The following is a 72089-nucleotide window of genomic DNA, read 5'->3' on the forward strand; positions in this document are numbered from 1 at the left end:
ATGTGTGTTATCACATGTCTTCTAATATAGAGCCCACCTACCACAATTCTATCTTTTTCCCATGTGATGATTTGACAAAAGGGTCTTACACATCTCTGTTTGGCATCTTTCATAATAGTTGCATTAATGTTTTTATGCACGTTTAACTATGTGATGAATTGACAGATCTTCACACATCTCTCTATAAAGCCAAATCATATGTCAATTCCATCTTTAACATGTATCATTATATTAACATGTATCATCATATGTATTCTAATACCATTCACTAATCTTCTTTCCATGTATCATCATTATAGTTTCCTCCTATAAATTATTTCTATCATTTGGATAATCTTTAAATTATTTCAATCATGGCTCTTTCAAGTTGTGTATGAATGGTATCTGCATATCAATACAAAAAAAAATTCATTCTACAATTAAAAAAATCAACATTTGTCAATGTTGCAAAACAATTCACCATTCATCAATGTTCCAAAACAGGAACTACATCCATTTGTCAAAAATATCATCAATTTCCTAGCACTGCTGTTGAAGAATTTATAAACCTTCTAGAACTTGAGCCTTAGTGTCTGCACTTATCAAAAAACCACCTCATTGTCCACGGTACAAAATCCAAGTAGCTGCATCACACAAGTCTCAAATTCAGTATGCTAATCACAAAAAGGAAAGAGCAAGATTGGCAAGCACAACACAACCATTTATATTTCCATGAGGCAATTCTTATGTTCTTAACTTCATACAGGGTACATTTGTAGAAACACAATCAGTTATTTTATTGAAGGAAAAATAAATACATACTTTAACACATTGAAAAATAAATACACACCAAATCCCGAAGGAGGAGAAGATGATTACATGCCTAGCGTCATTCAATCCACGCATCTCTTAACGAGTACTTTCGCTCCATACATCAATAACTGAGACTTACTAGTGCTAATGTTATGATTTTGTGCATATGTCATATGTCTATTTATAGAGCCCAATTCACAGACATGTGAATGAATTTTACCCATGTCATGATTTGACAAAAGGGACTTACACATCTCTCTCTTTGGCATGTCTGTGCCGCCAATATCCAAGGCATTATGCACACATATACACCTTGGTCAACAAATATTAGCAATCCATATCAGCAATGTACTCGCATTTTTTGACCAAAAAAAAAAAAACAAATTAACCTATCTCGAACACAAACAAAACTCCACTGGACTATTAGTAAAATTCTTTAGCAGCTAAAATCAATCTTTCGTTTTTCTCACTTATTATCGGCAACGAAATTAAATAAAATCTCAAAAACCAATTCTATAGCTACAACTTCTCCTCCACAACAATCAATCGAAACCTCCACATACGATGATCCCATACTCCCATGCTTTCAACATTTTACAACAAGAAATAAAAATGCAAGTTAGTGATTTTTGACTAAAAATTATATGTGACCCTAGTTGGAGGACTAAAAATTCCTAAAAGATTGTAAAAGTCAGCATCATTCCTTCAATAATATACAAGTGATTGGCCCTAACTTTCCAGTTTTTGAGGTAAAGAGTTAAATGGCCCACCCCACCCCCCCGGGCCTATTTTTAGTGCATAGCCTTGGGCGTCCCTTCCAATCAAGAATTTGGGCCTCACAGTCACTAGCCAATATGTTTTTCTCTCATGCCTGCCTTTGTTTATAGCTTGATATTCCTATCAACAAAACTTTATGTGGTAGACAAAATTAATTTGAATTAATGAGAATATGTGATTTTTAATTTTGGATTAGTGATTAATTTTAGATTATAATGGAATCGGTGATATTTGAGAAAAAGTCTAACGAAAATGTCCAAATTACGTACACAAATAAATATCAATGACCAAAATATACACATTGCCTCACTCAAGCAGTGTTACTGTCGGTCCTTAATGTCCTAGTCATGTCACCTAACCTACCTTGCCTAATAATAAGTTTATCAATCGACCAGAACGCATGAGTGCAGGATCCAAAATATCAGCTCTATTTGTTACCTGCTGTTCATGAGATTACGAAATACTGAATTACTAACTCAGATAATAATTTAAGTTAACTAAAATTTTATTAGTGAGGTTATTTATTGGTGGCATCTGAAACATGGTTCATAAACACGGGCACAGATGAGTCTGCTATGACTCAACCGGTGAGGAAAACTATAATCTAAAGACACTCAAAATGTAGAAACCATAGCCCAGAAATATATCTGACCCTTCAACAAAGTAAGAAGTTCTGAAGATACAATCTCCATGCCAAAAATATGGGGACCAAATAAAACTCTGCTAATTATTGAATTCAAAACCTTCTAAATGCTCACAATTGCCTGAACGTATGACCAGAAAACTAAAAGTGTGTTTAATTAAAGGCAAAGATAAAGACCTTTATCCATTCATCACTACTAAATCCATCAAGCTGATTGAGTAACTCCAATATTGTCCGTTGGACCTCTCTATCCCTACTGACTTCACTGCATTGAAAGAAACAATTTACAATCAATTAGTCACATTATGACATAACTTCTTAAGTATTCAATCCAGAATCCATTACACCAAGATTCAGAAAATTGTCAAGGCAGATTAGAAAATTACACATAAAATAGAGATATGACATACCTGTCAAACCGCTTTGTGCGTATAGCATCAATTTCATCTATAAAAATAATGCAAGGAGATTTCTTCTTCGCAAGCTGAAAAGCATCACGAACAAGTTTTGCTCCATCCCTAATGAACATGTATGAGCAGTAAAAGTATGATTTATTACTTCAATTGTAAAAAATAAATCATAATAAACACTTAAATAAATCAACCGAGAGATATTCTTTGTTATGGATGTCAAAAAAGTATAGGAAATTTATTTTTATAATTCTGAATAATGTTTTTGTCAATTTTACCAACTAAAAAAGTGAGTTCCATATAACTACTCAAGTCATTTACACAAATGCCATCTCCTTAGTTTAAGACCACATACACTTTAGCAAAAAATTTGTGTGTGTGTGTGTATGTGTGTGTCAACAAGAGGTGGACAAAAAAAAGGATGCCAAAAACTTCAAACACAACATAAAGATTAAAAACTTTAATTTGTCCACTAATGGAAAAATAATGTGTGCGCGCGCGTGCGTGCATGCGGGTGGGTATGTGTGTGTGTGCGTGTGTGTGTGTGAGTGCGTGTGAAGATATGAGTTACCAGTATGAAGTGATGAAAGCACTCTAAAATTATAGAAGGTCCGTAGGATGCTATAATTGTAAAAATTATAATCCACAATAAGGGCCTTTAGCTTGTTCAAGACTCAAGTTCAACCCAAATTTACCAATTAGTCTCTCAAATCCTGCAAAGGGAGATCTGTTTCAGTCATTATCTTACAAATATTTATAACTAAAATTCATAAAATAAATTAAAAATTAATTATATAAAAAAGTTCATAAAAATTTTCACCAAATAGGATTTAGTTTGCAAAACAAGAATTACAGGTACAAATCCTAGAACAAGATAACCTATAAACACGAGAAGCTAGAATGAACACGAACAGTGGTCTTAAGACATATACATCGACTTATTAACTATTATTAGAAAATCGAACAAAGAAAATGAGAAACTTTGGGAATATGTTTAATTGTTTTCTTGTTTAATTGTGACATTCATATTAAGTCATCAATTTAATATGTACGTTCTACAATATATTTATATATACGCATGGGTGTAGAATATATTAGATAAAAAAATAAGCATGATGCATCTTAATGTTGATATTTATACAAAAAGCAGTGTTACTCTTCAATTTAGTTCTAACTTCTATTTCTAGTTTGATTCCAAATAATGCAAAGAGGTGACATATTAATATTACCAATGCTATGTCTTGTTTTATGACCTTATGTTTATCTTTTTGGGTTTTTCTGCATCCCTTTTGATAAAACTGAATAAGTACTTAATTTATTTATTATTTATTTTTATAAGTTTAAGTACTGAAGTTTTAGGAGTTAAGTGAAGTCACTGCCACTTAAAATTTTACCTCATTTTAAATGGCTCTAATTTATTTTAAGTGATATTCAAAATGTGTGGTTGAATGCACATAATTGGATAAAAATTAAGAACTAAATTGGGTTATCAAACAGTATATCTATTTAGGTATGAATTCATGCTTGTATGTATCTATGTGTTTCTATATTTATATAATAGAAGAGGGATGGTAATTTGATTGACTTTCTTTCATATATGCATTTAGAACCTGGCTACGAATTCAATAAGGCATCACTGACAGAATACAACCACATGAGTTTTGGAGGACCCCCTGTTACAGCACAGATAGTTGAGGAAGCGGATGGGCTTTTGCGCAATCATGAAAAGGAGTCTGCAATTGGTAATTAACTTTGAAAGATCCTGTAGTAATTGTAAAAAGTCTTCTTTTTTGCAATTGGGTAGGCCTCAGAAATTAAACTGAAAACTGAAAATGCACTAGTAACTCATATCTATGTATATTACATATATGTTATCCAATTTTTTGCTAACATGCCTTACGATGGGTTATAAAAAAAAATTTATATCGCATTAGTCACTTCCAGACATTATGCAGGCCATCATCTTATCACTATGTGGATTTAAGAACTGTAATGGCATCCAGATTCATTATTGCTTTATACTTCTGGGTTTGATCTGGCTTGCTCTTTTTTGCTTTCCTTGCACTATTTTCTAAAGAAAGAAGTGCACAAAATTTCTATAATTGTGAGTCCGGGTACAGTATACCCTTGTATAATTGAAAAAAAAAGATTTTTATTGTGTCCTACATTCATGACTGAAAAACACCACCTAAAATAAAAAGTGAAATAAGCTGTGAAGAATCACTTGACCAACAACTCTAATCATAGTTCGAAGCTCTCCTCCCAATGTTTGATAATTTAATAAACAATATGATAGTTAATACTATAATATATCTAATGAGAGTTGGCAATGTCAGTTGCTAGCTCAAGGTGTTAAATTATTAGTAAAGTACCACCTAGATTGAAATATTAGTTAACAAACAAAGGTAAAAGTAAGAAGTAAATAAACATAAACTAAACACAATCAAAAAGTAAAAAAAGCTTGTGTAGAGTATATATTCGTGTAGATATATATAATTATACATATACACACAAGTATATACTAGTAAGTACTTTATATTTTACAGTAGCAGAGGCGGTGGTTAATTATCAAGCGCTCTCGTTTTGATGTAGGCGTGGGTATAAATGTAGTACCTTTGTCATTACTCTACCTTTTATTTATTTTTTGGAAGTTAATTACTCTTCCTTTTTTCACTTCCTTCAAATGCCGATTTCCTTTCCTCTCTCTCTAGAATACTGTCCTGTTTCTCTCTCTACCGTGCTCCTGATCTGCTGCTGTTTCTTTCTCTCTAAAGGTCTTTTTTAAAGAGGGTTTCTCTGGGAGCATGAAACATTGCACACAGTACATGTCAGTTTGGCTGATGAGCTAAAAGCCAGGAGGGTTGTAATAGAGAGCCACCAAATTTAGTTAATACCCTTTGAGTGGAAATTTTCAAAATGCAGGACAGAGTACCAAAAGTAGCCCACAATCTGAAATCAATTTTTTTCTCCTCCCACTTTTAGTTGGTTCTCTCCTCTCTCTCTCTCTCTCTCTCGCTAACTGAGAATTACTGTGTCAAACACTTGTTGAATCTATACTGGATTTCACCCATACTATATAATGCAAAATAAGAAGTGAGTGACACTTTTTTTATATTATTATTTTGTACTTTCTTCACTACTTAAGTCTCTACAACAAGGATAGGATATTCAGATATAACAAGATTCACCTTTTATGTGTATGGTGCTGTGTGTTTAGCACCTTGTGTTCATGTCAACTATATATATCTGGTCTACAAAAATAAATATGTTAAACTAGTAACAAAATTGATCCCAAAAAAATAAAATAATTAACTTACAAAATAGCACAAAACATAGAATAGTTATTTTTCTAACCAAATATCATGAAAAAAAAAAAAAAAAAAAAATTTTGAGATTACCGTATAAATTTAATCTTGCATCAATATTTCAAATTTTAATTGAGATTAACAATAAAAATAAATAAAAAAGACAACCACAAAAGAACCAAAACATAACTCAATAATGTTAAATACGAACTTAAATAGTAATCATAAAACATTAATAGTGACCAGATTCAATTGCACAAATTATCGGGGGAGATCCACCCAAAACGGGTGTGTGTGTGAGAGAGAGAGAGAGAGAGAAATTACCTCAAACCCTAGATTTGTCCTTGAATTAAATTGTGAAGGAGAGAGAGATATAACCTAGGTCTGGCTTCATTTCACACCAAATAGAATCGGTCATCGGAGAGAGACAAAGTGGAGAAGACCTCCATATGTTCGCTGATGTTGTGTGCTGAGATGTGTGGCCTGCCTTGAGCTGTTACAGAGAGGGGGAGAGAGAGAGAGAGCACTTGAGCTTCATACAGTGAGGGTTAGGGCAGAGATAGAGAACACTTGAGCTTCACGAGTCCGGCACGAATGGAATGTGAAAAGAGGATTAGGGCTTGAAAATAGATAAGTGTAGAAAAGGGCATTTTAGGTAACACATAAAATAGGAAGAAGGGTATTTTAGGCAAGAGAAATATGAAACAGTATTTTTCCATGTGCCACCTCAGCTTTTGGGTGAAACTCATTTTAGAGAAATATGGGACTTTGACTCCGCCTCTAAGTAAATATGGTGCCCTAACCCCATTTATATGTAATCATCCCTATGCAAAATTCTATCTTTCTCTAGCCGCAATCCTATAGAAGTTTCACATAAATTTTCATCCGTCGTTTTAGTTATAATATAAAAGTATACAACAAGAATATTAATACCTTTGTTCCGTCTTCGGACCATCGAGCACCATCCCCATCAGCAATCCTTATCTCAAAGACCACCCCATGTGGTGGAACAATATGCATATTTTGCCAGCAACAATGATCTATTAAGCGACTAATGACATCAACAGCAAGCCTGTTTTTATTGGAATCTAGTGGAGGAAAAAGAAAAAGCAACAAAAGATCAACCAAGATTCTTACTAGTGTTAAGAGTCTAACTGAGATTTTGTATTTTTTTACAAAATGTATAATGGTCATTAATCATTATCCTAAAAACACACTACCTCGGCATTTAAAAGGTGAATCCACCATCATATCAACCCCAAGCACTAAAATCAAGGTGATGACATATTATCAGCAACAAATTTCTAACCAAAATGGAGGATTCTATTATTGAGTTAAATTTGCCATTGTCTTTAAAAAGTTGTGCTCCCAAATTTGTGGAATTTGATAGCAACCATTCAATTAATTATCCTCCCTTAGCTGTTCCACGTAATGATACGATGACTTTCTTAGAGTGTTTTAGGCTTATACAATCAAGTTTAGAGGGAAAAATACTCACAGTCATTCCTATATGCATCCAACATAGTTCGTCTCATGAGAGTATATATGTTCCCGTCAACATTTCTTTTTCCAAACAAAACAGTAATTCATTGTGAAATTCTTAAACTAGAGATCAAGTTGCCTATATTAATAATTGGTGCTCATAAAGAGTATGTCAGCAGCCCAGAAGAATGAGCAAAGGCATCACATCTTTTTCCCTTTAGGAAAGAAACTTATATTCTTCAGAGCATGTTATGAGGCATGGGAACGATCAGCATTATGTTTACATGCAATAAAAACAATGTATCTTTATTGAAGAGCCACATCAAAACAAAAGGAACCAACCACTTCCACTTAAACTACCCCAGTAACCAACACTGCTCCTGTTGATGTGCTTAGCTAAGGCCCTAGCTCCATCACTCAAGATGCAACCTTTAACCTGTAGACAAGAAAATGAGAATAGCTAAGTAATAGAAATCACGGCAGGAGATTATCATTCTCCTAAAGACTTCAACAAAATAAACATATAAACTTTGTATATATAAAAAATAAAAAATTTAACTTTCAAGAAGAAAATGTTTTTCCAATCACTCTGATAAACAGAACATCCCAATGTGAATTCATAAAATACAAAAATAGATCACAAGTGCACCACCATTTGGGTAAATGGAAATCAAGTCACAAGTCTGTAAATGTACAGATCAGGGTTTTTCAGGTCCAATATGGTAGGTATCATTAATGATGTCACTCATCAGTGCAATTGGCTGAAATGTACCATCCACGCCATATAGATTTCTGCAATATATTACCGACTCTACATTCCAGAGGACACACTGGAAGCCAGATTTTTATTTCTTCTACATGAGACCCATCAAATTGTTCGACCTACCTCCTCAGTGTATGTGCTTTGTCTAAGGTGCAGACAATGCAGAATAGCTTACTCAACCTCCTAGCCAAATAAATCCTTTTAAATACAAGCCAAACATCATCAACCCCAATTCTCTCTCTGTTTTCCTTTTTCCTTATAATAACATTTTCTTCCTTTGTTTTTTTTTCCTTTTCCCTCGTAATAACATGAAAAATTGCAATATCAAGAACTAAAAAAAATTAAAAGGAAAATTTTATTTACAAACAAAATGAAAAGATAATAACTAATAAGATAATTATTACAAGTCACCATTATACCTCTGGATTATGCGGCAACAAAAATGACAAAAGCAGAGTTGATCTTGGTGGAGGAAGCGCCTCTGGAATTGTTCCTGCTGTACCAGTGAGACCCAAAAGCCTCTGAACACCCTCATAACTCAATCCCTGGATAGACATGAAAATAGTTTAGCATACCACGAAAGGATCCTTGTACTATAAGGTACATCTCTACTCTAAATAATATAGATGTTTGGTAATAAAATAGTTTATGCACATGCAAAAAATCAAAGCAGATTCTTACCTAACCATATTATGTGCATACATATGGTATATAAAATATAACAGTGGAGCAGCAACTTACATAGAATATAATAATCTGATAATTCTTTAACTTCAATCTTTCACATTATACAATTCTCATAATAAAAATAGAAAATTAATCAAGATTCTATAGTCACTTATATAATAAATGTATATAAACAAAAAATTGTATTTATATTCTTGTGTTCTTGCCTGACAATATCCTACTTTTCTAGCATCTGTTGTTTCTGCATATTTGTGTAGTATTATGTTCCGTGTCCAGACATCTTTGTTACTTAACTGCAAATACACTTACCAAAAGTATGCTAGCCAAAGAAATGTAAAGCTGAGCAGCCGGCTTCGTAACATGAATTGCAAGGACTCCATTTGACCTTTCCTTCTCTTCTGTGTAAAACTTCTGGTAAATCCGCACACCTAAAAAGGTTAGATGTCTATTATTTGTGGACTACAAGTTTTATAAATCACTTCAAAGTCAGGATTCTGCTGGTCATCAGTAATTCTTTCAGTTAAGTTAAGTGATTGCAGGATTAACTTAGCACGATACAGCAACAAGAAGAGGATATGATTTCTGACCAAGCATGTTAAAAAATAAGCATGTTCGCTAAACTTCACTTAAAATGCAAGTGATAACAACAGAAAGAATAAAATAAAACATGACATTATAAATGGGCTTTACAATATAGAATTGACCCTTACCCTCCATCGAAAAAAGATAAAAAAAATCGGATCTATTATATCTAGATCGATTGAAAAAGCACCATCTCGTTGAAAGGTTCTATACATCTGTCCTTTCTCAACGCATTTCTTTAGCCAAAGACTCCGTTTTTTCCTCTTTCTGGATGGTAAATATTTCTCAGAACATGGAGTGTGAATCAAACCTAGGGGCACTCGGGACATATACTCACAAATTCATTTGCTTAAATACTAGAGCTCATTACAACTCATTTAGTGTTTAACCTATAAAAGAGTCCTCTATCCTATCACTTCTTCCTCTCACTCTTCTTAACATCAGGTTTAGATAAAAAAAATTGAATCATCTTCTATCTCTTTGCCTTTTGCTTTTTGATAAGCTTCCCTGAAAGTTTCTGCATTTTAACAGTTTACCATCCTTTCAGATTCCACATTGTATAACTGCTTATTATATTTGAAAATTTTCAACCAGAGAAAGGCCTATCAGGTAGCAAACCAGTAACTGCAGGGTTTATCACAATATTGGCTAATATCAGGCTATACAAACAGTCATCAAAATGTTATGCATAAAAAATGAAACAAAAATAAAATAAAGTCACAAAACACCTAATTATAGGTTTGAATGCAGAATTTTAAATCTTCTCCCTCTCCAGATTCAGGTGATGGCCACTTTATGGTGTTATTTCAGAAGTGCAAATATCCCTGAGGGCCTGTATCTGTAACTTCTGATTTGTTTTTGTAAAATAGAGCCGTAGGTCCACAATCCTGTACATTCTTTTAAGGAAAAAAAGAAAAAATCATTTGTGATGTTCCGGATAGAAGAAATGTCCATTTGAAATTTAGGTATTTTTGCATATATTTTATGGTTTTGGGAGTTTTATTCAATAAAGTGATAGTTGTCTTTAGATAATTAATGTTTTAAGCATAGGTGTTTGTGGGACTATCAGAGCCATTTCAATGATAATTAAGGAGAGGATTGTATTCTGGTTTAGATCTTATTATAGCTAAGTCTTATAAAGCTCTTGCTTTTAAAGTGAGAAGCACATTTTTGAGAGAGAATTGTCTTTGGTGGTTATGGTCAAGTAAAAGAACATTTATTTATCTTGTCAAAAAGGTTTGCTAAGTGGAATGTGTATGACTGATGGTTAGCAATCAGTCTATTTAGGCCTTCTTGGGTGCTAAGAAGAACTTGAAGAATATTGCAACTGCTTCCTCTTCTACACCAACCCTAGTATGAGGATTGAGGAATAAATGCAAGAAGAACTACAAAAACTTATAAATCCATTATTATATTCCCTAAATGCTTAAATGCTTTCAACACATTCCCTAAATGCTTTCCACATAGAAGAACATACCATGAACTAATAAGATGTATGGAACAGCACTTCCGAAGGCATGAGGGAGGAACTGAATAATATTCACCAGTGTTCAATACAAAATTAATAGTCTTCCATCTCTTCATAATGTCTATTGCGGCCTGCAGAGGTAATTAGTGATGCAATTTATCCATTGCCTCTTTTGTAAGCAAAGTTCAGCAGAAATTTATTTCTTTTTAGAAGTAGTTATCTTAAAAGTCGCTGATAGTTCAATGGAAAATTAATATGGCGGTTGAGCCCAAAATCATGTACACATAATGAGTGCAAGAATTACCCATATGAGAAAATTAAACATAAGATAAACCAATGTTGGGATAAGCTTGAAATTTTTCCAATATTTTTTTATCTTGTCACTTTCGAGTGTAACTTTAGCAAAAGAATACAATAAAAGTAGTAACATAGTGAATATCAATGGTAAAGAGATATCAAAATAGTTTCATTCATTAGACTCAACTGTGCATAGAGAGGGAAATAACACCCCTATTGTTCAAACTTCACCCCTCTAGTTTCAAAAAGTTGCAAATAAGGGCTTCTGACCAACAAATTTGACATGTGCCGTGCATGTGAGCAAAAGTTGGCCTTTAATACCAAAAATACCCTTTTGCAGTACCCAAAATGCCCAAAGGGGATATTTGCACACATTTGAAAGTACAAGGGGTTTTTTGTAGATAATGAACATAATTTTTGAATTTTGTTATTCTCTCCTCTCTAATGGTTCCCTCTCTAAATAATTAATCTCCTATCTAACAGCTCTTTTTATTTTCTAAATTTTATTTTGATTCTATCTCTTCTTATTGTGTCAAAGCACAAAGTTTGAAAAGCTCCTCTGAGATGGAGAGAAAAAAGGGGAGGCAGTGTGCGACGTTGTACGCATGCAGATTTTGTGATAGAACTCTTGGATCAGAGATTTCACATGGAGATGTTGGAGGAGAAATTGGTTCATTCAATTTTGGGGCGTGAAAGAGTCAGAAGTTCTAGAGAGAGAAACACAAGTCTCTCTCTAAAATAATAATAATCAAACTTTATAAAATAGCATTACTTAACTATTTTTATAAATAAATTATAATTATTATGTACGTTTAATAAATTAAATAAAAACAACCTTGTCAGTTTTCACCGTATATATCCACACCACCCACGGGCTGTTCCTTTGACATTACTCTCTTTCAGTTAGACCACAAACCAAAGCAACAAAGAAGGCAAAGGTTATGCCATTAAAGAGAGGAGTTTAGAGAGAGAAAGAGAGGAAGTTTTAGAGAGAGAGATCATGCGTCTCTTCTGATAAGAGCCTTCTACTTTTACACCTATCCCATTTCTCATCCATTTAGGAGAGAAGCTTGCTTTTTGCTATCTCTCTCTCTCTCTCTCTCTGTTATTTTTTTGATTTATTGGGTTTTGTAGCAGTTAGAGATGGCTGTTCAGGCACAGTTGTATTCTGAAAAGCTGGGTTGGCTTACGAGCTCTGTTTTAGGGATTGAAGATGGAGCTAGTTTCAATTTTTAAGAACACCCACAACAGCAAGCGTTTCAATCTATTGGTTTCAATAGTAACCATAATAATCAAGGGGCTTCTTGTTCATCGAGTGTTGATCATAACTATCCAACAATGGAGTTTTCAGTCTTTGGCAGCCGAGCTCGAGAAGCAGAGACAAGAAATCGACTGGATTCTTCGTCTACAGGTCAGATTCGAACAAAATCCCAAATTGGTTTTCATAATATAGATTCATATTTCCACACGCATGTTTGATTTTGGATTTATATAATGTTTTCATTTCTGGGTTTTTCTTGATTTGTGATGAATACAGTGAAACAGAGTGAGAGAATGAGGACTACTCTTCAGGAAGAAACAAGGCAACAAATTGGGTTTTGCTGAAGCTATACGAAGCGAAAACGTTGGGTTTGATGTGGGAGAAAGAGGAAGACTTGGTGACTGCGAAGAAGAGGACAATGGAGCTCAAGGAGTGCTTGAGAAGGCAGGAGCTGGAGATGGAAGTGTGGCAAAGAATCGCGAAAGAGAACGAAGCGACGGTCACGAATCTCAATACAACTCTCCAACAAACTAGAGAGCAAGTCTCTCTCTCCTCCCTAGATGCGGAGTCGTTCTGTGATTCATCTAATTACAGAGTAGTAAACAATGAGGCAGAACAGAGCAAAACAGTGGCGTGTAGGCTCTGTAATGCTCGAAGCTCGTGCATTGTGTTTCATTACCCAAAACGACATAGTTTAGGTCAATGTCTATTAGGGTAATTTCAACTTCTTCAATTTTTTTTTTTTATTATTATTGAATAAAGAATATTGGGGGGTATTTTCGTATTTTTACCTACCCCTCTGACAAAAAGCCCTTATTTGCAACTTTTGAAACTAGAGGGGTAGCGCTTGGACAACAGGGGTGTTATTTGCAAATTTTTGAAAGTACAGGGGTGTTTTTTGCACTTGACCCGAAATATATAAGATGATGTTATTAAATTAATTAATGCAGGTTGCAATAAATGAGTGTTTCTAGCATAATACGTTATCAACATACACATCTAAAATTAAAAGGTTAGGATTATAAGACAGTGGCCAACTATGCTTTGTGTCGAATAATATTGGATGGTTAAGAAACAATATGTTAATAAAATGTGATCATGCAGATGTTGAGATTAATGTGTTGTAAAGATGAGAACAGATAAAATTAGAAATGATCACATTCGTGAAATAATGGAAGTTGACCCATTGGAGATAAAAGAAGAAAAAATCAACTAAGAATGTTTGATCATGTGCCACAAAAACCAATAATTGCACAAGTATGAAAAAGTGGTGTGGTAGGGTAATGCCATGAGACAGGAGAAGAAAGGTTCAGTAGAGTCTGATAGTTCAATTGATATGCACCACTAAGGACCGGACCTGACCTAGTCTAAGAGGAGAGTGAATAGATCTTGTAGAACAATTTAATTATTTTTCCAATTTTAATTTAAGCAAATATTATGACAAAAATAAATTAATAACATATAAAAATCATGCATGCTTATATAATGACAAAATCAAATTAATAACGTAAAAAAACATGCAATCCACAATTGATAAATCAATAAAGCAATAAATATGGCAAAAGAAGATTCATGAAAGGATCCCAAATAAATAGGACAAGGCTTTTTGAAGCTGAGTACTGTCACCTTGACATTTACATCTTCACTAGAAGGTTCCTCTCTCATTTAAATAAGCATTGAATGTTAGACGTGCACACGGTTCAGTTTGGTCCGGTTTTGGGATGAACAAGAACCAAATCAGTCCCAATGGTTCCAAAAATATTAGAACCGAACAGAACTGTTAGAACTAGTGGAATCAAACTGTAAATAATTGGATTAGTTCAGTTCGGTTCTACAGTTTTGGACCTTCTTATATATATATATATATATATATATTCAAATTAATCAAATGAAAAACCATAATTTTAAAATATATGATTATCCTATGAATTGTGGTGTATGGTAAGTTATATTTTCTACCAATTAAACTCAAACATTTGTATTATTTATATAATATATAAAACTATCACTCACACTTCAATCCAGTTCTTTTTGACCCCAAACTGGAACCGAACCATTATCAATGGTTCTTGAATATTCAGAACCAAAACTGAACCATTCCATCACAAAACTGAACCAAACCGTCCAGTTTACCTGTTGTCCGGTTCTAACGGTTTTTAGTGCACCCCTATATAATATTCATAACAAAGTTTGATATTGAAAGCATCGTTGAGGAAAATAGAATTAATTAAAGTGTTTTTGTTTTTATTTTTATTTATTTTTTGGGTGCGTAGGGGTAAGAGTTGATTCAAGTTTTTTGTTTTTTGTTTTGAAAGGTAAGGAGTTGATTCAAGTTGCTGCCAAGTAGAAGGTATTATGCCTTTGTTGTATTCAATAATTTCAATTGAGTTTTATTGTTACACTTATAAGTGTTCTTTTGCTAGAATTCTTATAATATCACTCAACCATCTCTAATTCATGCTTACATTTATTGCAAGTTCCACTAATATGCATAGAGATGGCAGTTAAGAAGCAACTATCTGCTAATTGGTGGCATCTAGCACTCACTCTGTGGATTATGGCTGCAACCGAGGCGAGCCAAGCTTTTGACTGCTCGAGCTCAAGACAAGCCCATACAAGAGTTTTGAGCTTGAGCTCGAGCTAGAGCTTGAACATTACTCGTTGAGCTCGGGTCAGCTCGTTTGCTCTCATTTTTGTCTTAATCTTGAGCTCATTGTCAAGCTCAAGCTCAAACTCGAACTTGAGATTGAAGATTCTTCAAAAGAAGAAATAACTATATATTCAAACAAATTCTAATAAACGACTCATGTTCACGAACCTTTATTGAACTTGTTCATGAACATGTTCACGAGCCGAGCCATGGATTGTTCAGGCTCGGCTTGTTTATCAAACAAGCCGAAGCCAAGCCCGGGCTTTTCATGAATAGCTAGGCTCATTTGCAGCCCTATTGTGGATCATTTACAATCAGTACCGAGTACCGACATCAAAAAGTAGCCTGAGTTGAATTCCTAATAAAAATATGAGGCTGTTACCTTCTTCTGTGGTTTTTACTCCAGGAAGGACTTTTGTTAGACTCTCAGCTTCCAACATCTCAGAAAACGAAGCATACCTGATGACATCCTGTAAACTATTGAAGCTATGTGTGCAGAAGTGCATATGAAGAAAGTAAAGATGAACCGCAAGAAAATCTGATCAACTGAACTTGAAGCACAAAGCACTTGTTGAAGAGAAGCAGTGCTCCTGATCCAAGTCTGATAATCAAATTAAGGCAAAATTAAAGTGAGAAAAATGAATAGGAAAGCCCAATAAAGAATACGTAATTAATCTTAATTATTATTCACTAATTCAAAAATAAAAGGCTATTAGTTTGACACCAGTGGAAACAGATTTAGCCTGAAAGGAGAACTAGATAAACTAAATAAGCAGGAAGAGAATCATAATCCTTCGGGATAATTTTAAAAATAGGCAGGAAACACATCCAAAGCAACTATTCTCACTTGTCCAATCTCAACTTAATTTTATCTTGTGACCCCATCATATCTTCCCCAGAAAATATTTTTCACTTCTCAACCAAAAGGAAAACACAAGAAACACTAACAAATTCCTACAGTCTATTTCTTTCTGTATGGACGTTAGTTTTTAACTCTTTAAGAAAACTGAAGTAAGCTTGTCTTAGTAAGCCTTGAGAAGATTATTGTTATTGTTTAACACCTTCAACCTGACAAGGTTAATAGTGTTTCAGTTGTGTATTAATTCACAAAAATTAAGTAAGAGCTGTTACATGGGTTGGACTTCACTACTCCCTTCTTCCGTCTTATAGCCTGGAGTCCTCTGCTCCATCATTTCTTTCTTTTTTTCTTTTAACTATTTCCATCCTTTATGCATGTCATTGCAACAAAACTTATGCAGTGGCATCTCCATGGATTTATATGTAACTTACGGTATGTATTTTTCCAAACAAGTAATGTTGTGGGGGTTTAGAATCAGGACTAAAACAGCCCCCTTAAAGTTAACAGGCTCAACCAAACCCCAAACTTTTTTATTATGGAAGATTCAACAAATAAGTGTGATCAAGTTGAATTCTGTGTTACACAAACTAAACCTCTTATTTGATGAAAACTCTAAACCCATCTACCTTGGGTAGGTTGGCAGGTCCAAGTTCAAATTTGTCACATCGATCAATGATAATGACAGAATTGTCAGAAGGATTACCTATTTGAATGTCCATTTAGGGGTTCAGAGAAGTTTATTCTGTTTGAGCTGTAGTTGATACTCTAAATACTTGGTTTACATTGAGCTTGATTTAAATTTCAAACTAAACCAACTCAAGTAGGACCTGTAACAGCTACATAGTATTTCATTTTATGCAAATAAATCAAAGCATAAGAAGTAACACAAAAGAAGAGAGAAACATGAAAAAAGAATGTAAAAAAATTCAGCAAAGTGCATTATTACATAATTTATATACAGAACTAAAATAAGCCACACTTACTATAGTCACCAACAGCACATCTTCCTTCAGTTGTTTTTAGGCCATCTGCAAGCAATGCCAAATTAATATGAATAAATAATCATTCACCAGATAGAAACAATTTATCAAGAAATCAAGCTCAAAAGCAATTAGGACTTCCACAGTTGAGCATCAAAATATATAATGCAGTTATGGGCTGCCATGTACGTCTTAATACAAACACACAATACCTTTGAGCTAGGAAAAGAAAGGCTCCTGAACATGAAGTTCAAAGTCTATAGCTTTCAACACCTAATAGAAGGGCATACAATATGTTAACAACAATGAGACCAATGTATCATAAATAAATATAATAAGAAAGAAAACAGGAAATGATTGACATCATCACATTTAACTTACATTTACTAATTCAGACCCCTTTGCTAGAACCAATTGATTCCACTCTTCTTCTTTCTGCTTCATGGAACTGTCTTCATGGATCAATTCCATTTCTTTATATGTCCTGCAGAAAGATCCAGAAGATATAGACTGGTACAAAGCTGATGCTAGAGGCTTGCATAAGAGGATATTGAGGAATTCCTCCAGAAAAATATGTAACAAGTGTGAATGAAAAATGTCTTTCCTTAAACATATATGCATAGGCCACCAGATTTGTGGTATTTATTGTCATAACTAAGCATCATTCCAGTGCAGCACAAGTCGTTTCCACAACATAACTACAATTCAATAAACAATAATGCTTCGCCTCTTTCCACGTGCATAGCAAGTTCCACACACCAGTAGCATAAGAACTGTATATTCATATACACTTGCAAACAAATGCAATGCACTTTTCTGAGTGTTTAAAATTGATAAGCTCTATAACATAGTAAAGCAAAATTCCACATCAACTACACACCAAATGTCATTCAACCCAGCACAATGGTTTTATAATTTTCCTAATAATATCTATCTATCTATCTATATATACACATGTATGTATTTGTACCTCAGCTTGGATCACAAATTGGATTGGCATGAAATTTGGATTAAAAAGTTGGCCAAATTTTTTATATTGACTGTTTTAGTACTTTTTCAGTGATTCATTAAAATATTGAGTTAACTCCAGAGAAGCTAGGCCAAATTTAGGTTGACTATAATTTTTTTAAAAAAAAATCTAATTGTCCAAATTCAGATCAAATTTCAACAATACAAACAAATTCAAATTCAGAATTGACCTCCATACAGCCCAGAAATTCACAGCTTACAAACCATGTCCCCACCCACCCCATCAGTACATGCATTCATACATACATGGACTCAATCTAAATGGCGCCAAAATATTAACCGCTCTAGAGACACAAACTCACACATGTATGTGTGGTTTGCGTATCGTAACAAGCTTCACGAATCACGACCTTAACAAAATAATTAAGCTATTGATCAATCATTCAATTCTAAATAACAACAGCAACAACAAAAGTTCTACAAAATTAATAACTGAATTATACACACACATACACATTATAGCTGGTGACTTGAGTACGGAATAAGAGTGTGTTGGGTAATGAGTTTTGTGGAAATGTAGATAGTGAAGATTTGATTTTGATGATGAAATAAGTACCAGTGTGATTGCAATTGGGGTGTGCAGGGTCGTTCTTGAGGAGGTTAGAACAGTACTCCTTTGAAAGGCCTATATCGATTCCTAGGTTTTCGTCGATTGAGGACGCGAGTGTGAAGTTGAGCACCTCCTCTATGCATTCTTTGACTTGTACTGGACTGACTCCTGGAGACGATGGCTCTTCGTGTTCCTCCATTTTCATTTTTCTCACACTTCAATTCTCTGTCATCTTCAATTCAATTGCAGTCAACCAAAACGTACATACATACGCATGAGATCAATTGGGGGTGTGGTATGATCATGATGGGCCCAATTCCCCTCCATTTTTTTACTTGTTCTTGCGAACTTTTTTATTTTTATTTTTTATTATTTACGAGTGAATCATCTAAATTTTTTGTTTTGAAAAGTGAGAAAATAGGACTATATTATGGGGCCAACCACCTCCTATAATTTATTGCCCTAGATATCACATTTTTGAGGTATTTAATATTTTCTTAAATTTTGTTTTTTTGACTTTTTTTATTATTATTATTATTTTTTTAGTACGTTTTGTAAGGTAACTCATGATATGTGCAATGGAGAGAGAGACAAGCCAATGTCTTATTTTCTTAAGCCATGGTCGAACAATGGAGACCCCTTATTTTCTAAAGTCACGGTCCAACAATTTTAAGAGCATGAGCAAAATCAAGAAATAGAGTTTAAATTTTACCAAGTGGAGTAAATTTCAATTACCTTCTATGAGGTTTGTCAATATCTCACAAAAATAATCCACATACCTTCCTTGGTATTTTGATTTATGTAACAAATTCTCCCACATACCTTCTTTGAGGTTTTGATTTATGTAATAAATTCTCCCTGGCTTTTGGCAATTGACGAATTTTGCAGAAAAAATTGATAAAAGATCAATGGTGTCTTTCTAATGTCTAAAATGATATCTTTAAACAATATATAATTAATGGATAAAATAGTAAAATAACAAACTATATGGTCATTGAAAGAGGAGGTAAATATAGAGGGCCTGTGTGAGATTAATAAACTTTAGAGGAAATAAGTAAAATTTACTCCTTTATTATTTTGTGACAATTGTTAGTCGTTTACCAAATTTGTGACACAATTTCTTTAAAGTTTAGAAGCTGAATTATAATAATCAACATTAAATTAAATTTTAAAACAAAATAATAAATAATTAAAAACTTAGAATATTTCCCAAATTCCAATATGAACAAATATTATTAGATCCTCTAGGGAAAAAAATTATTATTATATCCTAAAATTTTAGTAGTTTTGTTCATTTTAAGTCTACAAAGTTTCAGTATTTAGTACATATATTTTAACAGTTTCTTTTTTTTTTTTTTTAGTAACATGGAAGACTTATTTAACAGTTTCTTACCCTCCTCATCATTGAATTCCTTACCCTCCTCATCATTGAATTCTGAACTGTCATTTGAGTTCCTCTAACTCCATTTTTTTCCGTTCTCAATAGATTATGATTAATCTTATGATTGGAACATAATTGCAATCTGCTATCCTTGCACTAAATTCGGAGTACAGCAGTATTTCAAATGGTGCTCTAATTTCCTACCATTTTTTTCCTTTTTTTCCCCCTCTCCTTTTTTATCCGAGGGTGTTCCAGCCTTTTAGATATATCAATGCGTTCAATGTCACTTTCTGAGTGCCATTTTGCCTTTATTTGGATGAAGCACGGAGTTGATGGGGACTAATACACTACCAAAATGTTGTGGAAGAAGTTGTTCTTGGAATAGATTTTGATTGTGAGCTGTTTCTTTTGTATTTGTTATCTCTTGCTGATAGGAAAATAAATATAGATACATGACAACGTAAGAATTCAAAGGGATTCCCATCTGTGTTTGTCTGATTTGAGGGAGAAAATCCCGTTGAGTTCTTAATAATCATAATATGTATATTTTTTTTCTTAGATATGGCCTTAGATATGGCCAAATGGAGAATGTCTTTGGAACATCTCCTTTGGGTGGTTGATTCTGAACTAGTAGAATTTGGTGCATGCGTATTGTGTCTACCGTATTGGTCTATATAGGGATCCTAAATAAGAGGATGCATGCATTCTTACTCAGAATGGGCATGACTTAACTGGAGCACCAGAAAACAATAGAAGAGAAGTATCGTACTCAACCAATAAAAAAAGCATTGTATAGAATTCAAGTTTAGATACAAAATGAAATCCATAAATACTTCACAAAACATATGTTAAGCATATTTCTCATCATGATTAGTTTACACAAGATGGAAAATAATATAGAGGATAGTAAAATTTTCTTGCTGATCATGATTTCTTAAACACCTGAAGTAGGAACATCTTTCAGTGCTTATACACTATTATTCAAACATGGGCATGTAATATATGGAAAAAAAACAAAACCTTAACCACCATATTTACTTTGATAATAGATATTGGACATCTGACGATGATGATACACTACTATCTTGATAAAAACTTGTCGAAGTTGAAGCAGCATTCCAAGGCCCAATGCGGTCAGCTACCGCAAATTCAACCTCTTCGTAGTTTTGTTGAATAGCATATGCTTCATGTGGCATTCTAATAGCTTCCAACTCTGTTGCAACTTCTTTCATTGTAGGCCTTATTAACCTCCATTTCTGTTACAAACATTTTAATAGAAAGATTGGTATTTTAAAATTTTAATTTAGTAAAAATTGAAGTCGACTAACATTAAAAGTCAATGAAGGGGAGAATTTGCTAACGAATCGTAAATCTCAAAGAACACCAGTGCAAGTTATGAAGTTAAATGGAAAGGTTTTTGAGTTTTGGAAAAATTATACTAAACTCCCTCTTGTAAGCATTAATTATAAAAATTTCTCTTATATTTTTTAGAAATTAGACCACACTCTTCTGTCAGAGTTTGTCAATTGTTCCATAATTTTGTTAGCGATTATTTATTGACAAGTCGACAAAATGTGAAAGGGGTTAAAAAAATACCAATATTATTATTTGGCGAAAGGAAACTAAAAAAAAATACCAATTTAACTGACACGATCTACATTTACCAATTATTTTTTCATGTTTTATTTTTCTTCTTATTATTATTTTTTCCTTATTTTTCTTTCTAATCATTGTTCGTGGATCTTACTTTCACATTATTATTAATATATATTTTTTTATTTAGAAAAAAGCTCTTAATGGATTGAATATTCGATTAATATGCTGAATATAAATTTATTAGTGAATTATTCCTCAGATTATCAGTTCCCACGTCGCTAACACGATATAAAATCTCAGAGTTTATTTAAACCAAAATTAGAAGATTGGGACATCCGTTATTTCCATGTCATTTGCATTCTCATCTTCTTTTTGCTGTTCAGTTCAGTTCCACTTCTGAATTTGAGGTCAGTAAGGAATCAACAGCTTATTTTATCAATTTCTTTTTGAAACTATTAATTTTATGTTTACGACCGTTTTCTTGCTATATATTTCATCTCTTTAGGTTAAAAAGTTTTCTTTTTGAAGAAATGTGTGTGTGGTTATATATTTATTAATATGCATGTATGGATGCCAATTGAAACTGAATCCCTATTCTGAGGATGATTTGATGAGTTTCTTGTATACCCTTTTCATGATTTCAGAGTTTATAGCCATTCAATTTCAATCACTTCCTTTAGGTGGTCTGCATAAGATTTTAAGATTCAGTTCTTAGGATGATGATTTGTTTAATTCTGAGTGAATCTTCAGCAAGATTCAGAATAATGGAGCTAAAATTTTGTTATTTTATGTAGTTTGGTTCTTGTTTACCATGCCTTTTGTGATGAATATCTTGTAAATTGAGTTGAAAAAAAGGGATTATAGGCGAGGACTTCCATCTTGAATAGCCCATATGATAATGGAATTGATTAAGGCTTATTGTCAGTCTAGCCTTAGGGACACTCCTTTTTTAGTACATGCAATAACGATGAGTGAGCAAGAAAGTCATTGAGGGTGATTGCAAACAAGTCATGGAACTTTTCGTACTACCAATATAACTAACAACTATTGCTCGCCCGTCCAAAGTTTTGAGCCAGCGACAAGATGGGAATGGCAAGAAAAGAAGTACAAACATTTGGATCAAGTGCCCCTATATCTTTATGTGCACAAAATTGGAAGCCATTTAGTAGCACTCCATCCCAAACCCATATACAACCCTATTTTGGCACTCGAACTTCCCTTTTTTTTTTTTTTTTTTTTTTTTTCTATGTCCATGGAAGAGTCTCATCATTGAAGTCTGAACTGGCATTTGAGTTTCGTCCAACTCAATTGTTTTCCTTCTCAATAGATTATGATTAATCATATGATTGGAACATAACTGCAATATCCTATCCTTGCACTAAATTTGGAGTCCAGCAGTATTTCAAATGGTGCTCCAATATCCTTCCATTTTTAACAATTTTTATCCTGTCTTGGCATACTTCGATGTTTTGGTTTTCGGCTATCTCGTATAGCTAACCATGTGAGAGTTTTCCAGCCTATTAGATATCAATGCATTCAATGTGACTTCTGAGCGCCATGGAGTTGATGGAGACTAATACACTACCAAAATGTTGTTGAAAAAAGTTTTTCTTGGAATAGATTTTGATTTTGAACTGTTTCTTATGTATCTATCACCTCTTTTGTTGATAGGAAAATAAACATAAAAACATGAAAATGTAAGAACTCAAAGGGATTCCCTTCTTTGTCTGTCTGATTTGAGGGAGAAGATCCCGTTGAGTCCTTAATAATTATAATATTTTATTTTTTTCATATGGCAAAATTGGAGAGTGCCTTTGGACCATCTCCTTTGGGTGGTCAATACTGAACCAGAAGAATTTGGTGCATCAGTATTGTGTCGACCATATTAGTTTATATAGGGATCCTAAATAAGAGAATCCATCAATTCTAATTCAGAATGGGCATAACTTAACTGGAGCACCAGAAAACTACAGAAGAGTTGTATTGTAATCAACTACTAAAAAAAAGCATTAAGACTGTTTCTCATCATGATTAGCTTATACAAGATGGAAAATAAGATAGAGGACAACAAGATTTTCTCACTGACGATGATTTCTTATACACTAGAAGTAGGAGAATCTTTCAGTGATTATACACTATTATTCAAACAAGAACATGTAATATATGGAAAAATAAAACCTTAACCCTCATATTTACTTGGATAACAGATATTGGACATTTGACGATGATAATACACTATTATCCTGTCAAAGTGGAAGCAGCATCCCAAGGCCCAGTGAGTTCAGCTACCGCAAATTCAACCTCTTCATAGTTTTGTTGAATAGTAGATGCTCCATGTGGCATTATAATCACTTCCAACTCTGTTGCAACTTCTTTCATTGTAGGCCTGTTTTTTCCATTCAAGTTCCAACATCTTTTTGTAAGATTAGCGACTCGCATGATCTCTTCTTTCCCACCTTCTTTCACAACTCGAACATCAAGAATATCAAACAGACGATTCTCCTCCATTGTCACTATGAAATATGTTGCTAAACTTTGCCATTCTTCAGGTCTGCTTGATGAAATCGGTTTTTGTCCTGTTAAGAGCTCAACTAGAACTACTCCAAAGCTATAAACATCACTTTTGTTTGTAAATTGGCTTGATTGGAAGTACTAAGGATCCAAGTATCCAAAGGTCCCCAGTACTTTTGTGGTCAAGTGAGTTTGATCAACTGCAATTGATCTTGAAGTCCCAAAGTCGGACACTTTTGCTCTATATTTATCTTCCAATAGTATGTTTGTGGACTTGATGTCTCGATGATAAATGGGTATGGAAGTTGCTGAGTGTAGATACGAAAGAGCTCCTGCAACTTCTATATCAATCCGAATACGAATGCCCCAGGAAAGAGGGAACTCTTCATTTTGGTCATGGATATACTGGAAAAGGGTTCCATTAGGGATGAATTCATAAACAAGCAGAGGTACTTCTGTCTCCAAACAGCACCCATGTAGTTTGACAACATTTCTATGGATAATATGTGATAAAATGACTACCTCATTAATGAATTGCTGAAGTCTGCCTTCATCCACTATTTTGGACTTCTTAACCGCTACAATTTTACCATCAGTCAACATGCCTTTGTAAACTGTACCTTGCCCTCCTTGCCCTAGTATTCGATTCTCATTAAAGTGGTCAGTGGCCTTTTCCAACTCCTTTGAAGAGAAGAGTTTTGTTTTCTCAACATTACCTTATCCTGAAGACAATTGTTGTTGTAGTAACACACCCCCATTTCGTTTAAAGAATTTTTTCTGGAGCTTAATTTTCTTTCTTCTTTTCACTAGTTTAATCATCCACCATGTACCAATAAGTAAAAATAGTATTCCGAGACCTGTGCTAGTACTTGCAGAATTCAAAAGGAAAGAATCACCTTTTCAACCTAAAACTTTTATGCTTGAGTGCAAAAAATACTTGTATATGCTGATATTTCCTAAGTTCGTTCATATGCCATCTATTCCCAAAAGAAAGACAAGTCGTTTTCCAGTATTCTTGTGTTGAAAAAGGCAGCGAGTTATAAAGTTAGAGTGCTGCAATGGGACTTTATCATATATATATATATATAGCAATGATATAGTCCAATTGCACATCAAAAAAAAATATATATATATATATATAAATATATATATATATATATATATATATTTTTTGATGTGCAATTGGACTATATCATTGCTACATAGTTTTATTGTGAGTGCAGAACTACCCAATTAAACCGTCAACAGTAATTAGGAACCAAATCAAATGAATTCAGTTTACCATATTAAATTAAACTTGACTTTGAATAGAAGCTATTAGTCCACAAATTTGATTTAGTCTATATTGTTACTCTTTGGAGCTACATTAATTGCTACCATATTTCCTATAGTTGTTGTACTGTCAGAAGGGATTCAAGGTTTGCAAAGTTGAATCCTATTTGTGTTAAAAAATCATATTGACAGATTAGGAAATCTAGTTTATTTTTTTGCTTTATTTTATTATTATTATTATTATTATTATTATTATTATTATTATTATTATTTTCAAGGTGGGCTCAAAATTTAGTTCTTTTATATGTGGACTCTAACCGAATCGATCAGTTGTCATCAAGCAATAATCAGGGCCTCCAAATTTGTGCTTGCTATCTTAGTGTGTGTGTGTGTGTTCGGGTGGGGGGAAGGACATACCTATAATGATGATCTCATTTCTATTTCCTGCATTACCCCTGAGTTTATAGTAAGAATAATCTCCAACTTTTAAGTACTCTGGTGGACAATAGCACTCGTAACTTCCTGGCGTATTCGAACAGTTCATCTCACAGCGATTGGTCTCTTTCATCACACATTCATCGATATCTGGCATGCAATATCAAACAAAATATGGTATTAAAATGTTTGTCTATGCACCGGCACAGCCCACAGGACTACACACATAGTAGTTGAGGCATATGCTTTGTGCCACACACAGAAGAGTGACAATAGATTTTGTTAAAGACAAGTGGCTAGGTGTTTGCTTTTCTTGGTAATCAATTGATAAAGATATGCTCTAGTATTGCATAACTAAATTGAAAATTTGCAATGCAAATTTACTAATTGCAGAATTTTACCTTGGCATCCTTCAGGCATATATGGGTTTCCTTCATAGCCACGATCACACTGGCATAAATAACCTGAGCTGTTATTGGAAGGGAAACTGCAGGAAGCTTTCGTGCCGCATAATGACGGCCCATATATATACACAACGGATGAATGACACGTCCCGTATGCATACCAATTCAGCACAGCAGGGACTTTCTCCATTTCCTGCACGGCATAGGGGTCTGTCAGGTTAGTGAACCATTCTTCGTCCACCATAAAGGCATATTTGCACTCTTTATTATCATTGTTTGAATCTATGCTTCTGAAAGATGCATTGATAAACATGATTGTTGGAGGGATTGTGGTTTGGCAGCAGTTGATGCCACAACAACTTTTATCTCTTGAAGTAAAATTGCAATTGGACACACACCCTATGATGATTCCTTGCCAGCTGATTAAGGCGAGGTTGTCACAACCCAGGGTTGTGAATCGGTTGTAGGCGTCTGAGAAGGAAAAAGGAGTACCAATTATTGGCCCTGTTTACACAATTAGAAGTCATTATAGGGTTATTGACGCGGACAGTGCCTTGTGATAATGAGATTGCAAGCAGCTCAAGGTTAGTGATAGAGTAGAAATATATAAAAAGAAGAGAAAAGAGAGAATTGCGTAAAGGCTTGAATGAGATGAATTACCCATTCAAAGCTCTAGTATTTATAGATAAAATGAGCACATGCTCATATTACAAGAAAGGAAACTAAATCAAATCATTGCATATTCTATGCCTAGACATATACGTAAATAAAGTCAAATATATGATTTGTGGCTATCATATCTCACAGATAATATAGTAAATCACATCCCATGATTTGAGCCTATCATATCTCGGCTATTATGGTAAGTTATACCATAAATCGTGGTATTATAAATGCTAACACTCCCCCTCAAGTTGGTGCGTGGATATCTAAAACGCCCAACTTGGACAATGCATTCTCAAACACAATCTTGTTGACACCCTTTGTAAGAATGTCTGCAAGCTGCTGAGAGCTTGTGACAAATGGAGTACAAATTTGACCAGAGATGATCTTCTCTCGAATGAAGTGATGGTCCACCTCTATATACTTAGTCCTGTCATGCTTATCGGGATTTGCTGCTATGCTAATAGTAGACTTGTTGTCGCAGTAGAGTAAGAATGGAAACGACACTGGAAGGCACAAGTCTGTCATCGAGGTTTTCAGCCAAAGCAACTTACCTACCCCAAGAGCCATAGCCCTATACTCTGCCTCTGCACTAGATCGAGAGACAACATCCTGCTTCTTACTTTGCCAAGTAACCAAGTTATCACCAATAGTGGTACAATAACCTGAAGTAGACCTCCTATCTGAAATTAATCCTGCATAATCAGCATTTGTCCAAGCCTCAACACGTAAGTGACCATGATTAGCAAACAAAATACCACAGCCTGGACACCCTTTTAAGTAGCGAAGAATCTGAATAGCTGCATCAAGGTGTGGGGCACGAGTAGAGTGCATGAATTGACTTACGACACTTACGGCATAAGCAATGTCGGGTCGAGTCATAAATAAATAGATGAGTTTCCCCACAAGTCGTTGATACTGACCAATATCTGAAACAACTCCCCTTCAGAATCAGGCAACCGATGATTCTGCTTAATCGGAGTATCAGCAGGACGAGCGCCAAGCTGACCAGAAGCAGAAAACAAGTCAAGAACATACTTGCGTTGAGAGATGAAAATGCCAGTCTTGGAGCGAGCCACCTCAATGCCCAAGAAGTATCGTAGGGGACCAAGATCCTTAATCTCAAACTGACGGCCAAGATAGCTCTTAACCTCATTAATTCCGGTAGTATCATCGCCGGTAAGAATAATATCATCGACATACACAATGAGAGCAACTGTTTTACCGCCTGAATGACGTAAAAACAAGGTATGATCAGCTGCACTTTGATGGAAACCAAACTGGTATGATCAGCTGCACTTTGATGGAAACCAAACTTGAGCATAGTAGTGCCAAAGCGATCAGACCAAGCTCGACGAGACTGCTTGAGGCCATATAGAGAACGATGAAGACGACATACCATACCAGAATGAGCAGGAGAACGAAAGCCAGGAGAAGGAACCATGTACACCTCCTCCTGCAAATCACCATTAAGAAAGGCATTCTTGACATCTAACTAAAATAGAGGCCAAGATTGAATTGCAACAACGGAAAATAATACACGGATGGTATTCATCTTGGCAACAGGTGCAAAAGTCTCTTGATAATCTATGCCATAAGTCTGAGCATAACCCTTAGCAACCAATCGGGCCTTGTAACGAGCAACTGACCTATCTAGATTATGCTTGACTGTAAACACCCAACGACAACCCACAGCCTTTCGTCCAATAGGAAGCGGAACCATGTCCCAAGTCTGATTTTTCTCAAGTGCTTGTAGTTCTTCTGTCATAGCATCACGCCATTGAGGTTGTACTAGCGCATCTGTAACACTGGAAGGAACAGGAACCGAGACAACAGAAACAAGAAAACCCCGATAGGAGGGTGAGAGAGCATAATCAGAAACAAAATTAGAAATAGGGTAAGTACAAGAACATTTATCCTTTCGAAGAGCAATGGGGCGATCATCAAGCGAAACAATAGCTTGAGAAGGCAGAGCTGGTGCCGAAGGAACAGGGCAGTCGATCGTGGGAGTAGAAGCTTGTACCTGTTGTCTCCGATTATAAACCTGTGAAAAAGGAACAATTACCCCTGCTGGAGGGGTATCATGAGGAAGAATTATAGAAGAAGAAACAGGAAATGGTAGAAGAGTTGAAGACGGAAGAAGGTGATCATCCATTATATTCAATGGGAACCATTCACTCTGAGAACCAACTGAACCACTATAGTATGGTGTATGCTCAAAGAAAGAAACATCCATGGATATAAACCGCCGATGACTGGGAGGATGGTAACACCTATAACCTTTTTGAGAGTGAGAATAGCCCAAAAACACACACTTCAAAGCCTTGGGGTCAAGCTTTGTACGAGTTTGCCCCAACTGCTGAACAAAGCACACACACCCGAAGACTCGTGGAGGAATAAAAAATAGAGATGAATTGGGATGTAAGATTGAGAGTGGGGCTGCAAAGTTAAGAATCCTAGAAGGAGTCTTATTAATGATGTAAACAGCGGTAAGAACTGCATCTCCCCAAAATGACTGGGAACATTCATGCCAATGCAGATTGCTTTGGCTAAGTCAAGGATGTGGCGATTGTTTCTCTTAGAACGACCATTCTGTTGAGGAGTTTTAACATTAGCCAGCTGATGCGCAATCCCAAATTTTGTACATAACTGTTGTACCTCCCCATAAGTGTACTCTGTACCCTAGTCAGATCGGAATTTTTTAATGGTACGACCAAATTGAGTCTGAACCATTGTCATAAAATTTTTAAAAATGGTGTATACCTCATTTTTTGTTTTCATAAGATAAACCCAAGTAACACGACTATGATCATCAGTGAACAACACGAAATATCGAAATCCAAGACTAGAAGTAACTGGGCAAGGACCCCACACATTTGAATGAACAAGATCAAAAGGTGTTAAAGCAGATTTATTACTACTAGCAGGATAATTGGAACGAACATGTTTAGCCATATGACATGTTTCACAAGATAAATCTGACACTGCCACGTTACAAAATAAGGAAGGAAATAAATGTTTCAAATAACCAAAAGAAATATGTCCTAAACGCATGTGCCAACGCATAAGCTGGGCTTTATTAGATGAAACAATATTAGAAAATGAAGCTGAATGTGCTTGCGGTGACAAAGGAGCATCCAACAGGTATAAACCGTCCACTTCACACCCACTGCCAATAGTCCGTTTCAACACCAGATCCTGAAAAATACAATGAGAGGGAAAGAACGTTACACTACAATTTAATTATTTGGTAATGTTACTAACATAAATAAGATTTGTAGTCAACTTTGGAACATGAAGTGTATTTGACAAAGTTAATGAAGGAGTAACTGATATGTGACCCTTCCCAGCAATGGAAGATGGAGAGCCATCCACAAGGCGGAACTTGCGTTGGCTAGAGCAGATACTATAAGATTGGAAGAGTGAGGACATACCAGTCATATTGTCTGAAGCACCAGAATCAATGATCCATGGTGTTGAAGATGTAGATACGCTATATGCAGACGCAATAGTACCTGAGCGGGCATAAGTGGAGGTTGGCTGAGATGATGCCTCCATTTGGTTGAAGAATTGCTTGAACTTGTCCAAATCAGCTTGAGTCAAGGTAACTATGGCAGAAGATGTAGAGGCAGGGTTGTTAGGAGTTGACAACGGGACTGGTTGTGTAACAGAATGTGTAGAGGGTCGAAGCTGTTGTTTCTGTTGCGGTGGACGTCCATGTAGAGCATAACAATGAGATTTGATGTGACTAATTTTTCTGTAATGGTCACACTGTCCACGTGTCGTCCCAGAGGAGGACCGGTGGTAGTGCTCTGAACTGACTGGGATGGTGAAGTTCTTGAAAGGTTGGGAATCCGAACTGCCATAGCAGAACGATCAACAGAAGCAACACCTAATGGATGAGTCCGGCGGCTCTCATCTGACAACACATAGGAATATGCATCCTCAAGAGTAGGGAATGAAGATAAGCCCAATAAATGAACACGACCATACTCAAACTCGTCGTTCAACCCGGTAAGAAACTGAAACACTCGATTCTTCTCCACAATTCCTGCATATAAAATTGTATCATCTGGATCCTTCCAAGAGTGGAAGGAATCATAACATGACATCTCCTCCCAAATAGCACGAAGCTTGGCGATGTAACCTGAAACTGTCAAATCACCTTGAGAAATCCTAGTGATATCTCACCCTAGCTGGAAAATTCGTGCATTATTCTGCTTCTGAGAATAAGTGTGTTGAACTGAATCCCAAATCTGCTTGGTAATCTTCATAAACATATAGCCAACAGCTATGTTTGGTTGCATCGAATTGACTAGCCAAGACATAACCATAGCGTTATCTGCAAACCACTGTGGATATGCCTTCTTTGACTCAGCTGGCTCTTTCTCAGAACCAGTAATATAGCTAATCTTGCCTTTGCCACCCATGAACATCTTGGTAGACTATGCCCAAATCAAATAGTTGGAATCATCCAACTTCATTGTGGTGATTTGAAGTCCTGGATTTTCTGATGAGTTGGTGGGAAAAATGGCACCATCGCCCACAGAACGTGAGCCAAGAGAATTAACAGTTGAGGATCCTGAATCTGCCATAATCTGTCACACGATAATAAAAAGAACTCCAAAAATACCACAAATTCTGTTAATAAATCAAAGGGTCTCCTCAAACCATAAACAATGTCTCATCAGAACATTCTCGAAAAATCTAAATACATACCTTTTTTAAGGAGCGCTCCCCGCTTACATATAGCCAGCCTCATTCTTAATATTCTGAACCTTTTTGTAAACTATTTTTTTTTTTACCCAAGCCCTTCTAGGTGTTGGAAACCAACTATCCCAATTTACCCAACCCTAGAAGAGTGAAAAAGAAATTGTAAAACTTAAAAATACCTGTTTTCGATCACAAAACAACAACACAGAAAAACATGTGTAGGCAACGTCACACGATGTCACAAACAACCTAAGGTAGCTGTTGCACAAGTAGCAAGGCTGCTGAAAGGTGTGGAAAGGTGTTGGCTCTGATACCAAGTAGAAATATATAAAAAGAAGAGAAAAGAGAGAATTGCATAAAGGCTTGAATGAGATGAATTACCCATTCACAGCTCTAGTATTTATAGATAAAATGAGCACATGCTCATATTACAAGAAAGGAAACTAAATCAAATCATTGCATATTATATGCCTAGACATATGCGTAAATAAAGTCAAATACATAATTTGTGGCTATCATATCTCACAGATAATATGGTAAATCACATCCCATGATTTGAGCCTATCATATCTCGGCTATTATAGTAAGTTATACCATAAATCGTGGTATCATAAATGCTAACAGATAGTGATGAAAGGTTTGGGTGGGTTGAAAGATTTGTCGCAGCTTATCTCAAACGACTCTTCATAATAACAATTGGCTCCGATACTAAAGGGGAAAGGAATGATAACATTTCCGCATTTGTCTTGACAACCGGACTGTGCTAGTGTTGCTGCTAATGTTGATGATGCGTGTGTTAGCCACAACAATAGTGTGATTTGCAGCACCAATTGAATAACCATTCTCACACACACAGAGTTTTGGGGAAGATGGAAGGAAATAAGCAATAAGAAGACTACAATCTATTGGACATTACTAGATGGCATTCGGCAAAGTCATTAAATCGTTATTCCATTCCAAAGATGCAGGCAATCATCCATTCTTGACCATTTTTAACGTAATATTTAGCATTACCTTATTGTCAATTGTGATAAAGTGCTTATTAGAAATTAATGATAAAGTTTCACTAATTTTGAATATTCTCTATGAGTTTACTTATTGCCATTATATATATTGGCCATCTCTTGCTCACCGGGATGCAAGAAATGTTTTATATATATAGTGACCATTGGATATAATCCTACGGATTTGATAAGTGATAAGCGCCGAATATTGTATATTCAAGCGCCCTAAATTACATTAACAAAGTCCAGTTATTAATTATTTTATGTAGATTAACTCCATTTGCATGTTTTTATGCATTTTCAGGTTAAAGTGCAAAAAGGAAGCAAAAAGGATGCCATTTCTGCATTTCTGGCAGCAGTGATCCTGACTTTTGTCGCCATTTTCGACCTAGCAAACTCAAGAACTAGACTTCCATCATAACATGAAAGATTTAGATCTCTGAATCAGCTTTCCAAATCTTCAAGTGGTTCATCATTCGGAGTTCGGAGCAGAGAGTTATGACCTTCGTAACAGAGGTGCGCAGAACTGCCTGGCAGCACTGAAGTACTGCCTTTCTCCCCATTTTCGACCAACCAGACTTGAGAATTGGGTCTTCATCAAAACATGAAGTTTTTAAAGCACTGAATTAGCTCTCTAAATCTTCAAACAGATCATCATTCGGAGTTCGGGGCACAAAGTTATAGCAGTTTTACCAAAATAGGTTAGCGCTGAGCAAGAGGAGCATGTTGCACATTGCACTAAGTTAGAGTGCTCGAGATCACCAAGCGAGTGCTCGAAAATCAGGCAGAATGCCCTTCGGAAATGGCTCATTTCAGCCCACTTGCACATTGGTTTCCTCAATGCCATCTTCCTTCTTTATGAAGTGGTTGGAGGTGTTCCTTGGAGGAGAGAGGGTGTTGTTGGAGCATAAAAAGCTTCATTTTTACAAGATAGAGGAGAGAGAAGAGAGCAAGAAGGAGGAGTTCTTGAAGCTTCAAGGAGGGTGCACGAAAATGGAGATGAGGATCAAGCTTCTTCTTCAATCTAGGGCCACCATGGGTAACTAAACCCTCTTCTAGGGAGGTGATGAAGCCCTCTCTAGTAAGCATGTTCTAGCCTTAGTTTATTTTGGGGAAAATGATGTATATATGTGATTATTTCACAATCTAGAGTTACACTTGATGTAATGAACCTAATTTCTTATAAATGATTATGATGAATGTATTATCTTGTCTTAGATCATATTTTCTCATGATTGTATGCCTTGCATTTCTATAGTGACATTGGAAATGAGATTGTGAAATGGGTTTCTTGGCATGTTGTATGAGAATCTTGATATTCCATAGCTTAGGACCCTCCTTTGATGGACTATTCTTGACTCTTGACTTCATGTGCTCCTATCATGTGATTAAAGGCTTGATAATCTCTAACTTAGTAAGCATGTCCAAGGCTACACACTAGTTTAGGTAGTTCAAACATGTGCATCTTTGATAGGTTATACTTGCCATTGATTTCATGAATTTCTTGAAGGAATGTAGCAATTTTGGTTGTAGCATTCCATGGTCACATATTTATGTTGTTTCCCCAATTTAGCTCTAATCTAGCATGTGTTTAGGGATGGAGCGGATTCATTTCCTTAGGCTTCTTTACTTGTATTATATCTCTTTACTGCCTAGCACATTACTATTTTATGCATTCTAAGTTCTAAGTTTAAGTGACAAACAAACAAAACCCTCTATAAACCCCTTATCATTCTAAGAACAATTCTAGACACTTAGGTTGCCATAGACTAGCGCAGTCCCAGTGGTTCGACTTACCCGACCAATAGCCCTATTTTACAATGATTCGTGCTATTGCGAAGGTTGATGTTTAGTTGATCAACCGATCAATTTTTGGCGCCGTTGCCGGGGACTTGCATACGGTTTAGCAACCAAAGTTTTAGGGTTAAACTTAGTGTGATTGTTAATATTGTGTTTTGTGCATATTTCTCGTGTGGTTTAACCATTTTTATGTTGTAAGATTCTAGGGACTTGACTCTCGCCGTGGGAACGCTAGCAAAGTGTAAGTCTAGAGGACCCTAGGTAAGCTTCTTGACCTTTTAGTTTCGCATTGTTATATTTTGTGCATGTGTTAAGCTTAGAAGTAGTTAATTTATTTGCAAGCCTTTGTTGAGGCTATATTATTGTTTTAATTTTGTGTTCAAGCATCGGTCCTTGTCGTGGCCATTTATTTTCTGTCTTGATAATTGAGGAGAAAGGGAACATTGTATGTGGAGTTGATGATAAAGATTTGTTGTGATGCTGTTGTTGTGAATTGTTGATGTTTGGCCGTAGGTCACTCTCTCTTCCCACACTTGACTCGCCTATTGATATAAATTCACTTGAAAGAACTCTTAGATGGAACCTTAGGGAACCCACTCTTATAAGGGACCTTGAAACTGAATTCAATATAATGGGGGATAACGTAGGAAATCCGGGGAATGAACGGGCTGAAATTCCTAATGTAGAACCAATGACTCTTAGAGATCATTTCATTCCTACCACCTATGCTTCTCCTTCTTGTATAGTGATGCCAAACATCGATGCAGCTCAATATGAGATCAAGTCTAGTACCATTCAAATGCTTCCATCATTTCATGGCTTTGATAATGAAGATCCATATAAGCATCTTGATGAGTTCCTTGAAATCTGTTCGACCATCCGGTTGAGAGGTTTTCCGGGCAATGCACTTCATCTCCATCTTTTCCCATTCTCCCTAAAGGATAGGGCAAAATATTGGTTGAACTCCCTCGCTCCCAACTCTATTACTTCTTGGGCTCAATTGCAACAAGAATTTCTTAAGAAGTACTATCCGGTGAGTAAAACCAACCAAATGAGGCGTTCCATTCTAAGCTTTTCTCAAGTTGATGGAGAACAACTCCACGAGACTTGGGAAAGGCTACAAGATCTTCTTCGAAAATGTCCTCATCATTTGATCCCAAAATGGCAATTAGTGCAAGCTTTCTATGCTGGCTTTACCGAAACCCATAGATTCATGGTTGATTCTTCTTGTGGTGGGATGTTCATGTCCAAGAATGCGGATGAGGCTTGGACCTTACTTGAGAATTTGAGTGAAAATTCACTTTAACACAATTCTCGTAGGGCTCCGATCGCAACCACTCCAAACAACACCAACCCTTGTCAACCAAAGTCAATAAGGGAGGAATCATCTCAAGTGGATGCCATCGCTCATAAATTCTACCAATTGATGGCACCACATCTTCCTCCTTCATTGTCTCAAAATTCGGTAAGTTCAGTTTGTGCTTCATGTACTAGTCCATTCCATCTCTCGGAAGATTGCCCCACACCGGAGCAATTTCCTAGTCCCAACCAAGAGCAAGCTAATGCCATGTTCTCGCGGCCCGGGAACAATCCATATTCCAACATCTATAATCCGGGTTGGCGAGATCATCCGAATTTCTCGTGGCGGCAACAAGCCCCACAGAATTCCCAATTCCAAAACCAAGGGCGGCAAAATCAGCCCTCTTCTCAATATCAAGGTAGACCTTTCCAAGCCTCTTCAAGCTACCGTCCTCCTTACAATCCAAATGTCTCCAATCAACCTCCTGTGTGTCCAATTGACGAGATAGTAGCTGCAAATAAGTAAATGATGGAATCATTAAATAAGCAAATAATGGATGCCAACAAGCAACTCTTGACATCCTTGCAGCCTACTCTCCAAATGGTTCACTCTCATACTCAATCCATAGCTAATCTCGAAAATCAAGTGGGCCAAATAGCTAACTCGGTGAATCAATTGAGGACAAGGGCAAGCTTCCCTCTCAACCTTTTGAAAATCCTAGAGGAATGCATGTGATTGACGAAACCCCTCCTCCGAGTGGGCCGACTCATGAACAAGTTCAAGCTATCACCACCCTTCGGAGTGGTAGAGTGGTTGACAACAAGGTCGATGGAGACAAAAGTGAGGAAGTTTCTCCTCTGAAAAATCCAAATTCAAGCTCTTCTAATCCAAATTCTTGCCCAAATACCATTCAGGGAAATCCCACACATGTCTCCCCAAATGTGGAAACTACTTATGAGCCAAAAGCTCCGTTTCCTCAACGTCTTCAAGAGTCGACACATTTTGGGAACAAGAATTGTAAAATTCAAGACATGTGGGAAGTTTTCAAGCAAGTGAAGATTAACTTGCCCCTCTTAGATGCTATCAAGCAAATCCCTCCCTATGCAAAATTTCTCAAAGATTTGTGCACTCAAAAGCGCACTTCTAGAAATCACTTGCCAAAAAAAGTGAGGTTGACTGAAAATGTTAGTGCTATCATTCAGCACAGCACTCCCCCGAAGTATAAGGATCCGGGAGCCCCCACAATCTCGTGCGTCATTGGTGACAGCAAAATCGAGAGGGCCCTCCTTGACTTAGGAGCTAGTGTGAATTTAATTCCATACTTGGTCTACCTACAACTTGGTTTGGGAGATCTTAAGCCGACTTCCGTGGTTTTGCAACTTGCCGATAGATCGGTCAAGCATCCACGAGGTATTCTCGAGGACGTTATCATCAAAGTGGACAAATTCTACTTCCCTGTAGATTTTGTGGTTCTTGATACGGAACCGGTCCATGACCCAAAAAAGCACATTCCCGTGATCCTTGGTAGGCCATTTTTAGCCACGGCTAATGCATCAATTAATTGCCGAATCGGGGTGATGGACATTGCTTTTGGAAACATGCAAGTCAAACTCCACATCTTTCATGCAACTCAACATCCCTCCAATGAGGATGATTGTTTTCTTGTGGATGTCATTGATGAAGTGGTCGAAGAATCTCTCCCCTTCATCCTAAGCAAAGATCCCCTTGAAACGTGCATGTCCCATTTTGACTTCTCAAACTTTGATGTTGATCAAGCCATTCAAGAAGTCAATTCCTTGCTTGATATTAATGCTATCATGGATGTACCTCCTTGGAAAATTCCAAAAGAACCACTTCCCCAACTTTCCACCACTCCTCCGGTCCCATCATTGTTATCTCCGCCACAACTTGAGCTTAAGCTGCTCCCGGCCCATCTCAAGTATGTGTTCCTTGGTCCAAAGCAAACCCTTCCGGTCATTATTGCCTCGGACCTTCAAAAAGACCAAGAGACCAACCTTTTAGCGGTGCTCCAAGAGCATAAAGAAGCTATTGGTTGGACAGTGGTGGATTTGAAAGGAATTGACCCCTCCATTTGTATGCACCGCATTCATATGGAGGATGACGCAAAGCCTACTAGAGAGGTCCAGCGCCGGTTAAATCCAAACATGAAGGACGTAGTCATGAAAGAGGTGATCAAATTGCTAGATGCGGGAATCATCTATCCTATCTCTGATAGCAAGTGGGTGAGCCCCACACAAGTTGTCCCCAAGAAATCCGGGCTCACCGTTGTTGAAAATTCAGCGGGCGAGCTCGTGCCACAACGAACCACCACCGGGTGGCGTGTGTGCATTGACTATCGTAAACTCAACTCATTAACTAGGAAGGATCATTTCCCACTCCCATTTATTGATCAAATCCTAGAAAGGTTAGCCGGCCAAAGCTTCTATTGTTTTCTTGATGGTTATTCCGGCTATAACCAAGTGGCCATCGCCCCCCAAGATCAAGAGAAAACAACATTCACATGTCCCTTTGGTACTTTTGCATATCGACGCATGCCTTTTGGTCTATGCAATGCACCGACAACGTTCCAAAGGTGCATGATGTCCATATTCTCCGATATGGTTGAAAGGTTCTTGGAAGTTTTCATGGATGATTTTTCCGTATTTGGCTTCTCCTTTGATTCGTGTCTCAAAAATTTATCTCTTGTGCTCCAAAGATGCAAAGAGACGAATCTCATTCTAAGTTGGGAGAAAAGCCACTTTATGGTCCAAGAAGGCATTGTTTTAGGACATGTCATTTCTAAGCGGGGAATCGAGGTAGACAAGGCCAAAGTTGAGTTAATCTCTAATCTTCCTCCTCCGAATTCTGTCCGTCAAATCCGTTCTTTTCTTGGCCATGCTGGATTCTATCGTCGCTTCATCAAAGATTTTAGCAAAATCTCACGGCCCTTGTGTAATCTCTTAGCCAAGGATGTTCCGTTCAATTTTGATGACGCTTGCATGGAAGCTTTCATCAAACTTCGCATTCTCCTCTCCTCTGCCCCGATCATGAAACCCCCTAATTGGTCTCTTCCCTTTGAGATCATGTGTGATGCATCCGACTATGCATTAGGGGCGGTTTTGGGCCAACGTGTGGATAAACTTCCGCATGTCATTTATTATGCTAGCAAAACTCTCTGCGATGCCCAATTGAACTACACCACCACTGAAAAAGAATTGCTAGCTGTGGTGTACGCCTTGGATAAATTTCGCTCTTATCTTCTTGGCTCTAAGGTCATCGTCTTTTCAGATCATACCGCTCTTAGGCATTTGTTAGCGAAAAAAGAGACAAAACCCCGCCTAATTCGATGGATCCTCTTACTTCAAGAGTTTGACATTGACATCCGGGACAAAAAAGGGACCGACAATGTTGTCGCCGATCATCTCTCTCGCTTACTTACTGAGAAATCTTCAGAATTTGCAGCCATCCATGATTCCTTTCCGGATGAGCAACTTCTTCAAGTTTCACATTCTACTCTTCCATAGTTTGCGGATATTGTCAATTATCTTGCGGTTGGCAAAATTCCAGCTCATTGGTCCAAACAAGAGAGGGACCGGTTTTTCTCCCAAGTCAAGCATTTCTTTTGGGAAGATCCGGAACTATTCAAGTATTGCCCGGACCAAATCATCCGGCGATGTATTCCTGAAACCGAGGCCACAAGCATTTTAAATTTTTGCCATACTCTTGCTTGTGGAGGCCATTTCAGTGCCAAAAAGACCGCTAACAAAATCCTTCAAAGCGGATTCTTTTGGCCTACCTTGTTCCGGGATGCATACAATTTTTGCAAATCATGTGAACGATGTCAAAAACTTGGATCCATGTCCCGAAGAGATATGATGCCCCTCACCAACATTTTAATTGTTGAAATTTTTGATGTGTGGGGGATTGACTTCATGGGACCATTTCCATCTTCTTATGGCTATGAGTACATCCTTGTAGCGGTGGATTATGTGTCTAAATGGGTTGAAGCCGCGGCTACCAAAACCGATGATCATAAAGTCGTGATCCATTTCATTCAATCTCACATCTTTAGTCGTTTTGGTACGCCCCGAGCAATCATTAGTGATGGCGGATCTCATTTCCGAAATCGTTATCTCAAATCCGTCCTTGCTAAGTATTCAGTCATTCATAAGGTTGCTACACCTTACCACCCTCAAACGAGTGGTCAAGTAGAGATTTCTAACCGGGAGATTAAGCACATTTTAGAAAAAACGATTAGACCGGACCGTAAAGATTGGTCATTAAGGCTAAACGATGCACTTTGGGCTTACCGGATAGCTTATAAGACACCCATTGGCATGTCACCATATCGACTTGTCTTTGGCAAGGCATGTCATCTCCTGGTAGAATTAGAGCACCGTGCTTATTGGGCCATAAAACGGTTCAATTTTGATCTCAAACAAGCCGGCTCTAATCGTGCGTTGCAATTAAATGAACTTGAGGAATTGCGTAATGACGCGTATGAAAACGCAAAAATTTACAAGGCAAAGATTAAAGCTTTTCATGACAAACACATCGTCAAAAAGTCTTTTGCCCCGGGACAAAAGGTCTGGCTTTTCAATTCCCGCTTGAAACTCTTTCCCGGTAAACTCCGGTCAAGATGGGATGGTCCATACATTGTCACTACCGTCTTTCCTCATGGAGCAATCGAACTTCATGATCCTGCAAGTGGATCACTCTTCAAGGTAAATGGCCAAAGGCTTAAGCCTTGCATTGACGGCACAATTCTAACCCGAAAAGTTGAGGAAGTCCTCTTGACGGATCCAATTTATGAGGATTAGGGCCTGCTCTAGCTTGGTCTAGCTATCGACATTAAATTTAGCAAAGCAAGGGAATAAATTCTTTCGATGTTCCAAGCTTCCTTCTCTTTGAAATTGCTTGTGCCTTAAAAAAATTTTCTGGGAAACGGTTTAGAAAAGCCAAAAATTTGATTTTTCTTAGACCTTCTCAACTCTAATTTTCATTCTCGGAAGTCTCCATCGCTTTCTAGCAATTTCATTTGATTTTTCAAATGCGACTCATGTGCATATTTTCTCATTTTTACTAAAAAGTTTGAAAATTTTCTCAAAATTCTTCATGCATTTGAGATGTTTAAAAAGTTGAAAAATTGCAAGGTTTCAAAACAAAACTTTCACAATTTCCCATGCATTGGAATGGAATGAATTTGCAAGTTTAAAAATTTTCTCCAGAAATTTCATTCATGCATTGTGTGATGTTGCAAAGGTTTGAAAATTTTCTTACATCCACCCATGCTTTGTGTGATGTTCTGAAAGTTGGCATTTTTTTTCCATGCATTAGATATTGCAAAGTTTTTTTTTTTTAAAAAAAATAAAAAATAAAAAATAATTTCCATGCATTTAAGATGATATGCAATTGAAATTTTTCCCTCCTTGCATTAGAATGGATTGAAGTTCAAAAGTTTGAGAATTTCCCATGCATTGGAAAGAAGTTGAAAAGTTTTCAAAATTTTTCTAAAAATCCATCCATGCATTGGATTGGAATAATGTGCAAAGTTTCAAATTTTCCATGCATGGCTTGAATTTAGGACTGACATACACATTTTCAAAAATTCTGTATGCATGAAAATTTCATTTTTGCAAATTCAATCCAGTTTGCATAAGGTTGCAATGTTTTGAAGCTTGACAATTTCATTTTTGAGATTTCCATCCATTTGAATGAGAGGATGTTGCACCGTTTCAATTTTTCCCATACATTGGCTTGAATCCATCCACATTGCATGCATAGGAATTTCATGCTTCTCAAAAATTTTATCATGATCCGCAAAGTTCCTTGCTTGCATGCATTTCTATATTTCATGCATTGTTGCATGCATTTCTCTGATGCATGCATTCCTTCCTATCCGAGCCCACTGCTCAAATTCTTTATGCTTCCATATCTTAATGATCTCTTTCCTTGAACCATCCATGCAAGCTCATGCATGGCCATGCAACAGTATTCAAGCTCCATGCCGAGTGCTTTAGTTTTCAAGCTTCACTTTAATTTGGCTGCAATTTGGCTGCCTCAATTTAGAGCAATCCAATTTCCATGAGAAGTGCTCGAAATTCCTTGCAGCTGCATTCAAGGTTCAACACCAAAATCACGAGCCTACTGCCTTCATTTAGAGCACTCTAGCTCCCATTTGGAGTGCTCTAACCTTTTTAGCCCAACTTCCGCAGCTGCATGCTACTGCCTCAGAATCGAGCACTCGTAGGCCAAGCTTCGAGTGCTCGAAGCTTCACCATTTGCTTAGCCAACTCACTGCTCTCATTTCGAGCACTCGAGCTCCCTCTTCCGAGTGCTCGAACTCCCCATACAACCCACCCGAGCCTACTGTCTCCATGCAGAGCACTCGACCTCCCCCTTGCGAGTGCTCGAAGCACCTCACCCAACACAAGCACCTCAATCCATGTAGAGCATTAGACTCTCCTTCCTCACCCCTCAAAACCTCCACCATCCACCATCCCTCTCGGCCTCACACCATTCAACCACCATCAACCTCACTTCACCACCCTCATCTCATCCCACCATGCATGCAACCCATAACTCCCCACCATCAACCCCCCAACCTTCCTCCTCTCTCTCGGCAAACCTCAACCCATCAAACCCACCCTCACCACCTTGCTTGACTCACCACTTCTCCACTCTCCCTCACCAACCTCACACAAACCATGCAGCCTTGTCTGCATCAAAACCACCCAGCCTCAACCATGCCAACCAACCTCAACCCTCATGCATGGGGCCTCAACCATGCCAACCAACCTTAACCCTCCTGCATGCAGGCATGCACGCCCATGCATGCATGCCCCTCCACCAACCCCCCCCCCCAACCACTTCTCCACTTTCCACCATACACCATACACCACCCCCATAATCACCTTCCTGCATGCATCAACCTCAACTCACCCTCAACCCCATCAACCATCCATGCATGCATGCCACCCAAAACCACCACCTTCCTTCCTCCACACTTAACCACCCCACCACCCAAAACCACCACCTTCCTTCCTCCACACTTAACCACCCCACCATCCAACCCACACCAACTACAAAACCCACACCCACCCACAACCGACCTCTCTGCCAAATTCTAGAGCACTCGAAGCCAAGCTTCGAGTGCTCGCCATTGCTTAAGTTCTCACACAATAACCACCCGAGCCCACTGCCACATTTTAGAGCACTCGAAGGCCTACTTCGAGTGCTCGAACCAAGCCACTTCTCTTTTACATAACCAACCCCAGCCACCCCAGGCCACCCTCATCTCTCACTCTTGGCTCCAACTCCCCACCCACCCTTACCACCACCCCATTCGACCACCAACACCCACCACCTCAACCCACACCACCCACCACCTTACCAAGCCCAACTCTCAAACCCAAGCACCATCACCCACCTCCTACCCATCACCACCACTTATCCCACGCACAAAGGGCCTTTGGTTCTCCATTTTTTTGGTACGTTTCTTCTTTATCATTCTCTTTCACATTTTTGGTATAAATGGAGGATGGGCTTGCATGTAATGGAGATTTGTGATTGTTTGGGAGTAGCTAGAGCTTGTTTTCTTGCCAAAATTTTTGGGTTTGCTCCTCCATCGCACTCACTTTCACCTTCTCCTTTTTGTGGTGCACGCCAGGTGTTCGCTGAAATTCCTGAACTAAGTCCACCTCTCTAAATGTCTCGTGCCGGTCCTTCTCGCCCTCCTAGACCCTCTGCGGGTGCCCGTGCTGTCAATCGTGAGCGACCACGTGATCCTTGGGTTGGCAAACAACTCAACTACGAGCTTTCTTTTCCGCTCACGGATGCCTTTGACATTCTACCCACTACTTCGTGGGCTGTAGCCGAATTGACTAACCGGCGTCTGCAGCACATTTGTGCGCCCCTTGCCGGGGTTGCCTACCCCCGTGTAGTGCGCCTCTTCTACCAGAATCTCCAATGCCCTGAAGAGCCACCCATTTCTCTCACTACATCCATTGATGGCACCGCCTATGCTTTCACTATGACCGACATCATTCAGGTTTCTGGTTGCCCCATTGAGTGCCCCGATGACATTGTCAATCGTGAGAATCTCCCTTTATATGAGGAGCCGGATACATTAACTGTGGCGCAGATTGCCGCTGCCATTTGCACTATTGACGATCCTACTCGGCCCCGGTCTTTTATCCGCAAAACCAATCTTCCGGAACGCCTATGGTTCATTGACACTGTCTTCAAGCACAATGTCTGCCCTTTGGTGCATAGCACCGAGTGTCGGGGCCTCCTTCTGCAAGCCTTATATGCCATGGACCAAGGCAAATGGTTCTCCATCCCAGAGCTCATTTGGACCACATTTATGAAGTTTTGGCATGATGCTTATATTACACGGGCTCCGCGAGTTGAAAATCGAAAATTGCCATTGCCGTTTTTCATCACTCGGCTCCTTCAGCACAAGGGTTTCGTTGTTCCTCCCCATGAACCAAAAGGCGACAAAATTAAAATTTTTACCCAGCGCCGGTGGATCAATGTTCTGAGCCATTCTAGTACCCCTCCGCCTCCTGCCCCCCTGTTCATCCACACTCCACCTCCTCCTCCTTCTGAGGCGGTTTCCACCGCCGCAGCCGCTGCAAAGGTAGAGCCTCTGGTCGACTCTCACCAGGACCAGGCTTTCATCCGGGCTTCCATTGCCGGTATTCATGAGCGACTAGATCGTTTTGAGAATTCTTTATCCGCGTGCACTCAGACTCTGTGTGAGACTCTGTGTGAGGCTTCCGCTGAACGGCGTAAGACTCAATCTCTCCTCCATTCCATCCTCACCCATTTACCTTCTGGATAGTAGCTTGTTGCGAGTGTGGACCTTCTCTTTTTGTTTCATCTGTAACTATTTCTCTTGTATCTTTTGTTTTCCTTTTAAACTGTAAGAATTTGCTATGTATAGGTTGCTCTGGTCGACATGATCCCTGTACAGCTCTTTTTGTCATCATGTAAACTCTTTTTGCAATGCAAATTCTTTATGTTCTGTTAACTTTCGCTACATTCTTTTTCTGTATTTATGCTTGTGCTATTAATGCTGTTTGTGGTTGTTTCTTTTTGTTCTTCATGTTGCTCTCCAGGTTGCGCAGTCCAATTCAAGTTTGGGGGTTTTTGTCTCAAAATGCCGTTCCCTCCCCTTGGGTATTGTTGTTCCTTTTATACTCTTTGTCCTTTTTGTCTCTAACTTGCATCCATGTCCCACATTGAGGACACTGTGTAGTTTAAGTTTGGGGGTGCATCAAAGCATTCTTGGCATATTTTTGGTTCCATAATTTTTGCTAAGCAATGATAGTATAACTTGACACTTGTCGGAGATGAAACATATGTTTAATACCTTGTGTATAGAAGCAATTGAAATTTTTGAAAATAAAGAAAAATTTGAGTTGAAATGATCATGTAGATTCAAACTAGTCTGTATAAATGTTTCAATTAAATTCTTGCTGGATTTACACTCTTATAAACTTCACAATGCATAGATGCACATTGGAAACTTAACTGTGAGGCATGCAGCTGATTAACCTTGACCTTGGCCTAGTTAATCTGATTTGATGGACCTGATAGATGAATATCTTTGGCATGATTTAAGTCATTTAAAAAAAAAAAAAAAAAAAATGAAAAATGACCAGTTGACGTTCGTAGCCTTTCCAACTCGAGCTATTAAGCCCTTTGGAGTGTCTCTACACTTAACACCCTAAAGCCGTCTGGTTTGGGAGTTGTTGGCCTAACGCTTGCTACAAGGGTTGGTTAGAAATCTTAAAGGACTTAAACATTGCACGGTCATTCAAAAAAAATTGTAATAAACATGGTTAGCTGAAGTTCGTAGCCTTTCCAACTTGAGCTATTAAGTCCTTTGGAGTGTCTCTACACTTAACACCCTAAAGCCGTCTGGTTTGGGAGTTGTTGGCCTAACGCTTGCTACATAGGTTGGTTAGAAAGCTTAAGGAACTTTAGCATTGCACAACCATTCTATGTTTCGCTTATGTGTTGAAATAAATTGTTAACAAGCAACAAAAGTTGTCTTGAAAATAAAATCATGCCTTAGGGACTTCATGTAAAAGGGAATTCATTGATTTGAAAACTTGTGCCTTGGAATTGGAAAAGAAAGTAAAAGCCGCATGTTGAGAATCCAATTCACTTTCACTGGAGTTTGAGTTATTTCCATTTAAGAGATGACAATTGAATTATTTATATGGACTATGATGTTGATGCATGCATGTTGAAATAGTTGTTCCCATTTTTTTTGTATCAATGCTTCATATATGCAAGGTAGTTTTTCCCAATGACCCCATCTCCAGTTTTTTTCTGTTTCAAGTTGTATTTGAGCTATGTATCTATCTCATTTTACCATGGATGATATTTTTGTAGTAGCATGCCCATGGTTGTCTTTTCATTATGTTTTTCATTGTAGTTTTGCTAAGGGACTAGCAAAATGTAAGTTTGGGGGTGTGATAAGCGCCGAATATTGTATATTCAAGTGCCCTAAATTACATTAACAAAGTCCAGTTATTAATTATTTTATGTAGATTAACTCCATTTGCATGTTTTTATGCATTTTCAGGTTAAAGTGCAAAAAGGAAGCAAAAAGGATGCCATTTCTGAATTTCTGGCAGCAGTGATCCTGACTTTTGTCACCATTTTCGACCTAGCAAACTCAAGAACTAGACTTCTATCATAACATGAAAGATTTAGATCTCTGAATCAGCTTTCCAAATCTTCAAGTGGTTCATCATTCGGAGTTCGGAGCAGAGAGTTATGACCTTCGTAACAGAGGTGCGCAGAACTGCCTGGCAGCACTGAAGTACTGCCTTTCTCCCCATTTTCGACCAACCAGACTTGAGAATTGGGTCTTCATCAAAACATGAAGTTTTTAAAGCACTGAATCAGCTCTCCAAATCTTCAAACAGATCATCATTCGGAGTTCGGGGCACAAAGTTATAGCAGTTTTACCAAAATAGGTCAGCGCTGAGCAAGAGGAGCATGTTGCACATTGCACTAAGTTAGAGTGCTCGAGATCACCAAGCGAGTGCTCGAAAGTCAGGCAGAATGCCCTTCGGAAATGGCTCATTTCAGCCCACTTGCACATTGGTTTCCTCAATGCCATCTTCCTTCTTTATGAAGTGGTTGGAGGTGTTCCTTGGAGGAGAGAGGGTGTTGTTGGAGCATAAAAAGCTTCATTTTTACAAGATAGAGGAGAGAGAAGAGAGCAAGAAGGAGGAGTTCTTGAAGCTTCAAGGAGGGTGCACGAAAATGGAGATGAGGATCAAGCTTCTTCTTCAATCTAGGGCCACCATGGGTAACTAAACCCTCTTCTAGGGAGGTGATGAAGCCCTCTCTAGTAAGCATGTTCTAGCCTTAGTTTATTTTGGGGGAAATGATGTATATATGTGATTATTTCACAATCTAGAGTTACACTTGATGTAATGAACCTAATTTCTTATAAATGATTATGATGAATGTATTATCTTGTCTTAGATCATATTTTCTCATGATTGTATGCCTTGCATTTCTATAGTGACATTGGAAATGAGATTGTGAAATGGGTTTCTTGGCATGTTGTATGAGAATCTTGATATTCCATAGCTTAGGACCCTCCTTTGATGGACTATTCTTGACTCTTGACTTCATGTGCTCCTATCATGTGATTAAAAGCTTGATAATCTCTAACTTAGTAAGCATGTCCAAGGCTACACACTAGTTTAGGTAGTTCAAACATGTGCATCTTTGATAGGTTATACTTGCCATTGATTTCATGAATTTCTTGAAGGAATGTAGCAATTTTGGTTGTAGCATTCCATGGTCACATATTTATGTTGTTTCCCCAATTTAGCTCTAATTTAGCATGTGTTTAGGGATGGAGCGGATTCATTTCCTTAGGCTTCTCTACTTGTATTATATCTCTTTACTTCCTAGCACATTACTATTTTATGCATTCTAAGTTCTAAGTTTAAGTGACAAACAAACAAAACCCTCTATAAACCCCTTATCATTCTAAGAACAATTCTAGACACTTAGGTTGCCATAGACTAGCGCAGTCCCAGTGGTTCGACTTACCCGACCAATAGCCCTATTTTACAATGATTCGTGCTATTGCGAAGGTTGATGTTTAGTTGATCAACCGATCAATAAGTTATAACCATTTTAGACACATTCAAATTCAAGATTTTAATCTATAAGCGAGACCCAAACAATGGGTATTTAAGATTCAGTTTTTAGGATGTTGACTTGTTTAATTCTTGAGTGAATATTCAGCAAGTTCAGAATAATGGAGCTAAACTTTGTCATTCTTTATAATTTTGTAAATTGAGTTGGAACGTGTCCTATTTTTTTTTTTTATTTGAGGGCAAAGATCTCGTTGAGTTCTTAATAATCATGATATATATTTTTTTCTTAGATATAACCAAATGGAGCATATTTTTGAACCATCTTCTTTGGGTGGTTGATACTGAACTAGTAGAATTTAGTGCATCTGAATTGTGTCGATTGTATTGGTCTATATAGGGATCTCCAATAAGAGAATGCATCAATATTTCTTATTGAGAATGGGTAGAACTCAGCTAGAACACCAGAAAACAACAGAAGAGATGTATCATATTCAACCAATAAAAAAAGCATTGTATAGAATTCAAATTTAGATACAAAATGATATCCATAAATACTTCAAAGAAACATATGTTAAGCATATTTCTCATCACGATTAGCTTACACAAGATGGAAAATAATGTAGAGTACATTAAAATTTTCTTGTTGATCATGATTTCTTAAACACCAGAAGTAGGAATATCTTTCAGTGCTTATACACTATTATTCAAACTAGGACATGTAATATATGGAAAAAACAAAACCTTAACCACTATATTTACTTTGATAATAGATATCGGACATCTGACGATGATGATACACTACTATCTTGATAAAAACTTGTCGAAGTTGAGCTAACATCCCAAGGCCCAGTGATGTCAGCTACCGCAAATTCAACCTCTTCATAGTTTTGTTGAATAATGGATGCTCCATGTGGCATTCTAATCGCTTCCAACTCTGTTGCAACTTCTTTCATTGTAGGCCTTTTTCTCCCATTTCCATTGCGTTCCTTGAGTTTATAGCAATTACCTCCATTAAGTCCATAAGGTCAGGGGCGGCTCGAGCCTTAGGCGAGTTAGGCGGCCGCCTAAGGCCCAACCAATAAAAAGGCCCCAAAATATTATAGTTGCCTTGTATATGATATATTGTAATTGTTTCTTTATTGAACACTAATTCTAAAAAAATTATCTCTTAAAATAACTTTTTTTTTTATTTTTATTTTTTTATCTCCTTATATTTAGGGCTTTTCATTAAACTTTAACAAAGAGAGAAATTATTTATCTCCTAAAACATCTTTTTTTTTTTTTTTTTATCTCCTAAAATATCTCATTAATATTTTTTTTCTTTGTTCATCTTATACATGTTTTTTTTACACGTTTTTTTTTTTACACCAGCACTATATATATTTAATATTTTTTCGGTAAGTTGCACCACAATAAATATTTAGCCGTTGAAGCGAATAAACTTTTCATATTCTCTTTTCTAGATTTTCATTTTATTTTTCTTTCTTATTCCTAATCCTCACGTTCATTCTGATTTCTCTCCTCTCTTAGCAATTTCAACAAATTACTTTCAGTCCTCTCTCATTACAACTTTACAATTTTCTTTTTCTCGACTCAATATTCATTAGTCTCAAATCTCAATTTGAACGCACTTTTCTTTTATTGAAGAATTTGCAGTAGCATTGAATTCAGACTTTCTAAATCAAGTTATATTGTTCTTTTTTCTTTAATTATTTTTTAGTTTTACTAACTTTTGTTATTATAAATTTGTATATATCTATATTTTTCATATATTTGTTCGAGAGTTGTGAGTCTTATGACTATTTTTATCCATATTTTTTAATATGTACGCTAGTAAGTATGAATCCGGATTTAAAAAACTTAAAAAAAAAGAGAAGAATAGATGAACTAATTCAATCTCAAAAGGGAGCTATTAATAAATTTGTTACAACTAATAATCAAAACCTAAAAAAAAAAATTAGATGAAAGTTCAGCAAATGAATAATCAAATTATCTAAAAGAATTAGAAGATTATACAATACTGCAAGAAAAAGATAACAGTGACTTGATTCACAATAAAATCATATCTGCGATCAATTATGTCACAAGAAAAATTAAATGAATTAGCTATATTATCTATTGAAAAAGATATTTTAAAATTTAATTAGTAAGTTTGATCTCAAAAAGCAAAAAGAATGATTTTTAATTAATTATTATTTAATAATTAGTATATTACATATTATGATATAAAAAGGCCACTTTTTAATTTTTGCCTAAGGCCCGAGTTACACCGAGCCGCCCCTGCATAAGGTATGTACCCAGGTGGACAGTGGCACTTGTAACTCCCAAGCATATTCTCACAGATCTTCTCACAGGTATTGGTCTCTTTCGTCGCACATTCATCATTATCCGACATGTAAAATCAAACAAAAAAAGTTATTAGCATGTTTGTCTAAACAACTGCCACAGGACTACATACAGAGTAGTTGAGGCATGTGCTATGCGTGGTTATGTCGTGCCAAGGGGCTAGGTATTTGCTTTTCTTGGTAATCAAGTGATGAATATGTGATTCAGTGTTGCATAACTAAACTGAATTTACTAATTGCAGAATTTTACCTTGACATCCATCAGGTAGATATGGGTTTCCTTCATAGCCAGGGTCACAATGGCATTGATAACCCGACAATTCAACGTAGGGGGAACTGCAGGAAGCATTAGTGCTGCATAATGACTTGTCAAACGTATAAACTCCTGATGAATTGCAGATCCCATATGCATGCCAATTCAGCACAGCATGGATAAAAAAACAACTGTGTTTTTTACCAACGGGCTGCCTAGCGGTATTAGCCTCTTACTTCTCAAAAGGAAATCCAGGATTCGAGTTTCAGAAGAGACATGTGTGTGTGAGTACCTACAAAAAAAAAAAAAAAGGTGTGATTTTTGAACAAATTTGTGTGTTGTATATTTATGTGCATATATAGATCTCAATTGAAACTGAATTTGTATGTATTGACCAAATAATGGATCCCAAAAAAATTCCTTTGGGAGCTAGATTACATTTCTTTAATTGCCATTATATTTTAAGCTATAAGAGAGACCCATACAATGGGAATTTAAGATTCAGTTTTTTATTTTTTTTATTTTTTATAATTGGTTTTGTATAAAAGAAAGAAAAAGTATTTACAGGCGCACAGAGGGCATTCCCTCAGAATGAAACAAAAATGGTAAACTTATTTTAGAAAAAGAAATGAAATGTAAACAAAACAATCTAAATAATGTCTCTAAGAGGGACATTATAAACATCAAGAATTTCAAATAAAATTTGTCGAGCCACCTCAGCAAGGTTCAGAATAAATCTTCAGCAAGGTTCAGAATAATGGAGCTTAACACTGTCATTCTCAGTAGTTTGCTTCTTATTTACTTCAATTATTCCAAAATTTCATATTTTCCCATGCTGTTGTGATGAATATTTTGGAAATTGAGTTGAAACATGCCCCCAATGTATAATATTTGGATCAAGTGCCATCTTTATGTGCACAAAATTGGAAGCCACTAAGACCCTCCGTACGCGAACTCCTTTTCTTTTGCAAGTCCATGGAAGAGTTGCTCCTTATCCTCCTCCTCATTGTAACTCTAATTTAAGTTCCTTCTAACTCCATGTGTCCGGTTCATTGATTCATATATGGCCTTGGACTTTACCCACTCCATTTCTAATAAATTGTGCTCCAATTTCTTTCCATTTTCAAGTGGTTGTTTCGGCCATGCTTCTATCTGATGGTTATCATGGGGTAAAAGGGGCAACCCCTTAAATCCTTTTTTTTTTTTTTGACAAAGGATCTTGGAATAGATGTTGATTTTGAGCTGATTCATTTCCATCACCTCTCTCTTGCTGATATATAAGGGCCTAGGGAGCAGTTAAATAATCATTTGACAGGAAAATAAACATCGATAAATGAAAGCGTAAGAAGTCAAAGGGATTCTCTTCTTTGTTTGACGGCGAAGAACCAGTTGAGAACTGTATAATCAGAATATATATTTTTTCTATGGCCAAATGGAGCATGTCTTTGGATCATCTCCTTTGGGTGTTTGATACTAAACCAGTAGAATGTGGGGCATCTGTATTGTGTCCACCGTATTGGTCTATATAAAGATATAAAAAAAGAGAATGCTTCAATTTTTGTTCAAAAATGGCATAACTCAATTGGAGCACCAGAAATCAACATAAGAGATGTATTGTACTCATCCAATAAAAAAAAAAAAAAAAATGCATGTTATAGAATTCAAGTTTAGATACAAAATGATATCCATAAAAGTTTCGAAGAAACTTATCTAAGAATAATTCTCATCATGATTTCTTACTGATTTATGATTTCTTAAACACCAGAAGTAGTAAAATCTTTCATGATTATATACTATTATTCAAACAAGAATATGTAATACATAGTAAAACAAAACCTTAACCATCATATTTACTTAGAGAATAGATATTGAACATCTGATGATGATGATACACTAGTTTCCAGAGGAAATCCTATCAAAGTTGAAGTACCATTGCAAGGCCCATTAAGTTCAGCTATCACAAATTCAACCTCTTCATGGTTTTCTTGAATAATAGGTTCTCCATGTGGCATTTGAATCGCTTCCAACTCTGTTGCAACTTCTTTCATTGTAGGCCTTTTTCTCCCATTCTTGTACAAGCATTGTTTTGCAAGATTAGAGACTCGCATAATCTCTTCTTTTCTACCTTCTGTCACAACTCGAGCATCAAGAATATCAAACAGACGATTCTCCTTCATCGTCAATATGAAATATGTTGCTAAACTTCGCCATTCTTCAAATCTGGCAAATGAGACCGCCTTTTGTCCTGTTAAGAGCTCAACAAGAACTACTCCAAAGCTATAAACATCACTTTTCTCTGTAAATTGACTTGTTTAGAAGTACTCAGGATCCAAGTATCCAAAGGTTCCCTGTACTTTTGTGGTCAAGTGAGTTTGATCAACCGCAATTGATCTTGAAGTCCCAAAGTCTGACACTTTTGCCCTGTATTTATCATCCAACAGTATGTTTGTGGACTTGATGTCTCAATGATAAATGGGTATAGAGGCTGCTGAATGTAGATAGGAAAGAGCTCCTGCAACCTCTACAGCAATCCGGACACGAATGTCCCAGGAAAGAGGGAACTCTTCGTTTTGGTCATGGATATACTAGAAAAGGGTTCCATTAGGGATGAATTCATAAACAAGCAGAGGTACTTCTGTTTCCAAACAGCATCCATACAGCTTAACTATATTTCTATGGTTAATTTGTGATAGGATGACCACCTCATTAATAAATTGCTCAAATCTGCTTTCATCCACTATTTTGGACTTCTTAACCGCTACAATTTTACCATCCGTCAACATGCCTTTGTAAACGGTACCTTGGCCACCTTGACCTAATATTCGATTCTCATTAAAGTGGTCAGTGGCTTTCTCTAACTCCTTTGAAGTAAAGAGTTTTGTTTTTTCAAGGTTACCTTCACCTGAAGACAATTGTTGTTGTAGTAACAAACGCATGAAGAATTTTTCCTTTAGCTTAATTTTGCTTCTTCTTTTCACTAGTTTCATCATCCACCATGCACCAATAAGTAAAAATAGCATTCCAAAACTGGTGGTAGTAACTGCAGAATCAATAGGAAAGAATCACATTTTTTTACATAATTTTTTTATGCTTGAATGCAAAAAATACTTGTAAATGCTAATAATTCTAGGTTCGTTCATAGCCCAGCTTTTCCCATAAGAAAGACAAGTCCTTTTCTAGTATTCTAGTAATTAGAAAGGCAGCCAGTTGTTCAAGGTTAGAGTGCTGCAATGGACTATATCCACATAGTTTTATTGTGAATTTAGAATTACCCAATTAAAACTGTCCACAGTAATTAAGAACCAACTCAAATGAATTCAATTAGCCATATTAAATCAAACTTGACTTCGATTTCAAGCTATTAGTTTCTTATATGGTTACTTTTTCGAGCTACATTAACTGCTACCATGTTTCCTATAGTTGTACTTTTGGAAAAGATTCAAGTTTGCAAAGTTGAATACTAGTCGTGTTAAAAAATCTATTGACAGATTAAAAATTTAGTGTATATTGACTCAAATTGATCAACTTTCTTGATTATGAATTTCTAATTGTGCGTGTGGTGGAGAATGTTGGGGATGTACCTATAATAATTATCCTGTTTCTGTTGGGTTCATTATTTGTTGATACTTCATAGCAACTATATCCACCAGCTCCAACAGATAAGTACCCAGGTGGACAATGGCACTTGTAACTTCCAGGCGTATTCTCGCATATCATCTGACAGCGATGCGTCTCTTTCCTTGCACATTCATCAATATCTAACATACAAAATCAAAAAAATTTATAAGTTATTAACATATTTGTCTACGCACCTGCACAGGACTTTATGCAGAATAGTAGAGGCATCCATAGAAAAGTGACAATAGATTATAACTTGTGTACATACTGTTAAAATGAGGGTAAATTACACTTATTCCCTGTGGTTTTGTCGAATTACACGCTAATAGAATATTTGGAGTTTATTTTTTTGACCTCCTTTAAGGTTTGATGTGCGTGTGCTGAACAATCCCTCCTACATAATTAGCTTTTAGGATAGTTAAAAATTATTTATATGATAGCTAAATTACCCTTATATTATGCAAGAAGACATTAATAAGTTGAGCTAATAGAGTAAATTACACTTTATTCTCACAGAACTTCTCACAGCGATTCGTCTCTCTCCTCGCACATTCATCAATATCTGACATACAAAATAAAAAAAATTAATTAGTTATTAACATATTTGTCTACGCAGTAGAGGCATACATAGAAAAGTGACAATAGATTATAACTTGTGTAAATATTGTTAAAATTAAGATAAATTACACTTATCCCCCGTGGTTTTGTCGAATTACACGCTAATAGAGCATTTGGAGTTTATTTCTTTGACCTCCATTAAGGTTTGGTGTGTTTGTGCTGAACAATCCCTCCTACCAATTAATTAGCTGTTAGGATTGTTAAAAATTATTTATATGATAGCTAAATTACCCTTATATTATGCAAGAAGACATTAATTACCTTACAATTCTATGTAATCTACATCAATGCATATATATATATATATATATGTAATTGTATGGACCTTACCCAATAATATTATAGTTTTTTTTTGCTAATTAAATTGAATTAATTTTAAATATATATATATATAATCGACATACAAATTTATTATATTTAAATAAATTAATATTAATCTATTTCTCCCTTCAACTTGTTCTATTTTCCCCACCCACTCCTTTGCCAACGCTGCCGTCGGCTTCCTCTTCCTTTCCTAAATCCTAAATTCTAACATCTCCTTAACTATTTTTACCTCTCTAAAATCTCCTCTCATCCACTTCTTTCTGATCTCTAACATTATTCATCATCACAATCCCTACATTCATCGAAATCATCAACAACATAATTTCCACTTCCACCTTTATGATCACCAGCACCATCTCATGAAGAGTCAGAATATCTGCTCCTGACTGCTACATCTGAATTGCCTGTTAGTTCTCTCAAATTTCAGGGGAGGTCAGTATAATTTATCTTAGAATTTAATACAGACAAGTGGCTAGGTGATTGGTGTTCTTGGTGATGAAGATAAACTCAAGTATTGCAAAACTAAACTGAAAATTTATTAATTGCAGAACTTTAACTTGGCATCCATGAAGCAAATATGGGTTTCCTTCATAGCCAAGGTCACAATGGCATAGGTAAATACCATTGAAAGTTGAGCTTTGATCGAAACCTGTGACGTTTCGAATTTTCACAAACCCAGATAAGTTAATGTGACCCGAAAGTTGATCCGATAACTAATTCGAAATGCGGAAGTGAAAACAAAACATAAAGTCGGTAAAAAGAAAACAAATGCAGAAGCAAAAAGGTGAAAATAGACCAAGTATGTTCCCAAGGGCAAAATGATCATTTCACATGCAAACAAAGTCTCAAGAGATATATGTCATTCCTAAGACACAAACATGACTTCCCATGAAGCCACAGAACTTAAAAGAGAATAAAATGCAGAAGCGATATTTTAAAAAGGGACAAGTTTAGCCCTAGGAGAAAAATCGTAATTTCTAGAAAGTTATGGTACTACTGAGCACACCATTGGATAGACGGCGAAAAATTAACGAAGTCCAAAAAAAGTTCACCAATTCGGAGTACGGACGAGGGAGAAAAGGCCCAGTGAAAAACGGCATCGCAGCGGCCGAAAGGGGGTGGCTCAGCGCCCCCATGCGCGCGCCCAACTAAGCACAGCAGGGACCAACTTCATTTTCCGCACGGCATAGGGGTCGATCAGGTTCGTGAACCAATCTTGGTCCACCATAAATGCATATTTGTACTCTTTATTATCATTGTTTGAATCTATGCTTCTGAAAGATGCATTGATATTGTGGATGAATGGAGGGATTGTGGTTTGGCAGCAGTTGATGCCGTAGCAGCTTTTATCTGTTGAAGTAAAATTGCAGTTGGACACGCACCCTATGACTATTAATCCTCGCGAGTCCTGGATTAAGGCGAGGTTGTCACAACTCATGGCCGTGAATCGGTTGTAGGTGTCTGAGAAGTAAAAAGGAGTACGAGTCAAGTCCACAACTTGATTAGAAGTGACAACCGGGTTGTTGACACGAATAGTGCCTTCTCTTAATGAGATTTCAAGCACCTCAAGGTTCTCAAGGTTCATAATATGCTAGTGACGAATGGTTTGGGTGGGGTGAAAGATTTGTTGCAGATTATCTCATACAACTATACGAGTAATACCTATTATAGACAAAACAATTGACTCCAATACCAAATGGGTAAGGAATGGTAACATTTCCGCATTTGTCTTGGCAACCAGGCTTTGCTAGTGATGCTGCTAATGCTGATGATGCTTCTGTTAGTGTTAGCCACAACAATAGTGCGATTTGCAGCACCAATTGAATAATCATTCTCTCTCTGTTTTTGGAAGAATGGAAAGAAAGAAAGAAGAAGACTGGATTTGATCATTGAGGCAATCACCAATTAAATAATCACTCTCTGTGGGTGTGCTTTTGGAAGAATGAAAAAGGAAGAAGACGAAGACTACTATCTATTAGTCATTGATTATTCCAAAGTTGGAGCCTACCATTATTTTGTATTTGCGTTGGATTGTTCTTTTTTTGGAAGAATGAAAGCAAAGAAAGAAGAGGACGACTACTATTATGTACTATTAGTCAATGCCAGTCATTAAACTGTTATTCCAAAGTTGCAGCCTACCATAGTTTACCATTATTTTGTAGTTGGGTTGGATTGATCATTGAGTATTGAGCCAGTCGTCCATTATGCTTCTCAAAATGAGATAAATAACTCAAACATATTTTGAGTCACCCTATTGTCAAATTTGATACTTCTTCCGTCCTATATTAGATGTCCCTTGCAATAAATTTAGGTTGACGAATCATATTGACATCGATGTTCTAGTATTCTCTTGATATTTTTTTGTCTTCGAAAAGACTGTTTTTAAATATTATTTCTTTATTTATTTTATCAGGTAAATTAGAATTCTTAATCTCAAAATATTTTCATATAGGTGCCTTCACGTGGAAACTTCTGCAAGCGTTATAAATTATAACATTAGGTTCAGGTTAATGTCGCAAAGGAGGGTGCATTTAAAATGATGTTAATTCCTCCTATTTCTACCTTCAACACGCTTGTTCTCTTAACTCTTCCATCTTTTACAACATTTGCATTTAAATTAATCATAATATATAATATTAATAAATGGGGTAAAATGCTTTGACTATTCAGAATTTTTATTTTTATTTTTTTTAGATTAAACTTTTAAAAAAATTGCTCTGATATCTTGTCACAATTGACAACAGTTAGTTTTAACGAAGAAGACATATTCCCTTTCGTTATTGAATCAGTTACATGCATCATTACTCATGTTATGATTAATTAATCTCACAAAATCCAGTATTCTTAAAACAAATCCACACTCTTAGAGAAGAGACCGAGCACTACACCCAAGACCCACCCCACCAAACCAAAACCCTCGAGCACTCTACCTAGAGAAACGTCATCACTAGCAACACCACAAGACTATTCTTTAGTTGTCATTATATGATCTTTTTATTTTGTGAACTTGGTCATAAATTTATTGCTTAGTTTTATTCTCGAGTTAATTTGTATTAATATTATGGTAACACATTTTATCCAAAATAATAATAATAATAATAATAATAAAAACCCTCCATACCAAAAGAATATCATTCTGATATTGTTTTGCAAAATATAGTAAATTCAAAATTTTAGGTTACAAATGTCAATTGGATTAGATAATTTTTTTTTTTTTTTGATAAATTACATTTACCTTCTCCCTTGAGATTTGGACAAATTATACACGGTAGAATATTTGGTCATTATTATTTGAAACTCACTAAAAATGTGAAATATCTTTTATACCCTTATTTAATTTAGGACTGATAGGTTTGAATAAGAACCAATAATAAGATATCAAGAAAATATGACCTTATTTTTAGAATCCATTAATGCTCATGAGAGAGACATTCATGAGACTAATAGGTGTCATGAACCAAGAATAAGATATTAAGAAAATATCTCTTATTTTTGGAGATACTTTTATTTCACTTTCTATCAAAATTCACAATTCTATTCTAATCTAAATTTTTTCCCTCCTCCCCTTCTTCCACGTTTCTATTGAATATATATATAACTAATAGTAAAGCTAAAACAATTAACCAATAATTGTGAAAATGAATTTTTAAATAATTTAAAAATAATACAATAGTGAAAAAAAATATTATTCACTTAGATTTGTGTTGCCCTAATCTCAAACAGTTTCATTAAAATAATATTATTAATATATTAAGAGGTCATTTTTATAATTTTCGCCTAAGGCTCAAATTCTATTGAGTCGCCCATGAGAGTGATAATAGATTATTACACAGGGAGTGATAATAGATTATTACCTGTGTAGATGGTGTTAAAAGTTAATACAGACAAGTGGCTAGGTATTTGCTGTTCTTGGTAATCAAGTGATGAAGATATGTTCCAGTATTGGTAATCAAGTGATGAAGATATGTTCCAGTATTGTATAACTAAACTAACAATTGGCACTGCAAATTTACTAATTATTTGCAGAACTTTTACCTTGGCATCCATGAGGCAGATATGGGTTTCCTTCATAGCCGCGGTCACATTGGCATAGATAGCTTGAGCTTTGATCGGTATTGGAACTGCAGGAAGCATTAGTGCCGCTTAATGAGCTATTAGACACTTGTGAGCTATTAGACACCCCAGGGAGGCATTTTTGATAAGCTTTAGTACCGCATAATGATCTTGTTCCGAATGATTTGCAAATGTCATATGTACGCCAACTCAGCACAGCAGGGACCACCTCCATTTCCAGCACGGCATAGGGGCCGATCAGGTTAGTGAACCAATCTTGGTCCACCATAAAGGCATATCTGCACCATTTAGTATCATTGTTTGACCGTATGCTTCTAAATGATGGATTGATACACTTGAGTGATGGAGGGATTGTGGTTTGGCAGCAGTTGATGCCAAAGCAGCTTTTATCTCTTGAAGTAAGATTGCAGTTGGACACGCACCCTATGGCTATTCCTCCCAAGTCGATTAAGGCGAGGTTGTCACAACCCAAGGACGTGAATCGGGTGTAGTAGTCCGAGAAGAAAAAAGGAGTACCAGTCAAGTCCACAACTTGATTATTGGTCCTGTTAGGACAATTAGAAGTGATCAACGGGTTGTTGACACGAACAGTGCCTTCTGTCAATGAGATTTCAAGCACCTCAAGGTCGATGCCAGTGATGAATGGTTTGGGTGGGGTGAAAGATTTGTTGCAGATTATCTCAAACGAGTAATAGGGCTCAACATTAACAAAACAATTGGGTCCAATACCAAATGGGTATGGAATGGTAATATTTCCGCATTTGTCTGGACAACCAGGCTTTGCTAGTGATGCTGCTAATGCTTCTGTTAGTGTTAGCCACAACAATAGTGCGATTTGCAGCACCAATTCAATAATCATTCTCTCCCTCATCTTTTTCTGTTTTTGGAAGAATGAAAGCAAAGAAAGAAGACGACTACTATTATGTACTACTATTAGTCATTGCCTCATTAGTCAAGTCAATGCCAGAGTCATTAAACCGTTATTATAAAGTTGCAGCATACAATAGTTTACCATTATTTTGTACTTGGGTTGGAATATTGATCATTAATTATTGAGCCAATCGTCCATTATGCTTCTCAAAATGAGAGATAAATAACACACAAACATATTTAGAGTCACCCTATTGTCAAATTTTATAAAGCCTTGCAATAAATTTAGGTTGATGAATAATATTGACATGAACGTTCTGGTATTCTCTTAATACTTATTGTCTTTGAAAAGACTGTTTTTCTAATATTGTTTCTTTCTTTATTTATTTTATCAGGTAAATTAGAATTCTTCACCTTAAAATGTTTTCATATAGGTGCCTTCCTGTGAAAATTTCTACAATCGTTATAAATTACTATAATATTAGGTTCATGACAATATTGCAAAGGAGGGTGCATTTAAAATGATAGTTTTCTTATGAATGATGTTAATTCTTCCTATTTCTACCTTTTCCATCTTTTACAACATTTGCATTTAAATTAATCGTAATATATAATATTAATAAATGGGGTAAAATGCTCTGACTATTCAGAATTTTTATTTTTATTTTTTATAGATTAAACTTTTAAAAAAAATTGCTCTGATCCTCTTGTCACAATTGACAACAGTTTGTTTTTAACGAAAAAGACATTTTTTTTTATCATTATACTCCTTTCTTTATTGAATCAGATGCATACATCATTGCTCAAGTATGTTAAGATTAATAATACATCTTTATTCTTTCTTTATCATACAAAAAATCCAATATTCTTAAAACAAATCCACACTCTTAGAGAAGGAGACCGAGCACTACACCCAAAGACCCACCCCACCAAACCAAAATCCTCGAGCACTCTACCCAGAATAACAAATTAATTGAATTTTAAACTAAAATACAAGAATTAAAAAGTAGATGAAAATTTCAATGCATACTTTTCATAGTTTTATTATTAGGACTGATAAGTTTGAACAATAATACGGAATAAGATATCAAAAAAATATAGTCCAGTGGTGCTCGTGAGAGAAACGTTACCACTAATGAAACTTCGCTGTAACACTACAAGATTATTCTTTGATTGTCATTATATCATCTTTTTATTTTTTGGACTTAGTCATAAACTTATTGCTTAGTTTTGTTCTCGAGTTCTAATTAAAATTTGTACTAATATTATTGTGACACACCTTATCCAAAGAAATAATAATAATAAAAACCCTCCATACCAAAAGAATATCATTTTGATATTATTCAATAAAATATATTGTAATATATTATCTTGTTATTAATAATTTTATTAGTAGGTAGGTCAACTTTTTTTTGAAATGATACATTGTTATTGAATAAATATACTAATTACGTTACGTGCAAAAAGGACGCAATATCTATTCCTTCTTTAGACAGAGAAAGAGAAAATGACATGTATATGTAGGGATAGCAATTTGACCCGCCCCCGTGGTTACCCGCCCCACCCCGCCCCGTTTTTGGCGGTTTTGGGGGACCATTTAGCTAACTTGGGCGGGGATGGTTTGATATATCAAAAACTCGCGCGGGTTTGGTGCGGGGGCGGGGCGGGGCGGTTACCCGCCCCACCCCGCCCCGTTTTTGGCGGTTTTGGGGGACCATTTAGCTAACTTAGGCGGGGATGGTTTGATATATCAAAAACTCGGGCGGGTTTGGTACGGGGGCGGGGGGAGGTCGCCCCGCCCCGCCCCGCCCCGTTTAGATTTGAAAATTACTTAACTATCCTTATTTGATTATTATATATATTTATTATTTCCTATTAGAAACTCTAGGTTTTCTTAACTCTCATTCATATCATTACTCTCAGCGGCGCCTACCCATGTTGAAGAAATTGTGCAACTATGGAAACTCATAAAGAAATTTATCAGAAGATTGTTTTGAAATCTGAATTTTCTGATAACTTTTTGCCACTATGTAATGAACTATCTTATTTTATTATTTATTATTATTATTATTAAAACTCTTTTGGAAGCCAATTTGGAATAATGTAATTTGGCTTGTCTCGTTTTGGTATGTTATTTTTTATGAAATTGCTATTATAGAATGTTTTTAATGTTGAAGTAACCATTTATTGCCCATTTTTCAATAAATCTTTTCAATAATTATATAAATTTTAGTTGATAAAAAAAATAAATGAAGGAGAAATTTTGGTCTTAAACGGGGCGGGGCGGGTACCCGTGGGGGTTAAAATGTTAAACAGGGGCGGGGATGGGGTAAAAAGTCCCCCCATTTTTACGAATTTGGACAGAAACAGTGGCAGAGTTTCTAAACGGTTACGGGGGCGGGGGCGTGTACACCTGCCCAAACCCACCCCCGTTGCCATCCCTATGTATATGCGTCATTGCAATAGTCATCAGCAAGGAATAACTTTCTCCCCCACTACTAAAACCCAAATAAGATAATCAAATAATAGCCACGCTTCACCTACTTTTGAATATTCAAAATCATGAATTTTCAAAATCATGAACTTTTGACTTTTTAAGGCCCTTGTCTAAATCAATCAATCTTTTCTTCTTGAAATCATTTCCATTTTCTAAAGAAGCAGTGACAGATTTGGATGGGCAAGGCCCTTGAAAGAGAGCCGAGTCTACCAGTCCATTTACTAGTCAATGGTAGGGATGGAAATGGTCCGTTGTGTGAGACATGCTCCATTTAAAACGGTTCTAGAGGTTTGTTTAATTGATTTGTCCGCATTGTTTAGAATACAAAAATAAAGGTGTGGTGTGTTGTCTGAATGGTTAAAAAACCACGTCTTGAGTTATGCATTCACATCATTCCTGCCTGATAAGTCACAATTGTTTTAAGTTAACTAAATTGCTCTATGATGCAATGTTTAATTTTCCTTTTAATCATCATCGTCTATGTTATTGGAGCAGGAGTTGGGTCATATTATTTCTAGCCAGTAATGCCATATCCAAAGCTTTCTAAATTTCTAAAACCACATCCTTCATTCACCGTTTCTTCTTGAAATCGAGCTGAAGCATTTTTTCTTGCCTTGATGCATCTTTATAACTTTTTCAAATGATCTGGGTTGTTCTTCCATTCTGCTTCATTCACAGTCAGCAACCAAAGGAAGAGCCTGTAGCTATGACTGCATTATGTACGTATTCAGATTTCTTCTTATGCATTCTAAAAAATTGTTGTTGTGTAAATATTCCGTTCTCTCCGTGTCTCCTGAGGCTAATGGTGTTAGCACACCATTTTTTCAGACTAAATTTTAAAAAAATACATATTTTTTAGAATTAATTATAGTCACATCCTTTAAGATTTGTCGGAAGAAAAAACATTGTCCTATTTTTCAACTATTATACTCGGTTAGTAAAGTTAACAACCATTACACAAGGTAAATTGACCTTACTACACCATCTGACTTGTGAAAGTGACTTATTTGAATAATTAAATTACTATTTTATCCTTTTTTAAAAAAATTATTTTAATTGACAAAACTAGCCCTCTCTTTGATGAAAAAACGTAAACAGACTTGCAATATGATATATACACACACACATAATCTCTATACATAGCTTTCAACATCTGCGACGAAGACCATTTTTGTAAAGCTTTTCACACCTTTTCTGTCTACACAGCACCACCCACCATTTGTTTGCAGAGAGTCACTTCCCACTTAATCCCTTCTATCCTCATTTTTCTCTGTTATAACTCTCACACACTACCATTCAAATAAAATAAAATAAAATAAAATAACTCTCACAAACATAGACACTGAACATTTTAAGTTGCATCAAATAAATAATGAATGACAAATCAACCAAAAAAGTACATACCCACTTCATTTGAAAGTAAAAAGGACAACACAGGATAAAAACAAATTTAGGTAGAGATTTAGATAGAGTAAGAAAATAAACTAAGCGTCAATTTTATCAAAATGGGTAAAATTTTAAATAGATGAAAAGAAAATTAACAGATATAAAAATACAAAAATAATTAGAAGTAGTAATTGTACAAATTCAACAAAACAACCAAAATTATAGTAAATAATAGGTTAATTAAAGCATATTCAGCTGACCGCGATTTGGGATGGAGGTTGCGGTGGAGAGAGAGAGGGGGGGAAGGGTGGGCTATGGCGATGGTGGGTGATGTAAGGGTGGACAGAAGATGGCCACGGTGGGAGGAGGTGGCAGCAGCCATGGTGGTGATATTTTGTGATGTATAGAAAACCTAGTTTACGAGGGAGAAAGAGATAGTAATGGGCATTTTGATCATTTTATAATTCTTATATTTTTTTATTAAAACTAAATAAAATAATTAAGGAAAATCTCAACTTTTTACATCTTTTTAGACCAGCGTCTCATTGTTCTCATTGTTCAAAATACACTAGTGTGTCATCATCTATGAAGCACGGACACGGATATGAAATACGGGTACGACACGACACGAATACAGCGACATGACAAATTTCAAAAAAATAGGATACGGACAAGACGGGGATACGCCTATATATATATATATATATTCAAAATATAATTACTACAATCTTGTACAGATAAATAAAACAACAACAAATAACATAATCAATTTCAATAATTTCATCTCTGTTGTAAGAAAAATATATACAAGATAAAACAGAAAATAAATGAAAAATAAAGTTGATCCAAATTCCAAACGAAGATGTGCAAAAGAGACATACCTATAATGAACTAAATATGTATATGAATAAACCTATATGCTTTCAGTCTTTCATAAAGTTTTGTTCATGTAACTTAAATATATATATATATATATATAGCTTGTTCATGAAGAGAGATAATTGAATAAGAGGAGAGACTGAGAGGAGTGAAAAAATAAATTGTCTCACAAAAGTGTCGGACAGTGTGTCCAATAAAAAATAATATTTGGACACTTTATAGAAGTGTCGGACACGTGTTCGAGTCTCGGACACGAGTGTCGGTGTTCGAAAAATATCCAATACGGGTACGGGACCCCTGGGAGGGGTGTCCGTACTTCATAGGTCATCATAATAATAAAAGGGCTAAAATTATAAAACTCCCTTATTTATAAAAATTATCAACTTACCCCTTTAATTAAGAAAACTATCATATTACCTCTTAATATTTAAAAAGTTTATCATATCACTATTTTCCAAACTGCCCTTTTAATCACATAAGGACTAAAATGCCCTGCATCAGTCTAAAGAATCTCTCTTCTTCAACAACAGCCTTCAAACTCCATATTTTTCGGCGCGCTTCAGCGGTGACCAATGTGAGCTCCAAACAAACAACGTCAACCAAAATTCAGAGATCAGTCGGGCGATGATACAAGACCCACTTGGACGAAGCCCAAATAAGCTCCACGGATGGGCACGAGCTTTCATTGGTGACTGAACCAAGAAGCTCCCACCCAACGACCACACTTCAATTGACTTCAACCCAGTAGCTTCCTTTGATACCGGCGAGTTCCTTTTTGTCTGGTGAACTCCTTTTCGGCGAGCTTCATAAACCCAACTAGCAAAGAGTCTCACCAACTAAACCGGCAAGAAGGTCTGATAAAACAAAGACCCAAAAGATTGCTTCAGTCTAGCGACACCTCAAGCCCTCCTTAGCGAAACCCAGTTCAGCCCGACGATGTCTCAAGCGATCTCGAACCAACTACAACAACCAACATCCGGTGAGGTTCCGAACAACGATCGAAACAAACAGATTCCCAAATGCATGCACTATCTATGATTCTATGGTGAACAGACATAAAGTTGCAGACGTCCATGAAAGTGTAATTTTTTTTTTTTTTTAGTTTTAAGTCGAGGATTAAAAATGTTCAAAGTACACATAGGCCTAGAATAAAAATTTCAATGGTGAGCATTTTGTTTGATCAAAATAAAAAAAATATAAAATATAAAATTGGAAAAACTTGTATCACAATGTAAATAAGAAAGGAATTCCAGAATGAAAAGTCATTTGTGTAACCTTGCAAGAAAATTTCTTTGAAGCTCCAAATCTTTCCCTTTCAACTTTTCTATCCCGAGAAAATTCAGCAAAACGACAGAGCTAGGACATTTTTCCTTGGCAATTGAAATACCAAACTCGAACGTACCCATTACGAGTCTTGATTGACAAGTCACTAATAGATATTAATAGGGTAAAGTGCAAATAACCCCCTGAATTATGAAAAAATTTGCAACTAACACCCTGAACTACTAAAAATGCAAAAAACCCCTTAAACTATACAAAAAAGTTGCAGATCACCCCATCCGGTGACCGGCCGTCCAAAAATGAGCGCGTGATTCACACGCGACAAACAAACTAAGTTTTTTGGACAATAATGCCCTTCTATATATGAAAATACCAAATTATCCTATAACTACCACCACCACCGTCGTCTACGACCACCACCACCTTCTGCAACCACCAACATAACCACCACCACCGTCCGCAACCACCAACATAACCACCATGAAACCCTCCTGAACTCATGCCAAAACACACGGTTAAACGAAATCAAACCCACCACCATCACTACCACCTCCATCGGCACCTCAACGGCACACCACCAAACCCAATCGAACCAGTACACAAACCCACAGCCACCACCCCAATCCCGCCACCACCATCACCCGTCATCACCAACCACAGCCCAACCTTCTCTCCATCAAACCCATCACACACCGTGAAACCAAACCCCCACTAACCCACTGCCATCACCCCCTTCAAACACAATCTCTGGTTCTCCCTCGGGAACGAAGGCAGCATGGAACTGCTACTCGGTGGCGTCGGATTCCGATTTGATAGCGGAGCACTAGTATGGGCGGCGATGGATCCGTACGCGAGCAACGAAGCTTTCAATTGCAGGAACGGCGATCTGTTCAAGTGGAAGCACTTGTGGAGAATGATTGCGGAGTAATTTGGGGTCGATGAAAACGAGAAGTGGGTGACTGTACCGATCGGAACAGGGAAGTTGGCGGATGAGGCGAAGCTCGGCCGCTGTGCAGCTAAGCCGCAACCAGCCCATCGCCGCGAGTTAACCATGGTCGAACCAGCCCATCGCCGTTCAGCCCACCTTGCTCGCCGGTCCTCTCCACAATCCGAGCTCGTTCCAGCTGTCACCGTAAGAGACGGTGGCGGGGCAGGCGCAGGAGATGACGGCAGCGAGATCCCAGCGACGACAAGGATGATTTGGGTTTTGACGCGTCGACTCCGCATCGTCACCATAATCGCCGACTTACCTCCTCTTCCGTCACCATAATCGCCGCCGCCACCGCCGCCACCATCTTTTTCCTTCATTTTCTTCCCGATTCAATCTCCAGCCTGATGCTTCTCTCTCTCTCTTCAATCTCCAATGTTATATATATAAACACATATATATAAATTCAGTTTAAAACCAGAAATATATATATATATATATATATATAAACGCATATATATTTATATACTTTATACAGTAGTGAATAATCATAAGGGCAATTCAGACTTTTTATTTTTCCGGTTAAGTCAGTCACCGGAATGGACTGAAATGCAACAAATTCATAGTTTAGGGATTTTTTTTTAGTTTAGGGGGGTTAGTTGCAATTTGTCAATAGTACAGGAGGTTATTTGCACTTTACCCATATTAATATAAACTCGTACTATTATTATTGTTATTTTTGGTCTCTACTGTGACTGTCCTTTTTTGGGTCAATGCATTTTTTAAATGTCCTCTAGTGGCTTTGGTTTCCTTTTTTATTTTTCCACCCAATTTTTCTATAGTGATGATGAACTATATGGTCAATGACTTACTTAAAAAAAACTATATGGTCAATAATAAGGCTGGCTTATTTGGCGCCGCCACTATTATTCTTGATCGTAGGGCTAATGGCAGGTAATAGTGGCAAGGACATTGAAATATCAACCTTCGAATTTGTTTTATTTAAATATCATGTTATTAGTACTTTTTTTTAAGGACTATACTATTTAGAATGAAAATTCTTTCCCACTAAAAAAGCTGCTTCGGTGAGCAGGAAAGAAGAGATGTGAAGAAAAAATATAAAAAAAAGGAAATAACAGGTGTGGAGACAAAACATAAAAGAAGGAATAATTTATTTTTATTTGATAGAGATAATACAAGGAAATAAATGATAATAGGAGGGATGCGTCATTATTTCTCCTTTACAAATTTTTATCAGTCCAAAAAATGAACGTTAGAGAGGAGAGAAGACAGTACTATCTTTTATAAATTACAACATTATAAATATTACGAGATATAATGGTAAAAATAATTTAAAACATCCTTTTTTCATCTCTCTTAACCAACATAGTAAATTGAGAGTTTAAAAAATAATTTAAAACATCTTTTTTTCATCTATCTTAACCAACATAGTAATTGAGTTTATTTATTTATTTATTTATTTTCATCCAATCCAACAAAAACAAAGAAAGACAAAATCTCTTCCGTATATCTTATTCATCTCTCCTTATCTCCCTCCCATCTAAATTTTTTCTTTCCTATAAGACTCCATTGGTTTGTAATATGAAAATAATTTACAAGAATTCAGAAAACAAAAATAGAAAACTATTTTTTCTGGGCATTTTTATAAAATAAAGTTGCAGACGTCCATTGGTCCATGCAAACTAAATTACACTTTCATGCATGCGCATCCGGTGAGCCTTGATACACCCGACATAAAGCTTCTTCAAGAGACCCAACTCCGGCAAGCTTCAATCCAGTCCAGCCAATCAATTCTGTCGAGCCCTTTATATATATTTCTGGTGACAGCTCAGAGCATTAGCAACAACTTATTCAACCACTGCCATCCTTTTATACATGAGCCGACTTTTCACTGGTGGTCTATTGATTCACTCACTTTCTCTCTCTAAAACTATTTCTTCTTTTTCTCCCTCTAGATCGCTCAATATATGTGTATGTATAGTCAGTTTGGAATGGAATTGAAAAGGGGTAGAGAGAGAAAGTCCAGTTGAAAAAAAAAACGAAAAGAAAAAAAAGTTAAAGTCTGAAGCCAATGTTGGCGGCTGACACGTATGTGAGTGTAGATACATGGAGGGCATAATTGTCAATTTAAATCAATAATTACAGTTCAATGAAATATTAATTTACTATCAAGGACATTATTGTCATTTCATAATAATTTAACGATTCTGCCACAGAAATAGGGCAAAGTGATAGTTTTTTTTTTTTTTTTTTTTTTTTTTTTTTTTTTTTTTTCATAATTGAGGGGGTTATATGTCATATTTGTAAACAATAGGGGTTCTATGATTTTAACCCTTAATAAAAATACATAAATCAATCTGTGAACCATTTTCGTTAATTGATATTTTCAAGAAAAATAAAATATCTAAAATTAATTTTATGTCAATCTCCATCAGCAAGTATTGGGTGCATTTGAAAGTAAAGAAAATTGAAGTTTTGTGAGACCTAAGAGAAACGAATGTCAACAACAATCTGTGATTCGATCCATGAGTTACAGATTCGATTTTTTTGAATCCGCCACCTACTCGTGGGTGTAACAATCTAATCCGATCCGTATGGATCGAACCGGACCGGATCAGATTCACGGATTATTTTTCCACCCCTAATATTTAAAATGAAAGAAAACCCTCCATAAGGAACTAACTGTAGCTCGAATCCTTATAATATAAAGAAACATAATCCCGAAATGATACTAATACCCGAAAATAAGTCTAAAAATAAATTTTCTCTAAAAATTCTAAAAATATATATATATAAAACCTAATAAAATAAACTACTAAATATAAAATATGAAATGCAATTTGAATTCGTTTAGACAATGAATAAAAATCCCAAAATATTCTACAAGCTTTTTTCGGACAAAAAAATCCCATTTTGAATAGGGCTGCAACTCGGGCGGGCCCAACCCGAAACAACCCGAGCCTAGCCCGAAATTTTGTGGGCTTGAACAATACTTTTCTAATTTCGGTTTGGGCCTGGGCTATATATTTTGAGCCCGAATTCAATTCGGGCCGGGTTAGGGTTGATCTGGATGAAGTCCGAAGCCCAACCTGGGCCGAAAATATTATATATATTTATAACTATACTTAAATCATAAGAGTGTAGTAGCTAAATTGATAGTGTGCTTGAAATTTATGCTTAAGGTTTCAGGTTCAAGTCATGGGTACAATATTAATTGATTTATTTTTTATACACAAATTCTTCTAAGGTAGGCATTGTGTGGGCTCAAGCTGGGCTTGGGCAGCTCGGCTCGGGCTTAGTGCGGGCTTGGGATGAAGATTTCCTATATGGGCCTAGCCCGAGATGAGTGAGGCCCTAAACAATGGTATTTCGTCAAAAAACTCTCCTGTCGGGTAAAATACGTATACTTTGGGATCAGTCTAGAAAATTTGTCAGCATGCCCATTTGGCCCCTAAAGGTCCAAACGAACCATAAAAGCCTTAACAATCAGTTCTACATCATAAAATCATACATTAAACAGCCTCATTAAAGTTAATAAGTTCAACCAAACCCCAAACTTTTTTTATCAGGGCAAATTCAACCAACGAGAGTGATCTAGTTGAATTCCGTGTTACCCAAACTCAACCTCTTATTTGATGAAAACACTAAACGCATCTACCTTGGGTAGGTTGGCAGGTCCGAGTTCAAATTTGCCACATCAATCAATGATAATGACAGAATTGTCAGAAGAATTATCTATTTGAATGTCAATTTAAGAGTTCGGAGAAGTTTATTCCATTTTAAACTGCAGTTGATACTCTAAATACTTGGTTTATATACATTGAGCTTGATTTAAATTTCAAACTAAAACCAACCCAAGTAGGACCGGAACAGTTACATAGTATTTCATTTGATGCAAATAAATCAAATCATAAGAAGTAACACAAAAAGAAGAAAGAAACGTAAAAAAGAATGTAGAAAAATTAAGCAAAGTGCATTATTACATAATTTATATACAGAACTGAAAATAAGCTATACTTATTATAGTCACCAACAATACATCTTTCTTTCTTAAGTTGTTTTTAGGCCATCGACAAAATTATACCAACAGAGAAATTCCAATGGGTTCTACAGCTCAGCTTATAATTTAAAATTATATTATAACTGTTTGGCCTATAAAAATGGTCAGTTCCGATGGAATCGGATGGGCATGTCAGGAACTGCTGTAATTTCAAAGAAAGATCCAAACAATATTCCAGATGGAAGATTGCAAGACCAGGCGATTGTGATGAGGTCTGGAATGAACATCTCAAGGTTCTTTTTGCCTTCGAGAAAGGACTTTGGGACTGCTACTTGGCTTTGAAGGAATGCGTTACTTTTGAAAGTAAAGGACTTGAATATATAATATTGGAATGTAAAGCAATAAAGTACAGGACTTAAGTTAAACATGTTGGAATTGCATTGCAATGAAAATATGAATTGTATTGAAATGTTGTTGTAGTTGTGTGTGTTGAACAGGCCTTTTACATTACAATATAATGACCTATTTATAGAATTATGAAATGACAGTTAACAGAACAGTTTTGTGCAGTTCCTTTGTCAACTTCAGATGCTTCCAAGTGGATTGGATAGATTTGTGCCATGTGTCCCATTATTCTCTTCAATCCTTCTGAAGCATCCATGTGTCCAAGCCATGCAATCGTGTTTTTTGATATCATATTTCTCAAATTAATTGTGCCGATTTCTTTTGTCTGAGTAATGGTCATTACTCCTTCTTTCTTAGATGGTGGTCATAGTGGCCCACGATTAAATTGATAGTGATTGTTGCATCGTAGCTTTTGGAAGAACTATATTGCATGTTTTTAGGACTCCTAGATTGCATGCGATAAAATCCTCCTAATGCTGACACGTTCCTTTGACTAGGTCATATTCCTTATATGTGGCTCTTCTTGTAATGGACTCTTAATACCTTTACAACTCTCCAAGCCCTTATCCTCATGGGCTATTTTAAATCAATTGTTGATATTTGTATAAAACAGATCTTCTATAACCATGCTCCATGTGTCCCCAATTAATTGGACAAGTTGTTTTTTAACAAAACCATTAGCCACTTCTATTTGAAATTCCCATCCTGGAATTACTTTGGGATTAGACTCCTTCCACGTGTCAATTCTTTATTGGGAGAAAAATAAGGGTGTAAACATTGTCCCCCCAAATTCTTTGCCTTTTGTTTGCACAAAAAGGGTGTGGAATTTGAAT

At 36.4% G+C, this 72089-nt stretch overlaps 1 protein-coding gene and 2 pseudogenes across 1 annotated transcript; all 3 read right to left on the minus strand.

Moving 5' to 3' along the window:
* Positions 1 to 7475: 7475 nt before the first annotated feature.
* On the minus strand, positions 7476 to 18939 carry LOC132275059 (uncharacterized). The gene is made up of 9 exons (XM_059776441.1): positions 18542 to 18939; positions 17671 to 17729; positions 17338 to 17517; positions 17200 to 17229; positions 15842 to 15860; positions 15500 to 15655; positions 9169 to 9287; positions 8592 to 8717; positions 7476 to 7845 (listed from the first exon to the last, which is right to left on the minus strand). The coding sequence occupies exons 1-9, from the start codon at positions 18738 to 18740 to the stop codon at positions 7732 to 7734; spliced, it is 1002 nt and encodes a 333-aa protein (XP_059632424.1). The 5' UTR covers positions 18741 to 18939; the 3' UTR covers positions 7476 to 7731.
* Positions 18940 to 23750: 4811 nt separating this feature from the next.
* On the minus strand, positions 23751 to 32352 carry LOC132275068 (wall-associated receptor kinase-like 22; annotated as a pseudogene).
* A 19853-nt stretch (positions 32353 to 52205) lies between these two features.
* LOC132275079 (wall-associated receptor kinase-like 8) lies at positions 52206 to 59861 on the minus strand (annotated as a pseudogene).
* Positions 59862 to 72089: the final 12228 nt, after the last annotated feature.

Source organism: Cornus florida, unplaced genomic scaffold (assembly GCF_030987335.1).
Source record: "Cornus florida cultivar Cherokee Brave unplaced genomic scaffold, ASM3098733v1 CherokeeBrave_3.0.0_Hap2_Chr01, whole genome shotgun sequence".
Taxonomy (NCBI): domain Eukaryota; kingdom Viridiplantae; phylum Streptophyta; class Magnoliopsida; order Cornales; family Cornaceae; genus Cornus; species Cornus florida.

Coding starts and splice junctions, on each gene's coding strand:
- LOC132275059 (XM_059776441.1), bottom strand. CDS start 18,740: ATGAAAATGGAGGAACACGAAGAGCCATCGTCTCCAGGAGTCAGTCCA. Junction 17,730..18,541: donor CCCCAATTGCAATCACACTG/GTACTTATTTCA, acceptor ATGAATATACAG/TTCTTATGCTACTGGTGTGT. Junction 7,846..8,591: donor TGTTGCCGCATAATCCAGAG/GTATAATGGTGA, acceptor TCTTGTCTACAG/GTTAAAGGTTGCATCTTGAG.